The 72,089-nt window shown below is 37.4% G+C and overlaps 3 protein-coding genes and 1 non-coding gene across 4 annotated transcripts; 3 read left to right on the plus strand and 1 right to left on the minus strand.

The window, feature by feature from the left end:
• Positions 1-33,714: 33,714 nt before the first annotated feature.
• On the minus strand, positions 33,715-36,455 carry LOC128860638 (uncharacterized). Its single transcript, XM_054098277.1, has 2 exons — positions 36,001-36,455; positions 33,715-34,884 (listed from the first exon to the last, which is right to left on the minus strand). The coding sequence occupies exons 1-2, from the start codon at positions 36,373-36,375 to the stop codon at positions 34,339-34,341; spliced, it is 921 nt and encodes a 306-aa protein (XP_053954252.1). The 5' UTR covers positions 36,376-36,455; the 3' UTR covers positions 33,715-34,338.
• Positions 36,456-37,750: 1,295 nt separating this feature from the next.
• Trnae-uuc (transfer RNA glutamic acid (anticodon UUC)) lies at positions 37,751-37,822 on the plus strand. Its single transcript has one exon. It is a non-coding gene; the product is annotated as a tRNA-Glu (tRNA).
• Positions 37,823-63,257: 25,435 nt separating this feature from the next.
• Positions 63,258-66,000, plus strand: LOC128860640 (uncharacterized). The gene is made up of 3 exons (XM_054098279.1): positions 63,258-63,344; positions 63,442-63,642; positions 63,717-66,000. Exons 1-3 carry the CDS (start codon positions 63,270-63,272, stop codon positions 63,744-63,746), a joined length of 306 nt encoding a protein of 101 aa, XP_053954254.1. The 5' UTR covers positions 63,258-63,269; the 3' UTR covers positions 63,747-66,000.
• On the plus strand, positions 65,449-70,820 carry LOC128860639 (protein scylla). Its single transcript, XM_054098278.1, has 2 exons — positions 65,449-66,316; positions 67,683-70,820. The coding sequence occupies exons 1-2, from the start codon at positions 66,241-66,243 to the stop codon at positions 68,621-68,623; spliced, it is 1,017 nt and encodes a 338-aa protein (XP_053954253.1). The 5' UTR covers positions 65,449-66,240; the 3' UTR covers positions 68,624-70,820.
• The last annotated feature ends 1,269 nt before the right edge of the window (positions 70,821-72,089 follow it).

Consider the following 72,089-nt stretch of genomic DNA (forward strand, 5'->3'; position numbering starts at 1 on the left):
TTGATCAATCAACCATTTCCAAACGTTTAAAAGCCATGGGAATGATCCGAAAGGTAGGCCATTGGGTGCCGTATGAATTGAAGCCAAGAGACGTTGAACGCCGTTTTATGGCATGCGAACAACTGCTTCAACGGCACAAAAGAAAGGGTTTTTTGCATCGAATTGTGACTGGCGATGAAAAGTGGGTCCATTACGACAATCCAAAACGTCGGGCAACGTATGGATACCCTGGCCATGCTTCAACATCGACGTCGGCGCAGAATATTCATGGCCTGAAGGTTATGCTGTGTATCTGGTGGGACCAGCTGGGTGTTGTGTATTATGAGCTACTGAAACCGAATGAAACGATTACGGGGGATGTCTACCGACGACAATTGATGCGTTTGAGCCGAGCACTGCGAGAAAAACGGCCGCAATACGCCGATAGACACGACAAAGTTATTTTGCAACATGACAATGCTCGGCCACATGTTGCACAAGTGGTCAAAACATACTTAGAAACGCTCAAATGGGATGTCCTACCCCACCCGCTGTATAGTCCAGACCTTGCGCCATCCGATTACTATCTCTTCCGATCGATGCAACATGGCCTGGCTGACCAGCACTTCCGTAATTACGATGAAGTCAAAAAATGGATCGATTCGTGGATTGCGGCAAAACCGACCGAATTTTTCACAAAGGGAATCCGTGAATTGCCAGAAAGATGGGAAAAAGTAGTAGTAAGCGATGGACAATATTTTGAATATTAAATTTGTAACCATTTTACGTCAATAAAGTTTCAAATTTCGAAAAAAAGCCGCACGAACTTATTCATAGTCCTATTACATTTTCAGTAACTCTTAAGAAATAACAATCAATTCACACTTTAATTCAATACCATTTTCAATTTTATTTAAAAAATCGCATAGTCCTTGAAAAGTAGAGGTTTACTTGTGAGTCTGCTTACACTTGCATACAAACCTTTGTTGCATACTTCGAGCAAATGTCCTATAGCTGTAAACATATTAACATTTTTTCCACTTTTTCAACAATTTTCGCTTCCATTTCCTTCTATTTGCCTTCATTTTTCTTCATCTATTTTATTTTTGCTTTATGCAGCGCTCGAATAACAATTCATCTTAATTCAAAATGTCTACCACCGAACAGTCTGTTTGTAATGTTATCATGTGTTGGCTGTCTGTCTGCCAGACAGCGCCTAACTGCCACTTCCTTGTTGCTCAGTTCCTCATCCGCCTGAGCCAACAGCGTCAACGACGCCAGCAACACTGAAGGAGCATGCAAGTTTGTAAAGCTGAAGTTTTAAGTGTTTGAGTACTGGCCAATGCCAACAGGCATACCGGATTGGGTGCAAAGTATAGAGGAGCGACAAAATAAAAAATACAAAAACATAAAAAAGCTAAGAAAAACAACGCAAAACAAGCAAGAGTGCCGTTTTGCCACTATCCAACAATTGTCCGGCTAGTAATCTGCTCCGCCGATGCCTTATTGCAAAAGTGTTTGCATTTATTGCTGTTGTTGTACTGTTTACGCCATCGCCTTGACTTGACAGCTACTAGCCTGTCTATTTTACTCTCGGACGCTCCACTTTCATATTCGCGCCCTTCCACCGCCGCTTCTGCTTCCCGCTCCGATCTCCAACTTCGGCCACAACATGAGCTATTCTATATTGGGCTCGTGTATGTACATATGTTTGTATGTATGTGTGTATATGTGTTGCTGCTGTTGCTACTGTTGTTATTTTGCACAAAGCGATGTGGCCCATTGTCCTCTACATAAACAGCTACTTATACATATGAACATACCTTCGTACACAGCTTTCATGCAATTGCAGAGGGGATGTGAGTGGCTGTGTGTGTGTGTGTGTGTGGGTGCGCTGTAGGTTGTTGGATGTGATGCTCGTTGCTTTGGGATTTACACATGTCAAGTCATGTTGCTTGGCGTATTTATTACAAGTTGTTGTCCTTCGTAGCTTTGTAGTTGTTATTAGTTCTGCTATTGTTGTTGTTGTTGTTGTTGCTGCTCTTGTTATTCACTTGACGTGTTTTTATTTCGTTTTTCCAGTTAATTCTAAAAAATTCTTTTAGTTCACATTTTTTCTCATTCCCTATTTTTGTTCTGCACAAGTATTGGCGCGTTCTATGTATATGTATATGTATGTGTGCAATAGAGTCTCATGTACCGCACACACATACATGCAACCATAGAATGTAAATATGAGCATGTTAGGGTTCCAGCAATTTTGTTGTCAGCTATGTTGTTTATATAGCAATTTTGCTTATGTTTCGTGTAGAAAACATGACACCATCTATTTGGTCTCATACTTCGTACCGCTGGCTGGATTACAGGCAAAATTATATGGTTCGAAATTTAATGGGAATTAAATTTTGTAGTGCCAGTTAGCTTTAAATTTATTAAGGCTGTGGAATCTCAAAAAGTGCTGGGGAATCCATTGAATTAATGTACATAGGTATGTGCGATTTTAATAGAGCTTTAACAGATTTTGTCTCTAGAATGAAAATCTTCATATTTTCTTAAAATTTCAATAAAATGGACTCTAAGGCAAAGGTTGTGAACTATTAGTGATATGGAGAAATACAACACCAATAACCGATTTCGCGCTTAACAGGTAGAAATTGCTAAGACGAATTAAATGGTTTTGTTAAGAGTTTATATATGGATGTATTTATGTATGTATGCACTTGTCTATGTGTATATGTATGTATGTATGTATCGTGCAGTGATTGAATTTCTACGTTTGAAAGGTTTAAAAACACAGGAAATCTATGAACGAATGGTGAAAGTGTACAATTTTTTATCATCAATTAGTACAGTAGAAAGATGGGTTGCTGAATTTAAACACACCGCGCAAGCCTTGAAGGCGATTCACGTCAAGGAGTCCAAAAAGAGCAGCAACACCGGAAATCGTTGAAAAAATTTAGCTTAAATCAAAATAGGAGGATAGGCTCCAAGTTCGTTTTCGGAAATCGGCCAAGACGGTTTTGGCATCAGTTTCTCCGGTGGTGAAAGAAATTTCGTTTTTGGATTACCTATAAAATGGTAAAGCAATAAATTCTGAGTATTATTTTAGCCGTTTAGATCAGCTGAAAGAAAAACTTCGTGAAAAGAGGCCCAGTTTGCAAAAAAAAAATGCTTTTCCATCAAGACAATACACCGGCTCACAAGAGCATTTTGTCAATGGCTAAAATCTATGAATTAAAGTTGAAATTGTTGAAGCATCCACCGTATTCACCAGGTTTGGCCCGTAACAGCTTCCATCTGTTTCCAGATCTAAAAACAATGAATGCGTGGAAAGTGCTTTTCATAACGCTATGGAAGCGTACTGTGCAGCCCTTCCAGAGTGTCACTTCAGGGATGGAATTTATAAATTTGAATCTCGTTAGAACAAATATGTTCAAGTTCAGAGAGACAATGCTGAATAATAAATGTATTCTAAACCATAAATATGTGTTTTTCTTATCGAATCACAAAACTTATTGTACAACCTCTTCTTCTTCTTAACTGGCGCGATAACCCCTTATGCGATTTTGGCTGAGTTTAACAAAGCGCGCCAGTCGTTTCTTTCTCATGCTAACCGGCGCCAATTGGACACACCAAGTGAAGCCAAGTCCTTCTCCACCTGATCTTTCCAACGCAGAGGAGGCCTTCCTCTTCCTCTGCTACCACCAGCTGGTACCGCATCGAATACTTTCAAAGCCGGAGCGTTTGTATCCATTCGGACGACATGACCCAGCCAACGTAGCCGCTGGATCTTTATTCGCTGCGCTATGTCTATGTCGTCGTAAAGCTCTTACAGCTCATCGTTCCATCGTCTACGATATTCGCCGTTGCCAACGTGCAAAGCGTCGCTTCATCGGATGTTGTCATCGTTCAAGCTTCTGCGCTATACGTTAGGACGGGCATGATGAGAGTCTGAATAATAAATGTATTCTAAACCATAAATATGTGTTTTTCTTATCGAATCAGAAAACTTGTTGTACAACCAAGTATACAAAATAATAATGTGCTTAAATACCTAGAACGACTTTCCCAATAACCCTAGAGATTGCTTTAGCCATCCTAGCCGGACTTTAGTTCCTTAGACAGGGCTTCCTAAGTGTGACCTTTGCCAGTCAGTGGGTTGTGGTTGAGTGCAGTGATCTCAATTCCGATTGAATTCAGATCTGAACGAAATATATTTAGTTCTGTAAGTTATTAGCTTCGCCCTCTTCGCGTATGTTGAAAGGTATAAAAGCTGCCTATATCCAGATTGGAAATGTATGATTCTGCCTTCAGCTTGAAATGAAAACCACTCAGGCTAAAAAGCCCATTTTCTTCGAAGTTGTGGAAAGTAAAAGGGTATAGACAAGGAGGAAAGGAGAATAGTAGCAGAAAGAAAAATAGTAGATAGTATAGAGACAGAGACAGAGATATCTAGTGCCGTGAGGTTTTTCCAGATTCATTGGTAAATCTGAAAACTTCCTCCAGTTTGAGGAAACGAATTCTCATAACATCGGAAGCCGAAATTCGCTGCCTTGCTTTAGCAAATGCAGAGCACTCACAGAAAAATGCCTCAATCTGTCTCAATTAAGCAAGACAGGCAAATTGGATACTCAATGATTCCAATTGAGGTCATATGGGTTGCGTCTCTCATAATACCGACCATCAACCGAACGCCTTTTCTACCATGTTTTAAAAGAAATCTCGCCAGTTTTCTGCTCGGCGTTATCACAAAACATTTTGCAGCTCTGCAGCCTCTAGCCTCTAGGCTATCGCATTTTATGTAAATTGCATACATAATCGCTGATCCAATTTCTGATCCTTGCAGAACTGATTCAAATTATTGGTTCTGGTTCCTGTTGGCCAATTCATCGGCATTGCTATTCCCTTGAACGCCGCAGTGTCTTGGAACCCATAGTATAAGTACAAACTTTACAAACTTATTCTGTCTTGCAACAGTATTTAAGCTTCCTCTTACATTCTTGAACCATCTTTGAGGTTTGCTTTGCGTTCTCCACAACCTAAGTGTTATTAAATACGCCAATCTGTTTTCCGCTCCATCTCTTCTCAATTATCGATTCTGCTACTTCAAGAATGGAAAAAAATTTCCGTTTGAAAAACAGTTGCCATTCATCCCATAGCGTAATGGTCATTTAAGTATCATCGGCTCCAGAACAATTTCACTCTTTGAAAGTACTCTGCCTTACTCCATTGCTCGCAATAGAAATTCGCCATACATTCGTACCCATATACAAACATAAGTACATACATACGAGTATGTAAGTATGTCTAAAAGTCGACAGCGATCATCAATTATCATAATAGAAAATTAAATTACGCATTAGAAAATGTTTTTTTAAACGTGTGTCCCAAATTTCAATGTATGGTATGTATGAATGTATGCGCATATGTATGTAGGTATGTACGAAAGATTATGATAAACTCTAGCCAGCAAACTTATTTATTTGACAAATCACTAGTAATGCGCGTTGTACATATTAGATAAAACTTACGCTTTTGCTTACATAGATAAATTTCACAGTTTTGACATGCATACCTATAGTATGTATGTATGTATGTATATGCAGGAGTATACTCGTATGTTCAGAAGTAAATAAAAAACAGGCTTCCAGACATCGTGCCTGCATATGTCTATTAACCCTCGGCTTGGCCGATGGGCTTGGTCGTACCTTTTTTATTTTACCTTTTTTTAATTGCTCAGCTCTGGGAAAGAGAAATGCTCGGGGTTAATTTGAATTTTGAAGTGAGCTCGCTCACTGTTTTATTTGAGCTCTGGCTCAAGTGCTCTGGGTGCGAAAAGTCTTTCGATACTGTTTTTAAAGGATTCGGCGTCTCCATAAATGTTTTCAAATCATTTCATCAGCCTGCTGGGAATTACAGCAATTGTGCCAGGGGAATGAAATAATAAACTAAAATTAATTTATTTCAAGAACGTTTGCGATCAATTAATTTACTGAGCACATTTCACATATTGAGCTCTTCATATACGTTTTTTAAAACAAATCGTGAACTCTTTAGCTATTTCTCAAACATTCGCTGAACTTATGAAAGAAGAGGTTTGAAATTTAGTTTACATTAAGGGGACATATACCTGTAAAATTTGGAAAAAAAAATTTTATTTTTTCATAAAATGTTAATATAATCATTTACGAATATGTCAAAATAAGTTGAGATTTATTTTAGATTTAAGTATTTCTTATGTTATAGATCGTCAACCGTGACGACTTTATTCTTTGTGTTCGAGCGCTGGGAGCGGAATTTTCATGTATTCAAACTTTAGACGCGTTTTTCTCAAAACTATATTTTTTGAATTGGCGTACACGATAGCTTGAAAAGTTATTGGCCGATCTCCCTGAAATTTTGCACACACCTTTTTTATGATATTGCTTTCTATATGAATTTACAATTTACAATTTACAAATAATTTTTTCGAAGCAAAAATAGTAGGAAAATTCGCCCCAAAATTCATTTTTTTTTTTTGAAGCATTTTATTCCGCGAATGTTTTTTTTTCATTTTTGTGTAATTCATATAGAAATTGTGACATTAATAAACAAACAAATTTTTGTTTTTTTGTATTCAGGTCACTGACGCCGATGCTACACTGCCCGCCGATTGGGAAGCCCCGCTGCGACCTTGCTGGAAGAATTGAGTGTACATCCGCTATTTTAAATGATTAAAAAAAAAAATTATATTATTTTAATGTATAAACTGTATGCCAATTTTGAAAAAAATATATTGACTTCTTCATTTTAAATAATTTTAATGAAAATCAGGGAAAATATGGCCGTTTACAGGTATCTGTCCCCTTAACAAATTTTTACGGGACGGAGTGTGAACAACAAACCTCTAATGCCACTGGCCTATCGGTCAACAGTTGATATTTTCGGGTGATTCTTTTTTTGCTTTTTTTCTTCTTATTTTTTCTTGTTAATATGCAATTTTAGATGCCATTTTTAGGAAGAACTAAAGAACTACTTCACAAAAAAATTTATCGGCACATGTTTTCGCATAGGACATACTGCGGGCGATTGAAAGCTATACATAGATTTTCAATCTTTAATTGCCAACTCAAACTTTTGGAACTTCTTGCACACCTTTGGGGTTTTTTATTTGTTAGAAATATTCTGTTATGGTTAGAAAAAATATGTCTTTCAATCGTTGCAATCTCAAAGTTTGAATGATAAAGTCGCTTCTCTTTTTCATAAACCAGAAATTTGGAATGCGAATGTGACTATTGAAATATGTATCTGCCAAACGACGGGTTAATTCCAAAATCGGCTTGCTTTCATACAAATACTCCAACTGATAGTACGCTTCAATATTTAAACAAGTGACGAAAAAAAAGTATAAAAACTAGAAAAAACACAAGACTTTACGACTGCGAATGCTAATATTACCAGTCATTTTTATTTCAGGATTCCGGAATTTTTAATGTAATTCCCGAATCCCGAAATTCATTCCGAGTTATTATTTCCTTGAATTTTGTTTCATTTGTTTAAATACATATACAAATTTAAACTCCTATGACATTATGCCATAAAAACTTGCGCAGAAAATTTGAAATACCTACTATTAACTGAAATAATCGAAAAAGAATTAATAAAACGCTGGAACTAGATTATTCAATAACTTGATTTATATATTTTCATTGTTTTGTTTTTTGCTTTGACGTGAGTTTAAATTTAGGAACATCGGTAAGATGTGTCTTGCATCTTAAAATTTCCTTTTGAACTAATACACAAATATGAGTGGTAAAAATCGGTTACATATTATTGATAAATAAATTAATAAAAAATAAATCAAACACAATAATAATAAAAATTTAAATAAAAATATATTAATAAATTTATAATAAAAATGAGTAATGAAAACATTAAATAAAAATACATATATAAATAAAGTTATAATAAAAATAAATAAAATAAAAAGAAGGAAAAAGTTAAATAAAAATATATTAATATAATAAATTTATAATAAAAATAAATAGTGAAAAAATATGAAAAAAAATATAAATAAATAAAATGCAAATGATTAAATAAAAATTGGTTAGTGAAGATATGCAAAGGATTTATAACTAACTCTTCAGACTCTTAGCTGAATTTAATCCAAATAAAAAAGACATCATTTGCACGTAAAAGTGGCATAATTATATTTTCAGGCACTTAAACGAGTATTGGTTTGCTTCGAACGTCACAAAAACGAGAATTTGTTTTTGATAGAAAGTTTTCTTTCATGAAACCTTATTTAAAAACATTCATAAAATTTCAGTTCCAAAAACAAAATGTTTTTAATTATCCTAGGATTTATATCAATATCGAGCGGAATTTGCATTGCTTTATACTACGCATATGTAGGTATGTATGTTTATTTAATAGGTCTATTTATAAGTTCGTACGGTTTTACAACAGATGGCGTAACTTGATTATTATTCCATCGATCCACGTTTCCAAACATTCATTGGAGAGCTACTGTCGTAAGGCACAAACGTCAGTATAAGTTTTTTATTTGAAGCGTAAACAACAATATTTTTACCACACTTGAAAATGTCGAATTTCGTGCCAAATAATGTGTTTTTGCGGGGAATTCTTCTTCATTATTTTAATATGAAGAAAAAAGCAGCCGAAAGTCATCGTATCTTGGTGGAAGTTTATGGTGAGCATGCTCTATCTGAGCGAACGTGCCAGAAGTGGTTTGCACGCTTTAAAAGTGGTGATTTTGGCTTGGAAGACGAAGAACGCGAGGGTGCGCCGCCAAAGTTCATGGATACCGAATTGGAGGAATTGCTCGATCAAGATCCGGCTCAAACGCAAGAAGAGGTTGCAAAAACTTTGGGAGTTGATCAATCAACCATTTCCAAACGTTTAAAAGCCATGGGAATGATCCGAAAGGTAGGCCATTGGGTGCCGTATGAATTGAAGCCAAGAGACGTTGAACGCCGTTTTATGGCATGCGAACAACTGCTTCAACGGCACAAAAGAAAGGGTTTTTTGCATCGAATTGTGACTGGCGATGAAAAGTGGGTCCATTACGACAATCCAAAACGTCGGGCAACGTATGGATACCCTGGCCATGCTTCAACATCGACGTCGGCGCAGAATATTCATGGCCTGAAGGTTATGCTGTGTATCTGGTGGGACCAGCTGGGTGTTGTGTATTATGAGCTACTGAAACCGAATGAAACGATTACGGGGGATGTCTACCGACGACAATTGATGCGTTTGAGCCGAGCACTGCGAGAAAAACGGCCGCAATACGCCGATAGACACGACAAAGTTATTTTGCAACATGACAATGCTCGGCCACATGTTGCACAAGTGGTCAAAACATACTTAGAAACGCTCAAATGGGATGTCCTACCCCACCCGCCGTATAGTCCAGACCTTGCGCCATCCGATTACTATCTCTTCCGATCGATGCAACATGGCCTGGCTGACCAGCACTTCCGTAATTACGATGAAGTCAAAAAATGGATCGATTCGTGGATTGCGGCAAAACCGACCGAATTTTTCACAAAGGGAATCCGTGAATTGCCAGAAAGATGGGAAAAAGTAGTAGTAAGCGATGGACAATATTTTGAATATTAAATTTGTAACCATTTTACGTCAATAAAGTTTCAAATTTCGAAAAAAAACCGCACGAACTTATTCATAGTCCTATTATATTCCATCTTTTTTCTGATAATAATAGCATAAGAAATAGAAATAAGAAAAAAAAATTATTGTATTTCAATGCTTCATAATTTTCATAGATTTTATTTTCATAGACTGTTGTTAGACACTACAATTTACGTAATTCATACTATATACATATACATACATGTGTACATATGTATGTTATTATAGATAACTATGATTGCCAGTTGCAGGTTAGCATAAGGCGAACGTATAATTGGCGATAAGCGAGAGATTAGACGCCAATTAGAAAGAGGAATACGAGGAGAAAGAAAGCTGGCGAGACTGAGGTAATGTATGTTTTTGCTTTATTTAGTTTTAAAAATACACCTAAGTATGTATCTATATACATAAGTACCGGGTGGGCCAAATAAGACCTACTAATGTTAGGCAGAAATAACTTTTTTTATTTTTTGACATATTTATTTTTCTCTTTTTGTAGGTTATAATTGAATTGTTGGAAATTTATTATGCAACCCTACAGTACAACACAGCGCGTTAAAATTATCAAGTTTTTCTACTCTTACACAATTAGCCCCACAAATTGATTTTTTAAATAATGTTTTGATGTCGGATGAAGCGCATTTCCATTTAAATGGTTATGTCAACAAACAAAACTGTAAATTGTGGGGCTCTGAAAATCCAAGGGCAACACACCAACATCAGTAGCACCTATCTAAATGTACTGTTTGGTGCGGTGTTATGGCCACTAGAGTTATCGGTCCATATTTCTTCGAAAATGAGGAATCGCCGGAATCGATTTCAGGAGCTTCTTACAGAACGTTGATTGAAAACTTTTTGCGGCCAATGGCGGAGCGTATCCTAATTTGTGGTTTCAACAAGATGTAGCAACTGCGCATACTGCTTGTAGTAGTAGTAGTAGCATCAGTAGGTCTTATTTGGTCCACCCTGTATATGAAATCTTTTGCTAATTCATATAGAATTTATCCTTATTCGAAACTAAACTAAAAATGACACTTTGCCCAATTAAGTATGAATCAAAGTGGATATTAAAACGCTTAAATTTGCTTGTTTTCAAAAATGCCATACTTAACGCTAGCAAAACAAGTCAGATGCAAATATATATACTACCATTCACTCTCCTCAATGCAATCCATTCTTGACATAATACAAAATGTTGCAGTAAAATATCGCAGTAACATTTAAGTGCATTTCAACAAATCAGTTGAGTTCGCGCAATTTTATAATTTTCTGTTCATTGTTTACTTCTTTCTGTTCACTTTTCTTTCATCTTCTTTATTTACATTAACCCAACTTTTAATTTTTGCCTACAAAATTTCATTTTTCTACACATCCATACTCTCTCGAGCCAGAGAAGTACAAAAATTCTGACATTCGGTCCCCATTAGGCGCTCAAAAAACAGTCAGAAAAGTGTGTATTTTCCTTCTTATAAATCCACTCCACAATGAGTCCAATTAAGGCGTCATATTAGACACTGATGGCGGCCGCCGTAGCCGAATGGGTTGGTGCGTGACTACGATTCGGAATTCACAGAGAGAACGTTGGTTCGAGTCTCGGTGAAACACCACAAATTAAGAAAAACATTTTTCTAATAGCGGTCGCCCCTCGACAGGCAATGGCAAACCTTCGAGTGTATTTCTGCCATGAAAAGGCTCCTCATAGAAAAACAATATCTGCCGTTCGGAGTCGGCTTGAAACTGTAGGTCCCTCCATATGTGGAACAACATCAAGACGCACGCCACAAATAGGAGGAGGAGCTCGGCCAAACACCCAAAAAGGGTGTACGCGCCAATTATAAATAATAATAAATAAAATTAGTCGCTGAAACTTGATATTTTCGTGAGTCTTTCAAATATTAAAATATTCGGTCATAAAAATATTATACTTATTATTAAATATAGTTGTATTTGATAACAAAATTTGCCATCACCAACCATCAATCCAAGTCAAATCTCCCTTTAACCACTTTCTCTTGACGTTGTGTTTTTTTTTTACAATTTCTCCAAAAATTTTGTTTTATACGTGAACTACAGCTCAGGTTCAACTCCAAATGTATGACATTAGAAGAGTCTGAAATGCATCAGCTTGGTTGACTGGTCTTAGCATCATATTTATGGAGAAAACAATAATTTTTTAAACTCACAAATTCTAAATACTGAGAAAATCGTTTAAGGGGGGAGCCTGGTTTATGAGGTCTACACATTGCATCTCTTTGCGATTTTTTTTTAAGGAAAAAATTAGTTTAGCACTGCAAAGTTTTTCTATCTTTTACTGAACATTTAAAAAGTATAAAAAATTTTTTGTACTGGTTAAAATAAGTTGAAAAAATGTTTAACATAGAAATTAGTAGCGCGCTGCAACGCTGGAGCTTTCAACTGGCGTACAAGATACAGCTCGTAATTATTATCTAAAGCAAAAAATTCAAATGAATTTCTAATTACCATGATTTTTTATTCTAGATGAACTAAGAAAACTGAGAGAAATTCCAAAATTTCAACTTTTTGGAGGTTTTAAAGAAAAAAATGCCTTTCTATAAAAAACAAAATTCACTTCAACTTGGTATAAAAATCTTGAAAAATTTGTTTTTATCAATTTTGTTAGTTCAAATAGAAGAGAATTTAATACTGAAGGGAACAAGCTGTGATTTATTTCAAAAGGTTCATTAGTTCTTTTTCATTCATGTACGCCAATTCAAAGAAATCATAAAAATGAAAAGTCGAGAAAAGAAGATAAAGTTTGTACTGTAGCTGTCCGGTCACAGCGTAACTACCTAACGCTCGCCTTTGTATCTACGGAAATATTGAGAATTAGGCTCTGTAACTTTGTGTGAATATTCTGAAATATATTAGGAATCGCTTAAAATGGAAAAAAAATTAAAAAAATGAATTTTTTGACGTTATAAACCACACTCCCCCCTTAAAGAGCACTTCTACCACTCTTGAGTGCAGGCAGGGCGAAGGAGAGTCTCTTGTTTGTGTCACTTAGGCCGGTAGATTTGCAGTTTTTTATAGTTTTTGGTCAGCAGTGCTTTGTAGTCTCATCATTACTGCAACTTTGATGTCTAAAAAATATGAGTAAGAATTAGGTCCCCACGTCTTCGGTTTCTTATGACCTTATCAGTTGCTTCTCAGTAAACATTTTAAAAATAATCCCACTTCACATGTGATAAAAAGTGACTCTTAACATTTTTATGGTCACGTTCCGTACGTGACTTTGGATGGATTTGAATGAGTAGACAGTTTTGAACGGTCAAGCCGAGCCAATTAAATTGAGTCTATCCCTATTAACTTTAAAAATATAATATGTTTGTATGAATATCAACTCGTATTGATTCAAAACAAAATACAATTCTTTTATTTTATTGTTTGGTTTTTTTGAATACGTCAAAGCGTTGCGTTTATTTAATTAAAATATTGCTTTGAAAATACCAAGTTTTGCAGCTGTGTTGACTAATGGGTATACTGTGAACTGATTGATAACTGACTGAAATGGAATGCAAATATACATACATACATACAGGTCACCTAGGGATAAGTCAAAGCCGACACATTAATTGTATAGCCCTTGAGGTCAGGCATAGAGGAAATTTACGTTTTTATGTTTTGAGCTGCAGTTGATAAGGCTTAGACGCACTGACAGATCAGATATTTACTTGGAAGTGGAGAAAGCAGTCACAATGGGCTGTTGGTTATTAGTTATAGGCAGGGATTAACTGTAAATTTGCATTCTATACACCTCACAATTAATGTACAATTAGTAGTAAAAGTAGCGCTCTTGAGAGAATATATCGACTGTGAACTGTGTAGTAGGTATATCTGCCTCATAAATAGTTTTCTAAGATACTCTTATATTTTTTAGAACCTTCTTATACACACATACATATGTATAAGCTCTAATATACATATATGTACATATACATACACATATCCATACATCGGGTGTTTTTTAGGTGAATGATATTGAACTATCGATATCGATTGTTTTGATAGCTGAGAATGGTCAACTGTGTTGACATATCCGTTCTCTAAGGTTTGCCAAGTCATCATCAACTGTTTAACGCCATAACAATGCTTCCAAAATAAATCTGTCCACGAAGTTCATAGAGCACTGGCACCATAATCGGCCCTTATTTTAGCGGAATGAGAAAGGAGCTGCCGTTACAGTGAATGGCGAGCCCTATAGAGCTATGCTGCCTGAATACTTGTTTCCAAAAAGTAATCAGCGAAACATCGACGACATTTGGTTCCAACAAGACGTCACAGCTTGCCATACAGCGCGCTCAACAATCGATTTATTTCAATATTCAAGCCACCATTAACGCCATGCGGTCAGATTAATTAGGAAAAAATGAGATTGATCGAATGGATTATAATAATAAAAAGTTTTCTTAAGTTTTATTTCATTTCATTTCATTTCATAATTTCGCTTTATTTAGCTCGGATCGAATAACACTTCCATATTTATGTACGCTCCTGTTTGTATTTTCCAATCAAATGCGAAGTGTTTCATTTCTATGACGTTTTCATGTTCAGCAGAAGCAATACTAGGCTATTTTTAGTAACCAGCGCTCAACTTATTCTTATCATTAAAACCATGTTTATTTTTCTAAATATATACATTGTATGTATATATTTTTTTGCTTCTGCTTGTCGCCGCCACTACTCTCGGGCATAGTGATTATCATAGCTGGGCGCAGAGAAAATCAAGTCAAATAACAGCGCGCGAAAAGCAATCGAAGTGAGAGACATTTGAGTTCAAAGAAAGTATAAATCAAATATTTAAATATAATACAGCATAACATAAAATATTTGTGTTATCAGCGACAGAATCAATAACAAAGCTGCGGCAGTTGCATCAGCTAAGCCGGCCACGTTTTTTTCTATTGTTTTTCTTTTTTTTTTTGTATAGTGATAACACCTCTAATAGAAACTATCAAGTCCAGTTCAGACTGGAAACACTACTTACACAGTTGTTTGTGAATTAAGTTTTATTTGAATAGAATTAAAAATATATTCACAACGCGTACAGTTGTGGATGCAAAAATTGCAGTAGCATTAATGTTATTACGGTAGCTTTTGCTGTTGTTGTTGTAGCAGTAACTTTGCCCTGTCAGTGTAGTGTAATTACCGGTCTCCTCGCCTAGCTCATCTAACGGTAGGCCCAGGAAACTAGTTGTTTCGACAGGTTGGGTCCAGAGGGAGAAAGGTGTTAGATGAGTGGGTTTGATGGGGGCATGTGAAAAGGTGGTAGGTGTCGTACGGGGTGCCTTCACATGCCGGGCATATGTTTAGTATGTCGGGGTCGATTTTGGATATGTAGAAGTTTAACCTGCTACAGTATCAAGAACGTAATTGTGCCAAGGTTACGCGGGACTCTCGGGGAAGTTGGAGCTCTTCGTCTGCGACTGGTGGTGGTTGGACTCCGATAACGGCATTCGGGTGTCGGGAGCTTAGGAAGGTGACAATGGTATCCTGATGAATGTCGTTTATAGTCTGTCTGTACACTGTCCGATCCAGTAGCTGTCTATCTGTTTTGTCTTGGATCTCGTTCGCGTAAATGAGGAAATGCCTCCTGACGTGCCTAAGAGGTGGCTCAGGCTCAAGCAGACGTCTGCATGGGTGAGGCCTGCGGTAACACCCTAGCAAAAACTGCTTGCTTAGCAGTTTGTTATGCTCCTTCACAGGCAGCATGTGGACCTCGTAGTGTAAGTGTTGTATTGGGGACATCAAGGAACATCCTGTCGCGGTTCTTATTGCAGTGTTGTGGCAGGTCTGAAGCTTTGTCCACTGCGAATTACTGGTTCCAGGCGTCCAGACAGGCGCAGCATAGTTTAGCACCGGCCGGCCTATTGCTTTGAAAGTCGACAGCCACATTTCCTTCTCATTGCCCCAAGTGCTGCCAGCAAGCGACTTGAGGACCTTGCGATTCTGTACTTTAGTTGCAACAGCGGTTGTATGTGCTGAGAAGGAGAGCAAGCTGTCGAAGGTAACTCCCAATATTTTGGGGTTGTTAGCCGTCGGAATTGGTGTGTCATGGGCTTCTGCCTTGAGTGGCAGCTTGACCTCCTTTGTCCTGGTGGTGAAAAGAGTCGCCGTGGATTTAGTGGGGGAAAGTTGTTCCACGCAGTGAAGGAGCGAGAAAGGCAGGCGAGATAGTCGTTTACCTTGGGGCATAGGCCAGTAGCTTCTGTTGTTTGTGCCCTTACTGCGGTAGACATATTTACACTTTTATTGTACAATAGTATATTTCAATTTTACTCGATAGGCTTATGCGACCTTCTTATCGAGGAGCCATTTGTGACTGAGCCAAATATTTTCATAAAATTATTATATATATAACTGGCTCCACCAGATCAGCTCCTACAATGGGACCATCAATTTCGATAATTTGCTTAAAATTCGAAATTACTTTGTGTCTTAAAAATTTCGTATATATATAATATTAAAAAAGTAGTCCTTCTTCTGATAAATGAATTGATAAACTTTTTAATCTTTAAATATACAATAGATATATTGTCCCGTGGTTACTGTGCTCCACAGGCCCTCAACGGTTTCAGTAATCCATACGTTTAAGATGAGTAGTGGACTAGTTTTCTGCATCCACCAGGCTTGCAAGGCATTGGAATTTCTTGCTCGCTAATGGAAAGGTTATACCGCATGACTCGATCGACTGAGCAAGTCCAATAACTCTACGTACACACATTTATAGCCGCCACTGTATATTTGCATGCAATAAATAATAATAAAGTTTGAAAATATTTACGAATATTTCTACAGATAGACAATGAGATCTTAAGTCAGTTGATGGACGGTGGATTTTAGTATATTTTATTTAATATAACATTTTTTTTGAAAATCAGTCCAAAGCCATATTTTAGTTTAAAATTTGCCTCAATTATATTTGTATGTTCCCAGAACCAGCGCCTACTCAATAACAAAATTATGCGTGTAGGCCAAGCTTCGTTTGATATGCTTGTTCGTATGCATACGTAAGTACACATGCATACATACTCGTATATGCATAAGTATGTGTATGCGTGTCCCTAGTCGCTGCAAGTAACGAGAACAGTTGTCCGTTGATTTAATAAATTAACGTCCATTTCTAATTGACAGCACACATAGATGGGCAAGCACACATACATACACACATATGCATGTATGTATAAGTTGCCTGCCACATGCAGACGCATTTAGAGTCGAATTGATGTGACAACTTATAAAAAACCAAAAGTGCTTTAAAGTGGCGTTTCGTATTTTTTGCTCGTTTTCTCTAATTTGTTTTTGTTATCTTTTCTTCATTGCACTCTCTCTTACCTCGCAGATTTTTCAATCATTTTAGCTCTTATTTTGCACTCAGCCAGCGCTGGCTTTTAATTAAACGGTCCAACTGTTGTGACCGCTTTGCTGGAAAGTTTAATTTCGTGGAAGATAAAAATAGAATTACTTATAAACTTGCTTACGGACTTAAATTGGCATAAGAGTAATTGAAAGAAGGGGATAAAGAATAAATGTTTTTCGTAGATGGAGCACTTGGTGCATTGAGTGTGGTCAGGCTGGCGCAGAAGTGGTAAAAAAAGTATTGGCATTAAAGATGAAGCGCTGGAAGAATGAGGGCGCTGATCCTGGAGAAAACAGGCGGAATATAAAGAGAGCAGATGAAGCTAATAATAAAGCCGTAAAAATTAAGTAAATTTCTTACTTAAAGTGGAAGTGGCTGAAGTGTGCACAGTGCGGGGTGTGAGAAAGTGTTTGATTCCGCATTCAGAGTTTGTATAGGGTCTTTTTTTAAAAAGTTCGTTTTACACGAGATAAACTGAAACACACAAAAAATAAATGAACGGCCAAAAATGGATGGAGTGATGCTACTACTTGTAGGCACTAGTTTAAACGCTGTTTATCTAGTAATCTCTTTTTTAATACCCAAGGTCCAGATTCATTGAACTAAATTTTTTATAAGAGCGAATAAATCGGCAAAATTATGCAGAAGTTGAAATGTAGGTAAACTGACGATACCAGACTTAGAAACAAACTTTTGTATGTTAAAAACTGAGACTTGGTAGGGTGGGGCGCATAGATATGACAGGGGAAGAACAGGTTTTGCCAGTTGGTGGCAACCAGTATTAGATGCGACTTCTGATATATTGCATCAGGACAGTAATTGACGTTGAGTCAAGTGCTCAAACAACTTAACCACGAAATACTTGATAGCAATACCAGGGCCATCAGTGCTGTGGCGGTAGGAAGTTTAATTCCGATGCAAGTGCCACTCAGACGGCTGTGGGCTTTCGATGTAAAAAAATAGGTTTCCTAAAACGCTTCATTTAGTATGAACGAGTAAATCAAACGAATAAACAAAAATTATTGTTGTGAAAGCCGTTTCATTCGCTTTCTTTTTAAGTGAAAACATTTAAAAAATCTGTCATGAACTACTTAGCAAAAACAAAAGATCGCGTACGGATAGTATTAAAAAAAAAACGAATAAAAGTACCCCCGAGCGAATAGTATGGAGAAAAATGAGTAAAGTACTCGTCAGCGAATAGTATTGAAAAATATAAAATAAACAAAATTACTCGCGAGCGAATAGTATTGGAAAAAAAAAAATAAAATTACTCCCGAGCGAATAGTACTGAAAAAAATAAATGAATAAATAAAAGTAATCGCGAGTGAGTAATAATGAAAAAAAAAAGCTTAAGTACTCACGAGCGAATGGTATTGAAAAAAGAGCATACGAGCGTAATCCCTTACTTGTGAGAGATTCATAAACATAATTATTTGATGTATGAATGGATAGTAGTGAAAAAAACTTAAGAGGCAACGTTTCAACCCGACTCCGAACGGCAGATATTTTTATGAGGAGCGTTTTCATGGTAGAAATACACTCGCAGGTTTGCCATTGCCTGCCGAGGGGCGACCGCTATTAGAAAAACGTCTTCTTAATTTTGGTGTTTCACCGAGATTCGAACCTACGTTCACTCTGTGAATTCCGAATGGTAGTCACGCACCAACCCATTCGGCTACGTCGGCTGCCGGGATAGGTTTAATTTCACAATATTGTCGTGACACAGAAATCGTTGTGCGATTGACCGTAACAGCAATATTAAGTTCATAGATATCGAAGGATTCGAGTGCTTTCAAAATCGATAAGAAAAATTTTTTAAACAAAAAAAAAGAGCAGTATACCACAACCAACCGAGAATAAACGTGGAAGCTACAGAGCTCCGATACTGATTTCGTTTTGCTAGATAGATGAGGCACTAGATGGAGAGATATGCAGTGAGATTTGGTATTTGCAATTCGCCCTCATGGTCCTTTGTACTCGCTACTCAGCACTGTACCTCATGCAGACCCAGTTCATTTAATAAATCTCAGTTTGAGCGGGATAGAGCTGAGCGTATGTGCTTTCCTTCCAGCTCCAACCGTCCGAGATGTCTCAACCTTCCCGACTAGAAATTTTGGTAAGGCGGTGATTAGGCGCAAATAAGGCAGACCGCATTCCAAATTTGCGCCTCATAAGGTAGGCAAACTAGGCCCAAGTCCCGAAAGGTATCGCCACACATCTGCCTCATTAGGCGCAGGTTCGAAAAACCGAACTTCGGTAATACTCCGGATGCCCTTCTAATATATAAATCAGTTAGGGATTCCAATTTATGCCTAAGTGAGACACTGCCACAGATTTTCGTGACCACAACCAAATTTGGTATTTTTCTGGCATGCCAATCTTTGCCTTGCCTAACATGGGCCTGGTAAGGTAATAGTGAGGCATGCCCTGCCTATTCGGGCCCAACTGATTCTTCGGCATGCCTCACTGTAATTCTAGTCGGGTTCTTCGCATATTGTAATCTCCGGGGCTTGGGCGCAGTAACGGCAAGAGTCAGTGGACCCCTTAAATGCTGTATTTCTGAGAGAATACCCTTGCGTATTCTCAGCTTATTTTAGAGGGTTATGAGTTGTCTGAACCTCTATTGATTGTACGGAATATTCTGAGATGAATACATCACCTTTTCGAATCAGCTATAGTAATTTTATGAAAGTATTTAAGATTACAATTTAAAATAAATTGAGGAAGAAGTTGAAGCTATTGCAACTGCAGCTCTTCTACAAAGGGAAATAGTCCATTGAAATTCAACTTGGCTGCGAGTGAAAAACTCTTAAAATAATAACGGAGTTTCGCATACATCAGGTATGAGCTAAACTAGTTTGAGGTTAGAAAGCTTGCGGGTCGAAGTTGTTAGGCACTTAAGTAGGCTGTCGTTACAAGCATTTTACCAAAATCTCACCCTCAGGCGCTAATTGATTCCTGAAAGGCTACCTAAGAAGCACTACAACAGCAAACAAACAACATCTACCGTCCAACTGAGACTGAGTAAATCGCACAAATGTCGCCAATATTCAGACGCTACCCCCACAGCTTTGCCTTTGCGTCGCCGTTAAGACCATTCTGCGGCATACTAAACTTTTATTTACATTTTTCTATATGCAGAAATAATTAGTATACAACGTACATATGTATGGATGTGTGTGTGTATATGTATGTAGACATTTAAAAATACACACATATGTATGCGTATTTACTATGCGCTTATCAGCCAACGCGAATGAGTACTCACAATGGCGGAGAATGGTAGACAGATGGCGGCGACGACGAAGGACTGGGTGGCAGCGGACGATTAACCACTTGAATGCGAAATGTTGCTGGTGGTTGGAGCAATAAAGCAAGCGTTCCACATGGAGCTGCTGATAATAAGCATCACACCCGGAATAGTTGGCGAAGAAGGAATGAAAACAAGCGAAGCGAAAAATATAGTAAAAAGATAATAAAAAGTAAAATAAAAATAAAAAATACCAAAAGAAAAAAATGAAAATTAAAAAGAAAAAGAAAACAATTAAATGTGTGAACTATTTTATTTGATTACTGTCTGGGACTATTGTGCTCCACATGAAACATACAGGGTCTTTTCACACATGCACACATACAGATGAACGTTTGGCAAACGTGCTGTTGAAACGCAGTTGTGCCTTAGAATTCAATCGCCAACTTTGCGAGCATACAGACGCTACCCAAAATGGATCCGTGCCGCCTGAGTTTACTCGTAACAACGTCCGACGTCAAATGCGTGCTGCGTCCAAGTAGTTGAACATAAATTGTATTATAACTTAGTGGGACGCATGCGAAAATCGGGCAGGCTTGCATGTGGGTGTGTGTGTGTGCATACAGATGTATGCTTACGAGTATATGCAGATTTAATTATCGCACTAACGCTGGCGATAATGGCGAAAACTAATATGAGAATGACAAGAAAAATGGAGAAACCGAGAAATAGTTTGATGGACGGACGAATGGGTGGATGGACGAATATTACAGCAAATTCATATTTGAGTTCAGATTATGTGACTGTTGGCGTATTTATGAAAATAGCAAACATTTTTTTCATTTCATTCAACTTCAATTCTGCAAACGTGAATAGTTGAAGGTCTCTCGTGCTTTATTATAAGTAAAATTTTGTTGTTTACACGCTGAAACAGTTTTATTTACCATTTTATTATGTTTCTGTTTTTTGCATTCATTTTTGTACCGAAAAGGAAATCGTGTCTGTTGAGCTAGTAAAATGATAGCGACAGGAGGGGTGACTTTAACCCCCTTGTCTATAACCAACTTTTTCGACATTGTTCTATAACCGGGGTACCCACCTTATATAAAATGCGGATATGCGTATTTAGTGGTACCCACGGATTTTTTTATTGTTAATATATGTATAATTGAAAGATCTGTAGCTGTTTGAACAAGTTCAGTATTTTTCAGATATTTTTTTTTTTGGATTTCTCAGGTCTATTCTTATAACGTAGCGGCTTTTCAGGTAGTCGCACGCTCCCCTTCAAATGGTAGGCAGATGTTCGACTACCCGAGCCCTATGACGTCAAGAACTGACGTCATAAGGTACCTGGGTTGTAATGTGACCGCGTCTTTGGCGTCTATTTCATTTAGTATTCGCTGAGTAGTTGAGAAGTGTAAACGATTTCAGTGTGATTCAAGAAAAAACCTAATTGAGAACGAAATGGAAGAACTGGAAGAACTAAACAAGAATTCGCAAGGTAAACTTATATAAAATTAGTATTTCGGTATAAATTTCCGATTTTGATGAAAGTTAAAAAAAAAAATGATCTGTTATGTATTTCATTATTAGATGGACTGCTGTAGAGAGGTCAGCGTATTTAGCCGCGTTACTGGGAGATGAGTTAGGCCCAGAGAGTTCTGCGACAGATAATGAGGATGAAGAGTAGCTTCCGTTAGCGAGAGAACAGTCACAACGTCAGACTGAAATTTCTGACAGTGAAGAGATACCAGGTGACCGTGATAGCGAAGGCGAGCAAGAGGAAGATGACGACGAGCCTATTGAAGTGGACACATCACCTGAATCGGAGCCTGATTTTCTTGTGGCCAAGGATGGTACAAGATGGAATAAAACACCAACTTCCCTTCAACGTCAAACTGCTGCTCGAAATATTATTCGCCAGAGATGGTGTCCTCATCGAAGCACAGAGACATTGTCAATCTTGGCCACTTTCGAATTGATTCTCACGAATGAAATGGTTGATATCATTACACAACACACTAACAGGAAAGCAAACATGGAGTACCAGAAGTATAATGAAGCAAATCCTGAAAAAAAAGACAGTACATGTGGAAAGATTTGACGCCTACAGAGATGTACGCATTCTTAGGAATTCTCCTCATGAGTGGTGCAAATAATTCAAACGTAGACCATACCACGGACATGTGGAAAGTAAGTGCTTATCCACTATATATAGCAACAATGGGATTCAATGGTTTTTGGAATATTTTACGATTCATTCGTTTTGATGACGCTAACACTAGAGAAGCCCGGATAAGTCATGACAAAGTTGCACCAATACGTGACATTTGAACGATGCTAAACGCAAATTGATCACAACTCTACAGACCATCTGAGTGTTTGACGAGCGACGAGCAATTATATCCATACCAAGGAAGGAAAAGATTTACGCACTACCTTCCATCGAAACCCGCCAAATATGGAATAAAGATTTGGTGGATTTGCGACTTCGATATTTCATATCCACTTCATGGACAGATTTATACGCGGAAATCAGCAGAGGGTCGTGAGACGAATCAAGGCGAACGAATAGTGAAGGACTTAGCCGTCGCTTACAGAGGGTCCAATAGGAACATCACCATATGTTATAAAGGTGAATTTAGAAAGAGGAGGAAAACACGAAAATCATGCTCAGAATGTAAAAAGCCTGTTTGTGACGAGCATTCAAAATCTATTTGTAAATGGCTTGAATGTTTTAATGATAAATAAATATTTTTCATAAATTTGTTTTATCAATAATAATGATTTGTATGTAATTCTAGATACCCTTTCTTCAATTTAACACTTGCAATATTGATTTTATTACAATTACAGCACGAACAATTCACTGGAATCAAGTGGGTTCCCGGGTACCTTGGTTATTGAACAAGCGCGTTAATTAGTTTAACCCCCAGGAATCAAATGCTATTTTCATTAAAAAAAAGGTTGAAAGCATAGATCGATGTAAAATTTACCAAATAACGAGGATCCGGGCGGAAACAAATTTTTATCAAGCAGTGTTTGAATTATACTATCTCAAAGATGGAAAAGGGTACCCGGGTACTCGGTTATTGACATAAAGGTTAAATGTAAATATAAAAAAAAATATCGTGCAACGATGTGACTCTCTGTTCAGACTTGCATCTAATTGCGCAATTAAGAAATTTGTGCAAACAAGGCTGTAATGGAGCCCAATCTCCTATGTGAGACCTCCATTAATACTCAATTAACAATACGAGCAATAGACAAGAAGTTCTTGATATGACGCTAGCATGTCAAACCCTCTACGGAAAGATGACGCAGTGGAGGGTTCTGAATGAACACTCTTACTCCGATCATCGCTACATAGAAATAAAATTTGAGGGAAACAACTCACGGGCCCCGCCCGCCAGCAGGAACTTGAAAAAGACCAACTGGCATATATATAAACGGGAACTTAAGGAAAGACTTCCAAATTCCCAAAATATTACTATTGAAGACAGAGAATCATTGAACGAACACGTACAAATCCTTAAGGAGGTCTGTAGAACTGCGCTAAACAAGGCTTGCCCTTTAATTAAGTATAAGGGGAAGAAAAAGCCGGTCAGAAGACCTGTCTACATTAAGTAACGACAGCAGAAGACAGTTTAATAGAGCGAAAGCGACACGAGAGAGTAAAGACTGGGACTGCTACTACAGTAAGCAAAAAATTTACAAAAAAGAAGTTAGGAAAGCGAAAAGATCTGGTTGGAGAACGTTCTGTGGAGAAATCGAAGGAACCACAGAGGCTTCCAGAAAGCGTAAAATCCTTTCAAAAAAACATTATTCCACTGGATACCTCCAAAAACCGGACAGGAGTTGGACTACTTCGAGTGACGAAACTCTGAAGTTGCTAGTGGACACGCACTTTCCCAGCAACGAATCATCTAACGTATTAATCAACAATAGTACAGTAAGACCAAACACTGACATTGAAGAAATAATCACTGAAACTAGGATAACCTGGGCAGTGAACACGTTCAAACCATTTAAATCACCGGGTCCAGATGGATTATTCCCGGCCCAAATACAACATTCCCTCAACTACATCATGGAGTGGTTGAGCGCCATATTTAAGGCTGCTCTGAAACTTAAAAGTGCCCCATCAGTATGGAAAGAGGTAAAAGTGGTCTTTATCCCTAAAGCGGGAAAAAGTTCACACACAACACCTAAGGATTTCAGGCCAATTAGCCTATCCTCCTTTCTGCTAAAAACATTAGAAAGAATTTTAGAAGAGCATATTAGGGTTAACATCAGCCCTAATAAGCTCAGTATCTCACAACATGCGTATTGTAAAGGGAAATCTACTGAAACAGCACCTAACTCACTTGTTACAGAAATCGAGAAGTCAATAATAAAGAATTCACACTGGTAGCCTTTCTAGATATCGAGGGCGCGTTCAACAACATCCTACCGGATATCATAATAAAGGCACTGACGGATTTCGGGATCTCTGGCGCTCTGGTTGAGTTCATCAAAAACATGCTCTTGAGCTGATTTGTGATCGCAACCCTAGGGGCCTCAGAGATCAAGAAAAAAGTTAGCAGAGGAACACCTCAAGGCGGTGTGCTGTCCCCCCTCCTATGGGTGCTGGCACTAAATTCATTGCTAAAGAGCCTAGAGGAGAGAGGACAACGCGTCGTAGCATATGCGGACGACATTGCAATGGTAGTAAGAGGAAAATTCCCCAATACACTTAGAGAAGTCATGCAAGATTTACTAAACATGGTTGAAAACTGGTCAAAAGCAAATGGGCTAAGCGTCAACCCCAATAAAACTGAACTCATCCTATTTACCAGGAACATAAAATTCCAAATATAGCTCCTCCGACTCTAGGTGGCACGGCATTGTCATTTAGTGATGAGGCCCGCTACTTAGGTCTAATACTAGACCGAAAGCTAACTTGGAAGGCAAATGTCGAAGCTAGAGTAAAAAAGGGCGACAATAGCACTATACTTTTGTAAACAGCTGATAAGACTAAGTTGGGGTCTCTCCCCATCTATCGTATACTGGCTTTACACGGCAATTGTCAGACCAATCCTAACATACGGCATATTAGTATGGTGGCCAGCTTTAGATAAATTGTACATCAAAAGAACCATGGCACACGTACAAAGAATGGCCAGTCTTTGCATCTGCGGGGCCCTCAGAACCACACCCACAGATGCACTAAATATTATGCTTAACATTTTACCAATAGAGCAGTACGGTAAGCAAACAGCTGCCAAAGCAACTCTCAGACTAAGAGAAATCGGCCTACTCTGAACGTACCAAAGAGCGCACTCCTCAATTTTAGAACAATTCCCCTGCATTCCCAGCACAACGGATTTCTGTAGGACCAAAGACATCAATTTCGATAAATCCTTTGCCACAGTATTTCCTTCCAAAGAGGAATGGGATAACGGGCTCATTGATAAGATAAATGACTTAAACATCTACACAGATGGCTCAAAACTGGACAACCAAGTAGGTGGAGGGGTCTACTCCGACAAACTCGGAGTATGCCAATCATTTCGCTTACCCGATCATTGCAGTGTATTTCAGGCGGAAGTCACTGTCATAAAAGAGGGACTTAAAGAAATAAAAACGAGAGTATTATCCGCAAATGAAGTCTTCATTTACTCGGACAGTCAAGCAGCAATAAAAGCGCTGGAATCAAAAACACACTCGTCAAAAACAGTTCTAGAATGTTTTAAACTACTACATTACGTATCTAAGCGCTACAAGGTGCACCTTATCTGGGTACCAGGCCACAGGAACATTGCATGAAACTGCAAGGCGGATGAACTTGCAAGAACCGGTACAAAGCTCGATCTCGAACCGGATAAGGTGCTGATACCCATGCCCATAGCCACTTGTAAATTACTTATAGACTGGGAAACCATCAAAAAGGTAAATACAATCTGGCAAAACCTCAGAACATGCGAACTAAGCAGACAGACATGGCCGAACTGGAACAGCGGTCGATCGAAGATCTTGCTAAGATTCAACAGAGAATCTATAAGAAAAATGATAGGTGTATTAACTGGTCATTGTTTAATAGGCAGCCACGCTAGAAGGTTAGGACTCCCTTACTTCGATTTCTGTAGAAGCTGTCTTAATACAGAAGAAGAGGAAACAGTCAGACACCTTTTATGTGAGTGTGAAAGCCTAGCTATGAGAAGGCTGCGCACTCTCGATACAGCATTTCTAACCGATGTAGCGGGCATAGCCCAGCTAAAACTAACGAAGCTCTGCTCGTTTATTAAAGCAACCGGATGGTTTGAAAAGGAACACGTAGAGTAAGGATAAGCTCCAGTGGTATCACAATGGACCTGCCGAAGGTCTAAGTGTGTCTCACGACAACCACCCTGCCTACCTACCTAGTGCTAACCCGCGCTTGTTGGTAACACCAAGTGAAGTCAAGCCCTTCTCCCCCCGATCTTTCCAACGCAGAGAACGCCTTCCTCTTCCTTGGCTACAACCAGCTGGCACCGTAATGAATACTTTCAGAGCTGAGGCATTTGTATCCATTCGGCTGCGCTATGTCTCTGTCATCAAAAGATGTTTATTTTTGTTTAATTCATAGCTCATTTTTCCAGTTTTAACGGAAGAGTTGCTTGCTTGCAAAGATACTCCCAAAATTTAAACAACTGCAAAAAAATTAAAAATGTCTAGTTTTTTTTTTAATTAAGAAACAAATAAAAAACATTTCTCTTTATTTTTAATTTTTGATATCGTGTTACGATTCCAAATGAAGCAAAAGTTTCGAAAGGGATAAAGAAATGCATACAAATTTATATATTTATATTTGGAACGGATTAAAAGTATTTATAGACGCGCTTGGGATAATTTCTCTACTTAGCTTCGCTTGCAATACCAATTTCTCAAATCAGGGCGTCTTTGCGCCTCTACACCCACACTTTCCTTGTTCATCCCTATATGTATGCGCATCTAATTGTAAATACATGTGTGTATGTGGGTGTCTGCCTATTTATTTTTGGCACTTTGCAGAGCTCAGCTGTAGCATCGGACTCACACATGCACATAAAGACCCACCTAAGCACTTGCGTATACACATATGTACATACATAACCATTTTCCGGCAACAAAGTCAGCTGGTTTTCCCCTTAGCTGGTATCAGCCGGTAAGCACTGCTCCTTTTTTGCAGCAGCTTAGGTATAGCGCATGCGTGTTTTTCAATTGATTTGCTCTCACTTTTATGTCTATTGACTAGCGAGGGACCTACGAACAAGTACACACCGAACAGCTGGGCTGAATGGAGAAAAGTGTGAGGAAGAAAACGGTTCACGGCATTGATTTTTCAATCTTTTCTTAAATTAGGTTACATTTTATTCCACTATACTTATAAAATTTGGTTTAGCCTTAAAAAGTTGCTAAGTAGCGGCTTTTCGGCATTTATTCGCTAGCATCTGTGGTGTCAGATATGAATGGGATAAGTCCATTTTTGGTGAGTTTTTGTTTGGTGCTATAATATAAATAATATTTTGTAAAGATTCATTTGGTACAAGATCAAAAATTCCTACAGCACGACAAGTGTTTTATTCAAGCACCAGAGCATTGTCAATGTGCTATGGAGTTGGTGCCCTCGACGGCGTTAATAAAGATCGATCTTAAATAGTAGTCTGAAGGTACATATGTAGATTCCTGTGCTAAAACTCGGCCTAGATAAGGCATATTTGCGGTGTTCCTCATCATTTTTTTTTTTTCAACAAATGCAGGGACTTACAAGTTCTATGTCGCTTCCGAACGGCAGACGGGTTTTTATGAGAAGTTTTTCCATGGCAGAAATACACTCGGCAATTTACCATTGCCGCTACTAGAAAACGATTTTTCTATAATTTGTTGTTACATGCCCGCGGCTTCGAACATTTGTACTATCGAGTGGAAGTCATACACCAAGCCACTCGGCTACAGCGGCCGCGCCTTTAGGGTATAAGGTTAAGAAATCTCCCATAGAAACTGGCTTTCTATTTCGGATGGAATGGAACCTTCCATGTTCTGAATTCTAATCTTTTGAGTCGTGTGGCAGTGTAATCACGTGATATTAAAAGGTAAAGGGATTTCGTTTAACTAGGAACCAGCACAGACACCGACAAAAATGTCAGCCTTGAAGTTCGACAGAGAACCTCTCTTACCAGCAACTGCTACTGTCGACTTAGTAGGTAGCTGAGTGGTAAAGTCCTCTCTCGACGAATAAAACTAACACTCTGTAAGGTTATCACCATGCCCGTCGTAACGTACGAGGCGAGAATCGCAGGCTATGGAACAATGAGTTGCTTGCACTTACGACGCAATAGACATAGCGCAGCGAACAAAGATCCAGCGGCTACGTTGGCTGCGTCATGTCATCCAAATGAATACAAACGCTCGGGCTCTGAAAGAATTCGACGAGGTACCAGCTGATTTTTGCAAAGGGAGAGGAAGGCCTCCTCTGCGTTGGAAAGAGCGGGTGGAGAAGAACTACACTTTCCTTGGTGTTTCCAACTGGCGTCGGCTAGCACGAGAAAGAAATGACTGGCGCACTTTATTGAACTCGGTCAAGGATATGTTTGCATCTGGCGAAGGACAATATTTTCGACGACCCACATACATATACAGCATTTGATCCCGTATAAGCGAAAAAAAAACATTAATTCACGGTAAAGAATCAATAATGATGCAATTCGGAGGAAGGAGTAGATCCCATATTTTGGATAAAATATGAAATGTGGGGGATGGACTATGTGAGAATATTGGTTACTTTTACGCTTCCCTATTCAAAAGAGGAAATACCCCCTAAGATGAGAGTTTATGCAGGATGACGATTCATCAAAATTAGCAAAGTTTTAAAACAAAAAGTGAATGCCTTAATGTCTGTTCTCTTTTTGGGCAGAACTGAAAAAGGTAATCGGGCCTCTCGAAGCCACAAATAGGGAGGAAATGCGGAATCAAATCCAAAGTCATGGTACTCTGTTTCTGCGGATAAATATGCAAATTTAGCAAATTCAATGCATCAAATAAGTGAAGCAGTCATAAAATAAGCAGGACGTGCTACAAAATACTAAATTTATGCTCCATATGCAAGCATCTTTAATTTGAAAGACTAATTTTTTGTGGCAAAGCTTTGAAAGCGAAACGTCAAAAAGCCCCTCGAATTCGCTGACCGTGCGTGCTGGCCTACCTCGTTGACTTCTCCACACTTTTTGCCACTAAGCTCCACCCAGGGTGAGAAGGCATCGCGTAAAACTCGTTGGCTCTAAAACTCGTTGAATATTTTTTATACTGTGGATCACTTGAAAATACGCCTTTTATTTGCTTAATTTGCAATAATTGTTTGAACTTATTAGGCGTAAATATGCGGAGTTTTAAAAATTAAAAAAAAAAAAAGTGCGAAAGTTGCATGAAAGTATTTATTGCCATTTTATTTTCCAACAGTGTATTTACCGATGATATCTTATTTATTGACTACTGGTTCGTGCAAATTGGTAAATGTGGAAATATCTGTTTACATATTTATCAAAACCAAATTGTCGCATCTGCGGCAGCATTGTCGCCGGACAAGCAATCAAGTCTGCTCGTACAGATACCATAGCCAGTTATGCAATAACAAATCACAGTGAGGGGAGAACGATTTATCTGGCTCCAGAGTACGTCAGGATAATGAAAATGTTCACTCACAAAACAATAATAATAATTAAATATATTTCAATTTAGTTCCGATTTACACAGTGAAACAATTGGAAGGGAACAATATTTCCCGTCGGAGAAGAACGGACGGGGAAGAGAGAAAGGTTTTTGTTACCGGTACTGGCGATACGTTTTGTGGTTCTATTTGTATTGGAAAACTTGTATTTGGAAATTTGCCAAAAACAATTATGCTCGTGTGACTGCGAATGAAACATCAAGCAAGAATTTCCAGCGTCTGCCTTCCAGATGTCTCTGGGTGTAAATGGGGACTTACTGACGGCTTAAATATGCATGTCGTATGTGCACTGCATGCATAAATAAGTTAATACATATGTGCATTAGACTGGCCGTAACTTTTTTTTTGTGGAAATCCATAAATTTTCGGGTCTTAAAACATGAGGTTAGGAATAATGAAAAACGGTGTAATTTTTTAACCCGATCCGATGATGCCTAACCGTGCCCATTTGATCCCAAAGTATGGACAATTTCGAAAAATCACAATTTTTACAAACTTTGTTTTGTTTCCAATTTATATAATTTAATTTAATTTAATATGTATATACTTAATATATATTATATATAATTTAACTTTATTTATATAATTTATTTTAATTTAATAACATTTTAATTAAAGAATTAGAGTGTCTATTTAATGAGAGATGTTTTGGTGTAAGACGGATACAATTGCCTGTAGTGCTCAACAACTTGCAGTAAGTACTGTTTATCTTCTTCATTATAAGTAAGCGATCTGTTGTAGTCTGTGATCAATTTCAATGCTCTCTCTGCAGCGTCATTAACTACAGACAAATTCGCTTTCCCGCTTTCTTGCCATGTTGAAGGATCTGATTCCAAAAAACTTGTTTCAATTCCTAAGCGGGTAAAGAATGTTTTAGTTCTTGATGAAATAAAATCATTTATATTCTTTCTGCCGTAAAGCGTTATCTCTGACATTGTTGCAACAAATCTCTTTGGAACAGCATCTTCCTTCTGGTTATCGCTAGTAATTGCTTCCACCATTTTTCGCTTAATATGTGAAGGAATTTGATCATCAAAAAATGAAAGGCCAACCGCCTCTTCCGACAAATACCATAAATGATTTTTAATTTTATGTAACAACGCATTGGATACATTCTTATCGAAACATACAATCACATCTTGAATGAGCTTAAGGTCATTTTGTGGAGCAGCTATTGGATCCACACAACGAAAGCAATATGGAACGTAGATGCAGGTTAAAAAATACAAACGCTTCTTAGACTCTTTATCTCTGAAATCGTTAACACGAATTGCTCGCGAAACAGAAACATTTTGTAGCAATATAGGCACTTCGACATAAACCTTGCGTATAATGTTGCACCAGGTGACCGTACTTGTGAAAAATTTGGTACGTCTTCCCCAACAAAGAGCAACGATAGTTGTAGTAATTCTTTATAATCGGCACGAGTGTGGTGACTATTTAATGCAGTTAGACAAAAATTCTTAAATATTTCCACTTCAGCTATTGTAAAGACTTTCCGAACTTCATTTTCCGACATTCCACTTTTGAATGACTTAGAATTAATGTTTTTCCAGCTGTTAGAGAAACGATTGAATAAGGGAATTTCCGGTGCTGATGATTTGCCAAAATTTAGTTCGAACAGTGCTTTGACTAGCAACACACTAACATGGTGACGACAGGGAAAGAAAAGTAGATTTCGGCCCAACCTTTTTTCAAGCAAGAACGCTGCTCCATTATTAACTCCCGTATTAGCAGCTGTTGTATCAAATGATACAATTTCCACTAAATCATCGAGCTTCTACTTGCACAAAACATTATGTATTTCTGCAGCTATTGCATTTCTCGTCGAACTTTCAATTTTTGGTATCCCCAGCAGTTTTTACATATTTTCTCCTGTGACAACGAGAGACAATCTATCTTTCTTTTCTGTGCCTCGGATTTCTGCAAGCAGCTTGCCATCCCAGTGAAGGACAAAAACGTCGGGAGTCTACAAACAAGTAAAAAGAAAGGTCAAGAATCCAAAATCTTATAAACATATTCAGTAAAACCATTACATTGAATCCATTAATAATCTCTTGAGCTTGTCTGTGACGATAATCTCTCCTCATCGAATGTAATGTTGTTCGATTAAGAATTAAATCTTCCATTTTTATTGACGGCGTTCCATTAACATTTTGCATGGTATTTATGAAGGCAGCAACCGTTGAACTCACCAAATGCATGGCATCTCTTGCTGGGAGGTTACATTTGTCCATGCATGCAAGCATTCTATCATCAATAAAATTAATTTTTTCGATTTGCCTTTTTCGGTAGTAAATTAATGTTACTTCCGTCTGTATCTTTGCCTTCATTCATATCTTTTGCTGCATTTTCTTCTTTACCTGAAATATCCTTTTCAGCATCCTCGGTACCAGAGACTTCAAGAGCATAATTAGCTTCAAATGGGATCAAATATTAAAAAAAAAGAACCAGTAAAGCTTAACTTTAATAAACTTACTATGAACTAAATGCTTTTCAACGCGCTTTCTTTCTTCTTCCATTCATTGCTCTTTGCGTTTTTCTTTTCTTGTGAGTACAGTATCGGCACCATACATACTACCTGGACATTCTCCATTTCTTTGGAGCAAAAGAAAGTCTTTATCTTCCTGAATTTTCATTATACCTAGGGCATCTATTTCTGCAATGTCAAATATGAAGTTTTCAATTTTATCCTAAACTCTGCTTCACTTTTACGACACTTCTCGTTAGGGAATTTTAGCTTTTTTCCAAAATTCAATCGTGGCACCAATCGGGTATTTCATACTGCTTTCCAAAGTCAAGTTTTCGTGCCTTACTTTGTAAAACAATAATTGAAGCACCTGTTTCATTGATGGCAACTTGGCCCCCAAAATAACACTTTCACTTTCACCCACAAGAAATATTTTTTGCTCAGAACGTAATCTTTTTTCCGGAATGCCTGATAATGATTTTGAACTCATTTTTTCACTAACTAATTACTTTTGTACTATTAAACGCATAAGACAACTGAAACTGAATAAAAATGCAATGTCAAAGCCTACTAATTCAAATGTCGAGTAAAAATTCAAAACTTTTAGCGTATTCAGCGAACACAACAGTTGATGAATTGTTTAGTGATCACCAAAGTGTTGATTATGAAACAAATTTTTATTTTTATTATTATAGTGAAGAGTGAAAAATAATTTAAAAATTACCTTTGCATAAAATTTAAAAATAATTATTTCATTTAGCAGCTGGCTCAACACACCGTTCATAAAACACATTTTCTTTTACTCAACTGACATTGACATATTTTCCACGTATCACTAATCAGTTATGTGTGCAGAAAGCGCCTTTTGTCAGTTGGCTTTCGCGATATAAATTGGACCATTCCGCAATAAAGTAAACAAGATCATTAATTAAAATCGCATCACATCAATAAATATAAGATTCGAACAAAAAAATTGGAAACGAAAAAAAATTAGTAAAAATTGTGATTTTTTCAAATTTTCCATACTTTGGGATCAAATGGGCACGGTTAGGCATCATCGGATCGGGCTGAAAAAATATACCGTTCTTTATTGCATCTAACCTCATGTTTTACGACCCGAAAACTTTTGGATTTTCAATTTTTATTTTTCTCCATACAAGCTGCGGCCAGTCTAATGTGCATATGTATGCGTGTATGCAAATACTCACTATTTTTACCTACAACTTTTATTTTCCTTTCTTTATCTGCTCATCTGACAAATCTGACAACCACCAGAAAGAATAACAGAGGAAGAACGTATGAATAAGGAAATTTATTAAAAAATATTTTTGGCAAATATTAATAAAAAAATATTTAAATAGACGAATAGAAAATTTTTAAACAAATATTAAATAATAAAAAAAGATCACTAACAAAAATTAATAACTAACATTTATAGGAAATTATCATAAAAAATATTTTAAAAGAAGAATAAGAAAATTTAATAAAAATTATTTTTACATTTTTAATGAAGACTTAATTTTATTTTAAAACTCACCAGAAAGAATAATAAAGTAAAAAAATATTAATAAAATAAATTTATATTGGCTTATAACGAAAAAGGGCACAACGAACAGTGCGAGTATTACTCGTTCATACATACCTACTTATGTACGTACATATGTATGTGTTCTCGTATTTCTAAATCTATTCACTTAACAACTAAACTGTTGAGTTATGCGCATCTGAAATTCTCATATAAAATATTATATTTCCTAATGATATTTATTTCTAGGTATTCTGAATTAATTAAAGTAAGCTTCGATGTCCTTTTACAGAATACCAAATATAAGACAAAACAAAAACACAAAGTACAACTATAAAATTAAATCATTTAATTTCTCTCAGTAAAGACCTCCCCCATCCACTTTGGTTATAAAATCGGTCGCCAACTCCTCATTGATCGCTTCCATTATACGATGATCATCCAGGAAATTGTGGCTCATTTCACGCTCCAGAGCTTTGTATGAGTCGGCATGTAAACGGCCCAATGCGCCTTGGTACAACACTTCCATTATGGCCTTATTGGCGTACAGCTGTTGATTGCGGTCTAAACGATGATAGAGCGCAACCCAACTAGCGCCCAAAGTTTGTGCTTCCAGCGATAGTGCCCAAGGCGTGGAGGCGAGTGTTGTGTATGAGGTGCCGGATGTCGTGGCAAACTGTGTTTCAGGACTGGCATCTTGCGACCGCGTGACGTTGGCATTGGCGTACAATGTTGTTGGTAGTGCAGTGGGTTGCTGGTTTTGTTGTTGTTGTGCCGCTGTTGATGATGTTGAGGACTTGTCACTGCTGTCTTCTTCAGAGTCCGAGGTAGTCGATGAATCTCTTCGGACGACTTTCTTCGAAAGTTTATTAATCGAATTTGGTTTACGGCCCCGTCTTTCCACCTGTTGGAGAGTTCAAAAATATTCAATTCCAATAAGAGCTAAGAATAATAGAATACAAGATTGCGCCGTACAATAGGCGTGACGTCAGCACAGGAAATAAACAAACGAAAACAGAAGAAGAAGAAATAGAGGGTGGGTCATATAGCGTTTGCTTCTTGAACTACCTATTTTTTTGAGAATGACATGTCAAATGTGTTCATAATTTACTTAAAGGTTTGACATTTACGAAATGGGACGCTATACGCTTGAACAAAATTGGGAAATATTGAAAACCTATTTCCAAAGTGGTGAGTCTTCTTCTTCTTTTCTGATTTTCGCACCGGTGGCTACGTCAATAAGCAAAATTGTCAGATTTGGGCTCAGGAAATCCACATGTTACTGTAAAGAAGCAAATGCGTCCACAACGAGTCACTGGTTGATGCTTTAAAACACGAAATCGGAGTTACCATTCATGAAATTGGAGCCCAAACAATCAAAACTGTGCTTAAAAATCGGGTTGATCGAATGGCCTACTGTAAAGCCAGTCGTGGCAGTTATTTGAACGAAATTATTTTTATTCATAAAATACAAGCAGCAGCCCACTCTATGAGGCTCCAGAGGCACATTAACGAGGAAGCCAGCAAACTTCTCAACACCGCAGGCCTAACCCGACGACTCCAGCGAAAAAAACCATATGATCTTATCGGTAGTTAATGGAAAGAAGAGTTTTTAAAATTCTCTTCATAAAAACCCCACATAATTGTTAAATTCATACTGCTTGTTAGTTTCCCTTAAACTAGTTGTAGTGTCAACAAACATTGTATACCTATATATAGTTAAATGTTTGTAATAAAAAAAAAAAAAAAAAATTCGTAAATGATAATGTTCAATCTTCAAAATAAAAAAAAAGTTTGAAAAAGTATTGATTAGTTTTGGTTTATAGCCGATTAAAAAAGCAAATTTTACATGGCCCACCCTATATTTGCACACAAAGGTTTGTTAATTTTCCGCACTGACCTCGCACAATTGCCAGATGTCGCCGAGCACAAATTAGCGGTTTGCGGATGGCGTCACCTCTGTATTATTTTCATTGTGTGTAAAAACTGCCGCGTATGTATTAAAATTAGCTTGACTTACTTTGCCCTCGCGCGCATCACGTTCCAGATCAATGTCGAGCACATTATCAAGAAATTGCATCTCTTTGAAGTAGAACAAAGTTGGCCTATACAAGTCGTCACCTTTCATTTTGCTATCCTGTATGCGCCGCAATTCACGCCTGTAGCAGGATCTCAAGCCGTTAATGCGCCGTTTCACATAGTCCACTTGCACGTCTGGATCTATTTCGCGTAGCTTATCACGCAGCTTAACGTAGGCTTCACGCTTGAGGTAAGGCTTTTTGTAAGCCATACTTCTCGTATCCCAAAGAGCTGGCGAATTCTCATAGATTTTTATGAATTCCTTCCAGAAATGCACGCCGCCACCGAGACATGAAACACTTTGCAGTTCGGACATATTCCGTTCAATTGGTTTAAGCTTATCTTTACACTCGGACCGTAAAACTTGTACTAAAGCCTGTGATAAGACGTGCTACAAGTTGTCAGACACGTTTGATGACATGCTCAGCGAACATCGCCATTGGCGTTGCCACCTGATGAGTATTTTGTGATAAGAAAAAATTATTCATTCAAATGTGACGGCTGAGGGGAAGGAAGAGTAAGCTGCTACTTGCTGATGTACTTGTCTAAAAAAAGTTTTTGTACGTTTTTTATTATATTAAAAATATTGTTTTCTGAAAATGAGTATTAACAAAAGAATTTGTTGAAAAGATTAATAAAAAATATATTTAGCAAAATTATTATTTTCAAATTTTAAATTTTTTTTTGATATTAAAAACTATGTTTTATAAAAATTATTAAAAAGGATAAATTGGAAAAATTAAAAAAAAAAACTTTTTGGCAAATATTAATAAAAAAAATATTTAAAAATAAGGTTAGGAATTAATAAAAATGTATTAAGCAAATATTAAAAAATTAGTAATAATTTATAAAAAAAGTTTTACTTTTATTTTTATATTAATGAATAATATTTCCTACTTCAAATAACGCTTTATAAAAAATGTTCAAACATTATTAAAAAAATGTTAACAAAGAGGAATCAAAAGATTAATAAAAATTATTTTCGTTTTTATATTTAAAAAAAATTTATATTAATGAATGATATCTTGATGATACTTAAACGAAATGTTTTACAATAAATATATAAAAATTATTACAAACAATATTAAAAAAAGTTCAATCAGAAAAATTAATAAAAAATATTTATAGCAAATATTAATAAAAAATGTTATATACAATATGTTTTAATTTAATATTAATAAAAAATTTTACATAAAATATGTTTAAAAAATATGAAAATATATTAAAACATAATTTCCTGAAATATTTTTTTATTAGTTAAGAAGACTAAAAATAAATTGAAACATAGTTTTTCTACTGAAAGTCGAAATAATGCTTTCCTAAAATACTTTTTACTCCTTTTTCTTTTTAAGTATTTGCCTTTATCCAAAAATAGTATGCGTAAATTTGTGTTTTCTTGAATTTTGTTTTTTTTTATGTGACAGTTTTTGAAAATTTTTATTTTTATTCTTGGTGATATTTATAAAAATTTCTGTTGCTAAATTTGTTAACACTTTTCATAGTGTAATGCTTTCTGTTGTTATTTTATTACCTCAATTTTTATTTGTAGCCGCATGATTCATTTTTTCCAAATGGGATTTATTTTATTTTTCCCCCTTTCAAGGTGTGCCTTGAATATTTGCAAAAATATTTGCGCAAATATTCGATTGTTTTTTTTATCTAATACACGAAAATAAGGTAGTTTCTGCATATCCCATATGGTCTAGTGGCTAGGATATCTGGCTTTCACCCAGAAGGCCCGGGTTCGATTCCCGGTATGGGAAGGTTTTTTTATTGAATTTTTATTCATTTTACAAAACATCCAAATATATTTTTGTTGCTTAAAAAGTTGAACTTTAAAATATCCAAATATATTTTTGTTCCCTAAAAAGTTGAAAAATTTCGAAACCACACAATTCCACTTCATTCCACTATCCATCAGGCCACATTGATTTTTTGTTTTTAATTTAATATAATATTTTTCCACACATTCCACAAAAATTGCTCATACTTGGAAATTTCTTCAAACCGATCGAACTACAATAGATTAAAATGATTTCAAATTGTGCATGAGCATATGTATGTATGTATGTGCACATATAATACATACATATGTATGTACATATATCCTCTCTCAAACATGTTGGATGCTTGGATTTTTATTATGGAGCCTTGAGCCTATCGTTCGCACTATTTAACTGATAACAGTATTGTCTATACACACACACAAATGCATTCATCCATAATATTTTCAAAAATATCAATCTGCTGTGTGATGCTTCCACGAAAGTATCGATATGTACGTACATACATACATACATTCCAATATTTGAGGTCAAGAGGTCCGAACAAGCAAATGCGATCCTGATAAGGTAATCTGTCGAGCTCGGTAGTAATCGTTATTGTTATGGATGCTCATATTTTTATTTGTTTATCTCTTTGCGTTAGCAGATAGTACCTACTCATAAGGGTTGACACTTTTTGTCCGAAAAAATGTCTGAAAGCAACCCAGCAGTTATTTTGAAGAGGGTCTTTACGTGCAATAGTTGAAGCTGTCGTCGTGCCCTCACTTCGATAGGTGATGTGATATTGGGGTTCCTGAAAATTAGTAACGTCACCTAATAGCGTGCGAGCTTTAGAAAAAGCTTTTTCTTGAAAAGTTTAATCTAGAAACTTGGCTGGTCGTTCGCTATTAGGATATTTTTGCATAATTTTTTGTAGCTTAAGAAGGCATGTGAATTAGTGGTTAGTGTCGTGCGGGATACCTTCACATACCGGACACATATTGAGAATGTCGGAGCCGTTTCCGGATAGGTAGGAGTTTAGCCAAAGTTACGCATTTAATGTCTTTCTATATACTGTCCGGCCCAGTAGTTGCAGTCTTGTTTGGTCTTTGATCACGTCGGTGTAGTCGAAGACTAGACATCAGAAAGCATACCGCGGCTGTCTTTGACAGATGTGCAGCTTTGTTCACTACGAATCACTAGTACCAGGCGATCAAACGAGCGCAGTGTAATTTAGTACCGATCAGCGAATTACTTTAAATATCGCCAACAACATTTCGTTGCCTTTGCCGCTAGTATTGCCGGCTAGCGATTTGAATACCTTGTTGCGGTCTCGAACCCTTGTGGCAATTGTGGTTGTATGCGCCGAGAAAGAGAACAAACTGTCGAAGGTGACACCCAAAATTTTGGGTCTATTAACGGTCGGTATTGGTGTGTCATCGACTTTTACCTTTAACTGCAGTTAAACCTCCTACTTGCAGGATTTAGTGGGGAGACGCTGGGAATTTCTCGCAGTGGAAAAGCGATAAAGACGATTGAGATAAGCGTTCACTTTGGAATATAAGTCATTGATGTCATTGCCGGATGCCATTATCGAACAATTGTCAGCAGAGGATACCAGTGAAACTCCTCTGGTGGTTGGGGGAGCTTCGAGATATAGAAGTTGAAAAGCAAGGGTGAAAGGGCAGTATTGTGCGGTACACGTTGCTTTATTCTCTTTGTTTTGAGCTGTGGTTTCGAAAAATGACGACGATCGCCAACCAAACAAATAGTTCGCGGACCACCTCTTCAGTCCCGGCGGGAGAGTCGACTATTGGACTGTGGTTGAACTCTGCACTCTACCGAAGCCATGTGTATCTGGGGCCAGGTGTTTCGTGTAGAATGGGAGTTGGAGGGCTTGAAGTGTCTTCACTATTGGGGAAAAGAGAGTTATCGGACGAGAAAACTCATTTTGGGTGGGGCATTTTAAAGGTTTCAAAAGTGATACTACTCCACTTGTCAGAAATTATGAGACTGGCCAGAGACAGATTGGGAACTTTTATGAGATCAATAGACAAAGGATTTCGGCATCAACATGACATTTGAAGCTTTCGCAATTGCTTGGCAGTTTGTGCAGCCGTCTGGTGACACAACACGTGGATCTATCAACTGGAGGATGCAAAATGAATTGCCGACTAAAGAAGCTCGCGCATCTCTTCGGATCCGTTGAAGTATCACTTGAAGGTGTTTGCCATCCTGTCGTTTTGCCTCGTCGGGTTGGACAGACACTTACGGTGAGCCAGTGCTTGCTCACACCAGAGATGAAGTTGGTTCTACTGTTTAAATAAGAGTAGATCTTTAAGCATTGACACCGCGAAATGATGCTACACTCCTTTCAACTTTAACTTTTCTTAAATGTGCTCAAGGCCATAGTGCACGCATACATACCCACAACTGCAGTGAAGTCTCTTGCTCGCTAATACATATCTACAATAAGTAATTGCTTAACCCGCCTTCTTAGCAGCTGCATAATTCAGTAGTGCACTACCTGGCATCCTATTAATCAGCACTAAGTAGTTGGCAGTGCCGCTGCTCATTAAAAATTGTATAATCCAGTGACAAGACTGCAGCCAGAATACGCGTTTCAGGGGTACCATAACATTTAATATTCCTTTAATGGCCACACTGGGCGCCATATACGCACATACATACCTAAACGCACTATTCTGCTGTTTAGTTAAGGAGATTAACTAATAAATAATGAATCCGAATTAGGGAATGGCGACTAGTAGTGCAATGAAGGTGAAGTGCAGACACGCCTAGCAACACAAGACTGGATTTTGCTGAGTGTAGCTGCCACTAAACGTCTTTTGTTCCGAACAATTACTACAGACACTTTACCTGACAATAGAGTTTATTGGCATACATTTTTCCCAATCGATTATTGTTAGCAAATACCACTCACAGTGTCGACACAGTTAACCGTAGCCAAAAAGAGATTTCGGCGAGCGGATTGCTTGGGACTAATTGTTCTTTAATTACCCGTACCTTCGTGCAACACACCTACACACATACATATGTACATAAATATGTATGAATTTGTCTATTTAGGCGAGGCGGACTGACAGTATTTAAATGTGACTTTTCAGATTTTCACACCGGCTAGACGTCTGCCAGGCATAACATCTGGAACTAAGAAACCAGCAGGCTTGGAGGAGGTGAGGCCAGCACAGTCGCCGTCTCAATGCTCGTGATAAAGCCTGTGCAGGATCTGCTGCATGCACTCAAGTAGTTCCAACTAGAGTACAATTTTCGTCAGGTCCGTGTTGCTATGCGGCCATTTGCGGTTCATCAGCGGCTGTTGTTAATGGATGCGTAGCTGGCTCGTTGCGACTGAGGGATAATGTGGCAACATCCTTCATTAATTTCCACTCCAAAAGCATTACATAATCAAAGGTGAAGTTGTTTTATTTTTTCTATTTTTTTTTTTTTTGTTCTGTGTGTTCACACTCAACTGGCTGCTCATTTCATAATTCTATTAAAAAAAATTCTGAAATTACTAAAGTGTTTAGCTTTGTCAGGCAGCCTGTAGTGGCAGCGTGCAGGACTTGTACTCGTAAATATGTACGTATGTATGTATGTACATATGTCTGTATATTGTACGTGACACGCGGTGCACAGATATGCATATGACGTGCAGACACAGTACCTTGTCATACTCGTATTTATTCTTGCATGTAAATATGTGCATACCCATATCCATGTGTATGTAAGTATGTACATATGCAGTCAAGTACGTGACCATTTTCTTGCCTCGCCGTGTTTACTTTGCTACCGGAATTTTCGATTTGTCTTCCCTGCGTGGAATAGGTAACTACGAGTTTACCGGTAATTTTAATCGGATTAGTGACGGCATTAAGTTGTGAAGCATGAAATCGCACTTACATATGTGCAGGCATGTATACAGGGTGTGCACGCTATTTAAGAACAATTAATTGACTTTTATTTTGAACAAAATTTAATGAAACTTCACAAATTTTTTAGGCAACATTAACTTATTTTATATCTATAAAACCATTCAATAAAATTTCCATATAAGAAATGGTGTTAGGAGGTTGCTTTTTGGTTTGACACTCAACTACGCCCCAAACACAGTAATCCAGGGGACTAAGATCTGGGGTTACAGGCGATCATAACCTCGGTGTTATCTGGTCATGAACATTTTCAGCCGCGCAATCTCAGGACACACCCTGTATACTTCCATGTGTGCATATCTCACGCACATCTCAAGTGCGGATTCTTGAACACAAATGCGGCAAATGCACGCATGAATGGGAAACCGTCACACATGTGTACATATGTGCGTAAATAATAAACCAGAAGCGCCCTACTTTGGCAACAATATTGACTTTTTGAAGAAGTTCTCGGAAGTTTGTCCGAGTTCTCTCTGCAGTTTTCAAAGGGTAGGGAAAGGGTTATGAGATGGAAAGATTCTTGGGAAGTTCAATTGGTCGAGTTAGGTAGAACAGTTAGTAAGAATGGGCTTAAAATTTGGTTTGAAAATATTTCGACGATAAAACTGCTCAATTCAAAATTTAACAAAATATTCCAAAATTATTATTTTTTTAAATTTGGGCGGTTGTACTGTGAAATCAATTTGAGTTTAGAGGAAAGCTTGTTTGCTTATATAAATATAATATACACATAAACTATAGACTTGACTCATAGTTTCACGCTTTGTACAAAATTTAAAAATTCAACAATTTTCAACAAAATTGCAATCCTTCAAGTCAGCATTTTTTTTAAAAATTGGGGTATGCCATTCGATTTTAGCAAAAATTACTGGACAAGTGACAAATTGGCTCAAAATTTGCATCGATTTTTTATACATTTTCTTTTTGTTGACGGTGTTACGCCTTTTCTTCCATGGAAAAAAATTCATTCCATTACTACAACCACTACAACAACACTATCTGAAATACTCCTATAATCCCATTTTTTGTCTCTGGCTATTCAAAGACTACAAACTGGTTCGCAACCCACAAAAATAGCGTATGGGACAAGCTTTGAGCCATCAATAAAGACTCGTAAGCAGTTTTTCCGATTGTAGTACTAAATCATCTATTAAAATGTGGTTCATGCAAGCAATAATCAACAGGATTAGTTGGACCCAGACCAAGTGTCATTATAGCCCATGCTAAATTCTTTCAGTCGATGTTCTATAGGGTTTTTCAATTGGCGCGGGTCGATTTTGGTGCCCTGTGGCAGCCATTTTGTTTTGGTGACATCTGTCAAATCTTTTGTTTATTATTCAGTTGTTTATGCCAAATCATCATGGCAAGTTACACGATTGAACAGAGCGTTCAAATGATAAAACTTTATTATCAAAATGAGTGTTCATTAACGCAAACGTTGCGCGCATTGCGCCCATTTTTCGGTAGACGTGGTGACCCTTCCAATTTCTTATGTCCCATATTGAACCATATGGACCTAGACGACATGTGGTTCCAGCAGGACGGCGCTATCTGCCACACAGCAAACGCCATTTTATTCCATTTCAAGTCTCCTTCAATAACTTTGACCAAGAATCTCAAACCATTGCAAACAACCTCCAGTTTTCCAGCCCAAAGATCTTGGCGTCGTCATTAACTGTGTCAGTTCAGGTTTTCCTTGAGCGAACCCTTTTATAAGTCACATGCAGTTCGCTATTGTCGAACTTTGTTGCACCATCGTTTGGATCCATCCCCGGAACATGTTCAGCCCACTTCAGACACTGAAGCTCGATGTAGTTGGTGTTTTGGAATTAGTTTTGCTCAGCTAACGAGCCATTCATCGTTGTAACGTAGGCGAAGTCATCATTGGCGTCATCATCTTCACACTTAAATTAAATTTTATCAACAGCGCATTTTCACAATCGCATGTAACTATCGTATCTAATAACCTTTGTTGATTTCTATAGGTCTGATTAATCGCATGATCGCAAAAAAACTTCCACCACCTGTTCATATAATATAAATACAAGCCGTAAAATTTCTAATAACTTTGCAAGGTCCTCTGCATTTGCAAGGGATGTGGCCTTTTCGCATTGAACAGAATGCGCTGCATATATTAGCTCAATATACTCACATATATATATACATACATACATACGTTTTCAATTATTAACTCAATACCCAACAGTAAATTGGACTGCCACAAAGTTGACGTAGACTTAGCAGCGCTTTAATAAGCCTTCAATTATTTCTTTCTTATTACTTTTCTATGGCGTATTTTCAATTGCCAAATCCCCGAGGTCGATTAAAATATTAAATAAATATTAAGTCCAAACTAACTGAGCTCTGAGATCGAGTTCTTTGTCAATAGTCTGCAACCACTTTGCACCAGTTTGTTTAACGCCTCGAACTGGGTAGTAGAAAACTGTCACCTCCCGCATTGTACGGCAGGTTACGCGCACATGAATATATACTCACTGATAAAGCTTTGACTAAAATGGAGGTGTGTTCCTGCAGGCCTGTCCCAACAATGCGTTTAGTATTATAAAGTCTTGCATGCATACACATACACACATACAAACTTACTTGTGCAATACTCATAATTAACATTTGTTTAATCAGCTGTGCGCTTTGGGTATTTCAAAAACAAAAAAATTATATTTAGATGTTGTTGGGCACACAATAGCTTTCCATTTGTCTAGCCTCCGGAATGTACATACATACATATACATATATGCGAATATTTACTAGTCTATAATTTTGTATAATGAAAATGTTAATGACTAAGCTATCACCTTGCTGCGATGAGTAAGGGTGAGTATGCGAGACCTTGAAGTTTGCTGTTAAAGCCGCCGCCTATTGTCAGCTTCATTCAACGCATAATTCTGAGTCCGTGTGACTCAAAGCAAATTCTATTGCAAATATGTACAAGTGGAAGGAGAGAGAACGTGCACAAATTGTGTGCAAACGCACATGCACTCATACGTACGTTCATACATACATACATACACATGCACTCATACATACGTTCATATATACATACATACACATGTACCTATACATTTGTTCATACGCATCTAAGGGATATTTTGAATTAGCAACAGCAAGAAATTACTTCAAATGTCGCTCTCTGAAGGCGTGACGAATCGCTTGGAAATCGCTTCATTAATGGTGAAATTTTTGCGGTTAAAAATATTTGACTTCTGCAGCACCGACGCTGTTTTACTATGCAAATATGAATTTCTTGGAATTGTGAAATTCTTTGGTAACAGCGAGACTGGTTTTGCGAAGGTTATGGAAAAATTAACGGCTATCTTTTTACTTTTTCTTTGATTTAGCGTTATGATCTAAGCAATTACTGAAAATTAACTCAATTACTTAAAACAGCAATAGAATTTAGGTTAATAAAATAAGTTAGGAAGAAGAATTTCACAGCAGATTTCGCTACATAAGAATGCTTTGAAGGAATGAAGCCGCTTTGTAATTTTCATTATTTTTTTTTTTTTTTTTTATTGTTATTTTTATTACAGAATTTATACTAGTAAAATAAGTTAGAAAGCAGCATTTCAGAGCAGATTTCACCACTTTTTCGTAGTTTAAAGGACATTTTAAAAACTCTTTGAAGTAATGAAACTGCATTCTAGTTTTTTTAATATTTTTATTATTATTATTTTTTTTATTATTATAGCCTTTAAGACCTAACTCAAAGTAAGTTTAATGCAACATAAATTTTACATTTCTATGTTTCACAGCATAAAAATAGTTTTTCTTTAAAATCGACATTTTAATTTTTTTCTCAGTACATTTTTTATATGATACATTTGACAGCCTACGCATTCTAAAGACTTTTTTCAAACGCCCTTCTTACTCCAGGCAGTCTCATCTTCGGCTACTTCTAGCAAGCATTTTTTATTATTATTTATGTAGCTTATAAACAATATCGGAGCCAATACTGAGCCTTGCGGTAGACCAACGTTCACAGCAGCCAATTATCGTCCTCGGTCAGGCAGAATTTCAAGCTACGAAAGAAGTGGCTTCGCATCTAAACTCGCATGGTTACTATGGCTGCAATTAAATAAAAAAAAGACAAAGGAACTACTTAGCCTTTCAAGAGAGGATATATCGGAAGTCGTGGATTGTGTAACTGGTCATTGGCTAATTGGCAAGCATTCCTTGGGGTTAGTAGTTTTCTCCCATTAATATTTTAGAAGTTGGAGAGATGAGGGAGAGGAAGAAACAGTAGAGCTCTTCCTTTTTTCCTGGTTAAAAATTTAGATTTTTCTGTGTAAGTATTTTTTCTTTGAATTGTAAGTGAAATAGTCAAGTCGGAACCGACTTCCAGCAAGAACTTGGGGTCACAAGCTTAGGGTAGGTAGGGGATTGCAGGCGGAACCGTCTGCGTTTCCTTACTTAGCGGCACTGGATGGGGTGGCCAGTACCAGTAAGGGGTCCTCCCTAAGTTTTCCGGGGGCTTCGGGGTTGCCTCTTCGGGGACGCCCTGTTAAGCTTAAATGGCAGGCAGGGCAAAGCAAACAGTCCTTCTCTGACCTTCGTCTTGCTATCAAAATCTTGGAGCGCTATGGTGAGCAAAAAATCTCTCAGCTTTCTGAGAAACATTCTCAGACGCTTGAGTGGGCCAGGAAGGTTCTACGCGGGGCGGAAAAAGGCAGAGGAAAGGGAGTAAGTGCGCCAGATGTGGATTCGGGGGTAAAGTGACAGCGATCCCAGGAGGAGAACGTTTCCCTCGAGAAGAGACTCAGGACTGATGGTGGTCTGCCCGAATCATGTAGCTAAGTCGCTAAACAGGCAAGCTACATCACTGTTGGAGTCATAGACAGCGGTAGGGAGTACGGCGCCATTTCCAGGGAGGAAAGGGAGAGAGTAGCGTCCACCAGCTCCGCCATTTTCTTGAGGGTAGCAAGCGAAAACCCTGGACCACCCCATGCTGTGAGTGTGTCGGATGGCACTTTGGGACCTTTAAAAGAATCATTTGCACTGACGAACGGTCAGATGGGAGAGGTATGGAAGGGAGCTAAGCTGAAGGCGGTGGACAGAAAGGATCTACCCTCTACTTCAGAGGAAATGGAGGAAATCCTCCGATACTGCAACCCGAAACTTCCCGCACGCAATTGTAAGGTGGTTAAGGTGGAGAGGACTGAGGGATCTTATCGGCAAGCGCTGATTCTGCTGAATGCGGAGTCTTTTGGTCCTCTCGCTGAAACAAAGGGGGTTACAAACTATGGTTTCGAAAAGGCAGCCCTTAAGGTCTACCAAAGCGATGCCAGAGCTGATGCCTCTGCACATCTGGAGGTGCTGCCAACAGTTGAGGAAGCTTCTGTGGACATGGAGATAGACTACGTCACGTCGGAGGCTGGCAGTGCTGGTGACGTCCCCTCAGTGAGTCTGATTGCAATATAAAGAATGATATTGAGGTTGATTGCGGATCAAATTGAGAAGGTTTGCACCAGAATTCATATTGTAATATAAATGTTTTCAAATTTATTTTGTATTAATCCATCGGGTATGTAATTTTTAAGCTATAAGAGAATCTTTGAAATTTCCACTGTGGCACATATTCTTTAATTGGTTGGGCAGGACACGATTGCGAGATGTCACTCGATGAGAAATTTTGTAGATTGCAAATATTTATTTATTGACTTGTTCGCTGAGATGAATTACCACGTTTATTCGAGTATACTGATGGAGGCAGCTCGTTTATCTTCTGTGTATGCAAATAACCTTTATTTATTAATACATAATTAATATCGAATCAAGGAGTACTCGACATCCATATAAAGAAAAGTAGTGGTTTTATACTAAAAAACACCATCCTAAGCTAAGTTCCACCAGTTTTTGCATTCAAACATCTAAAATTACTTATTAGACACCTGATTATCCCATGCAATTCTTTATTTCTCTCAAAGCTCTTAATACTTTCTGTAAATTACAATACAAGACGTTCAATTTGCAACTTTATTCGTAACTGAACTTACAGTTGTGGTTAAAAATTTGATGTTTCTTCTAGCGCTTGGTAAGCTACGAATCTTTCGAAGCTTCACGAAAAGGCAAAAGGCTACAACAGCAATGTTCAAAAATGAGAGGAATGAGAAGATTCGAAATTAGATATTAATACATAAAGATTTTTACTCAATAGTTACAAACATATGATTTTAATAGCCGATTCGCATTTTGTTGCTGATGGTGGTGTTCAAGGACATTTGCAATGAGGGGTATTGATGGATCTCACCAACACTTCCAAGCTACAGTTTTCCAAGCCGAGAGCTTGTGCAACTGACGTAACGACGCGAGTGGGATTCGTGATGTGCTTCTCTCCTTCAAAATTCATCGCCTTTTCAGGCAGTCAGGTTTTGCAGGCCAAGACCCTACTTCTAAGGGAAAAAAGAGATATTTCGATCTTCGACATTCTTTCATGAATGTCAAAAACCAGGAATGAATGCCTTCAATGCGTGTCGAAAATCCCTACAAAATCTTTAACAGCGCAGTAAAGCTCAGCTACGCAAGCAAAATTTATGAAAAAAGTCTTGGTGCTTGGTGGAGATGATGAAATCACTGAACAGTCAACATCATTTATGGCACTGTTTTATGAAATCTGACGAAATTCATGCATTTCACAACTAATTGAAAGTAAGCCCATATTACAGGCCAGTGCTATGGATGTGTCTATGTACATACATATACTCGTATCTACAAAGCAATTAGAAAACTCTTGCAATCTAAACTAACATAGACTTCGTAAAACGACTGGATACTCTTCTTTCTTTGCGACAACGAAGTCGACCTACTGGCGACACGTCACTCAAATCTTCATGCGATTGTTGTGCTAAAAAAATACAAAAACCTTCAAGAAAACAAAACACAAAAATGAAACCAATAATCAGATCGTATTTCGTCAGCATATTAAATCTTGCTGAGCAACGGGCAAATATTAGAGTCCAACAAGAACTAAGGGGAAATAAAAAGAAAAACAGCAAAAAAGAGCAAAAACTCAGGCGATCGATAGCTGCTACATACACATATACATATATACGTACCTACACAATGCAAGTCAGGTAGAAAGCACACACACACACTCATGTGCGCATACATTTGCACGTACACACACGGGTAGGCAAGCACTTTGAGTATCAATTTGACCGCCAGTCAGCTTTTAAGTTGGCCCGTTCAGGCAATCGATCGTGTCTGCCTGCCTGGATAAACACTGTGCGACCTAGCAACAGCAGCACCGCAAAAAGAGCTGAGCTGAGCTGTGTTGTGTTGTGTTGTGTAGTGCGGTGTTGCACATGCAGCTTACTCTAGAATATTCCCTGCTGATCTGATGAAATCGTATAATTCGATAATCAAAATGCGAAATATCGCGTCAAGCCATGACAGCAGACCCAACAAAGAGATTGATTTCTGGATTGATAAGTGTGCGATCAGCGGTGGTAATTCAGTACATGAATTTGTAGGTATCAAGTGTATGTATGTATGTATGTATATATGTACAAATGAGGCTATGTTGCAAGTGCAAAAGCAAAACAAACGACAAACGACAAAAGGAAAGGGGAAAAGAAAGAAAAGAACACGAACAGGAACCTGTGCCAGAAATCCGACGCAAGTCATGCACAAACATGCACCATTTTTTTCAGAGGGGTTGCTTGCTACGTCCCTACATCACTTGCGAGTCAGTCAGTGCGGTTTGGTGGCCATAATTTCAGCATTCTCCGCCACCAAGCTGAGCTGGCGAGGGGTCGAATGAGGGAGACATTTGTATTCTTCATTGTCATCCTGCTTAGCTCAGCTGGAACTGGTTTCATACTCTACACTTACTTACTTGAAGACATACTTATGTAGATACACATGTACCTACATACATATGTACATATGTACACCCATACAAATGTACATATGTTTGTGCTTATGGCTGTATGCAAAGACGAAGGTGAAGACGTTGTAGGAGGGCAACCAAGAGGTATGAGCAGCAGAAAAAGTCGTGAACAAATAAATATGAGCCGAGACACAAAGCACTAACAACAACTACAAGACTGGCAATAGTAATAAAAGTAAAAATAAAAAAGCAAAAAAACGTAAGAAGTAGTGCTGAAGTGCAGGCAGAAATTTGAACAGGCGCACACTTGATTATATACTTTCATTGCTACGTAGTACATATGTCATGTATGCATGTATATGAATTTCTACATAGCTTCATACATACATACATATGTACATATGTATGTATGCTTGTAGCACTGAGCCATATCGACCTAAAGATACTCATATTCTCCAAATACTCGTAAAAACCATATGGAAGTATATTTGTATGTCACTTTGCCTCTATGCGTATATGTACGTACGTATGTATGTATGTCCGCTTTTGTTGGTCATATGAAAAACATATGATTACCACAAGCTGAGTTACGCCGCGCTCGGTTCCAAGCGTCCCTCTGCAGTCGGAGTCAGGTTACAGGGTGCCAACAAAAGAGAAAGAAAAAACAGAATTGTAAAACAACAATCTTTAGTGATAATAAAATGTTGAAAAAGGAAACCAAGTTAAAGAGTAGAGTGTAATAGAGGGCAGTGCAGAAGAAGCCGTGGTGGCACAAGCCCTTCTTCCTCAGCTCTATAGCTTTATGGGCGAATAAAAATAACATATGTATGTACTTATGTATGTATCTAAGTTTGTGTGTTTCTATGTATATGGAAAATGTCAGCTATTTACATGCATACAAATGCGTTTAGAGTCGTCAGTAGTGGTAGTAGTTTGCACTATTTACATACATATATTGAGGATCCTCACTGCATACCTACCTAGATATCTACATATATCTATGTATGTGTGTAATATATATTTATGCACTATTATGTATGTATGTTTGTACTAAATTTATAAATAACCTAAACACGAAATGCCTGTATCAGTAGATCATCTCGTTGAAATTTCACAATTCTTTGAAAAAGGAAAACTCACAAGGCATCAATCGTGAAGATACTCGTCTGAAGAAAACATATGTGTACACACATACATTCACATATATCGACAATTACTGAAGCAAATATGTATCTACATAGCGGCATGCACCACATAATGCACTTCTTGCCTCAGTGCAATTGGCCAAATTCGTTTAATAAATCTCGAATCGGAAATTCTGCTAAGCCTATGCCCGGCACTGAGCCTTGAAAAATTCAATTTAAAAAGAGGTTTTAAAACTGCAAAAAAAATATTTATTATAAATAATTATAAGAGAAAAAAACAACTAAATCAGCAGATCATGCACTGGCTTCTTCTTCTTCTTAATTGACGCTATAACCGCTTACGCGATTTTGGCCGAGTTTAACAAAGCGCGCCAGTCGTTTCTTTCTCGTGCTAACCGGCGCCAATTGGACACACCAAGTGAAGCTAAGTCCTTCTCCACCTGATCTTTCCAACGCAGTGGTGGCCTTCGTCTTTCTCTGCTACCACCAGCTGGTACCACATCGAATACTTTCAAAGCCGGAGCGTTTGTATCCATTCGGACGACATGACCCAGCCAACGTAGCCGCTGGATCTTTATTCGCTGCGCTATGTCTATGTCGTCATGAAGCTCATACAGTTCATCGTTCAATCGTCGTTGCCAACGTGCAAAGGTCTAGAAATCTTGCGCAGAATCTTTCTCTCAAACACTCCAAGCGTCGCTTCATCGGATGTTGTCATCGTCCAAGCTTCTGCGCCATACGTTAGGACGGGCGTGATGAGAGCCTTGTAGAGTGTTAGTTTAGTTCGTCGAGAGAGGACTTTACTGTTCAGTTGCCTACTTAGCCCAAAGTAGCACTTGTTGGCAAGAGAGATTCTACGTTGGATTTCTAGGCTGACATTGTTATCGGTGTTAATGCTGGTTCCTAAGTATACGAAGTCTTTTACAACCTCAAAATTATAACTGTCAACAGTGACGTGACTCGCCGATACGCGAGTGCGCCAACTGTTTGTTTGAAGACAAAAGGTACTTCGTTTTGTCCTCGTTCACCGTCAGTCCCATTCACTTTGCCTCTTTATCTAGTTTAGATAAGGCAGAACTAACAGCGCGGTTGTTAAGGCCGATGATGTCAATGCCTATCATGAGAACGAATTTCCGTCCAAGAATTCAATAAATATCATTAACACGTTGAACACGGTTCAGATCCCTAGGCGCTGGTCATTCCCTGTGGCCGGCTCCGGTGCTTGGGGACCGTCGTTACACTTTTTGTGGAACCGACAATATTAAAATTAAAAGAGAAATGCAACTATAATGAATGTAGTCAAATATACTTTTCATGAGTTTTAATGAAGTATTCTAAGCAAAAGTCTAGGATTTACAAAAGGAGCAACATGTAACAACTTGTTTGTAAAATTTTCGGCTTTCTTAGTCCTGAAAAATCTTAACTTTCCATCATAAAGGACGAATTTTATGAACGTCTCCATTTCTTCTGTAATTTATGAGCAATTTTTCCTTCCCGAAGTGAAAGTTGTTCATCTACTCGCTGTGCCAGTCCATTTACCAGATTTCTCCACAATGCCCTAACTGATAGTTTTTGTCCAGTTACTTCTTGAAAGAGAAGCAGGGAGTTGATCGCTGATAATATTACATTATCGCATACTTAGAGAGCAAAGAAAGTCAGAAATATCGGCGCCGCGCTCAATGTGTTAGATAACAACCGCATTCACCTAATATGTCAAGTTAACTCTTTTCCTTCTCCAAAACTCAAGTGAATACTACGAGGCACCCGTTTAGTCAGTAGAGGCAGTCAATAGAAGACTTAAGAAAACAACTTTGTGTTCCTCGATATCGTACAAAGGTTGTCTATGGAAGATACTAAAAAATATATCGTTCCCGCGGCAGTCGGCTCTACGTAACCGGAGCGATAAGGATTTATATTATATTCGGCCAGTGACTGTCACTCCAGCAGCACTCTCTGTGCAAGTATGGGAAATGTTTTTGCTGCTATAACAACAACAACAACATCAATTATCATTGCACGATCATTCTGGAAGAAACTGACGTCATTTGGAAATGTCAAACGTCAAAGTTGCTCGCGTTCATATATAGAATAGCGAAAAGGATCATTTTGGGAAACTTATTCAGCCTTCGGGGTGCCGTAGTCGTAACCACGGCTATGGTTACCGCAACATTTAGTATTTGTCGATTGGTCATGCCGTAGCCATGACCAGCTGATATTGCAGTAGAATTAGCGACCACCCTTGCATTTTGTCATCGTTCTTCTCTAATATTCAAATTTGTATCGCAAGCTCCACGCGTTATGTTTATGGGCTTGGTAGATATGAGCATATCTCTGCCTGGCGAACAAAAATACTGGGCTGCAGTCTTGAAAATTATCTGTCTGCTAGGAATTGCATATTTACATATGTGCAATCTTAAAATAATCAAGTTAACTGCCTATCTGTTAGAGAAGTTGATACCAATAAGGTCTCGGAGACACCACAGTTGCATTGTTCCAAAATTTATTTATCTAACATCAACTGGATTATTTTTCCCTAACGCTGTGGGAGTGTGGACCTCATTACGAGACACTGTGAAGACTGGAATTAAGAGATTTAACTACTAGGCACAATTCAATGATTAAAAGTATTTGATTGCATAGAATTAGGCATTAAAAGTGTAAAAAATTTATAAAAACTTGAAAAATTTTCAAAATTTTTAATCAAAATTAAAAAAGTGGGTACGCAGTTTCAGAGCCCATTAAATTTCCGTACAATTGATCATTTGTTTTCTAGACGTCGTTGCATCTTTTCGGCATATAACAAAAAATATCGTTGATTTGTTATATGAAGGACAGGCGTAAATGTGCACCCAAGTCTGAAAAAGCTTTCTGATTAGAAGAATAAAAATTTTGGTGAAAATTTGCCCAATTTTTAAATTTTTTGTATAGAAAAACAAAGAAATCAAAAAAAATGTCAAGTATTTCCCTGCAGCTTACAGTAACGGGGAAACACCAAAATTCAAGTGATACATACGACTACGGCAGCGGTGTTCTGGTGCGGCTCCTATAATCGTTTACAATGATTCCCATAACAGCTGATTGCTCTAATTACGGTTATGGCTGAGGTATGGCACCACTTATTGCAGTTGACTTTAATTCATTTATTTTTCATTTATTCATTCATTTATCAGAAATTCAATTAAGAATAATTATATAACATTGTGAAAGGCTTTAGCAGCTAAGAATATCGGCTTATATTGAGCCTTATTTCGGAACTAGTTTCCTTTTCGTCTCCATTTCTTCTGCTCTTTCCGATTTTCTGCCTTTAGAATATCTTAAGTTAAGCCTGAAATGAGCCCCTTACGGTTATCAAGCGTTTCATGTGCGTATACACACACATCTACACAGGCTTTCTTCAATAAATTAGGCTACAAGCATACAAACATAGGTACATACATACATACATACATAGTATAAGAAATCAAGTTATGCGGGAGGCGTTTGAAATCTTAAAAACTGAATACGAATTTCGCTGCGCTTGCTGAATCGATGAATGCTGTGAAAACGCGCAAGAGGCGGACGGGTGGACGGGTGGACAGCGGGTAGGCATATATTGAAGGCAAAAACAGCTGAGCAAGGCAGTAAAAATTGTGATAAATATAGAGTGCACGGTAATTGAGTGTAATTTCTAGAGACGGAGTAAAATATTCAACAACAACTAAGCATATAAATATGCAGGTACTATTTTCGGAGCCCAAATGATGGCAACGTTGCTTAAATGAGCTACAGATAGAGAGGCAGAGGCAGAGAGAGAGCGAAAGAAAGAGAGCACGATAAAGAGAGTTGGCATGAGTAAGCATTGAGTGCGAGTGTAAGTTTTATTTCACACATTTAAGAGAAGCCTTTGAGCGACTCCAACACTGTCGAGCCGGAAATCTCTTCAGTTTCAGTAATGAGCAGCTGAGTAACTTCTTGCCGCATATTCATTGAGGAGCGTATTGAACGGTTATATGCCCTGTGCAGTTGAGTATATTTTCATTGAGTGCTTGCAGTAATGGAGTGTTACGAAGAGAGAAGGCAGAAAACGGCAATTCAATACTCAGCCGTGCACACCGAATTTTTAATGGAAGAGGAAAATCCGCAATTTTTTGAATAAATATAGTTTCGGCATAATTTCAGTGGTTTGTGTGCAAAATTATTGTACAAATATTTTATTTACACATTCTAAACGGCGCTGCAATGCAATTCTTGGTTGTTCAGCTGTAAATGCAGCTGCTTTGTGTGACAAAAAATTGCGTACGAAAATTGTTTTATTGTCAGCACTCTTGGTTTGATAAATTATTCACAATTTTCGTGGAATTCATAAAAATTGTATAGTGAATTTAATGTTTGAAGTATTTTAGCATTAGCATAGCACTAGAATTTCTAGATTTTTCTTACGTTTAAGACTCTACGGGGTCTTTTTTCAGCAGTGAGCGCTCGTAGCTGCACTTTTCTGGACCATTTTTGCTCTTAGCTCTCGTTGCACTTTTGCAGCTGATCGTTTGTATGTGTATGTATGCATACACATGCATATATACAGCCAAGCATATGTTTAGGCAACAACAAAAACCCAACCGGCTGAATGAACGAGTGCAGAAAGTGACTGCCGCGACTTGTTTTGTATCTGGCCGATAAAAAAATTAAATGAAATAAAACTGCCCCAAGAAGCCGGTTGCAGTGCAGTTGCCCGTACATACGAAACTTATGTGTGTGTGTGTGGGTTTGTGTGTGCATTTTACGTGTTATATGCAAGTTTTTATAAATATCATCACGTCATGTAAATTTATAGTATTACATGTGCCTACACACACATACATACACATATATGCCAAACACAATTTGTTTAGTCAAAGCTACTTAATTAATGAATTTGTACAAACTTACAAACAGACCTGTCAAATTGCAGTACTGCTTTAGAGGGCGCAAGCAGATCGAAATAACGGGTGGGATACCGCAGGGCTTGGTTCTCGGACCATTGCTGTGGAATGTACTATAATGCGCTACGTGGTTAGGATTCCAGGGGGAACAGAGATAATTGGCTTCGCCAAAAACATTGCGGTTGTGGTGACGGCTAGAAATTGAGGCGATATTTGCAACACCGCGATCACTACAGTCCTGAGCGTGCAATCTTGGCTAGCGCAAAATAACTTAGAATTAGCGCAACAGAAGACCAAAGCCGAAATAAATCGGAAGAGGTCACTTTTGGAATTGGGAACTTCAATGCATTGACCGTTTTCGCAATCAAATACCTGGCAATAATGATAATTAAAAAGTACCTCGAGCACGTGCACAAAAAAGCATCCACCACTGTGGCAGTGCTGCCTAGACTGAGGTTAAACCTACGGGGAGCAACAAAAAATCGCCAGAAGCTCATGGCTAAGGTCGTAAAAAGCCAAATGTATTATATATGGTGCACCTTTTTGGGCGAACAAAACGCAATATACATATATCATACTTTCGAAGACTACAGCCTGCTTACCGACTCCGCGCACTACGCATATGAAGCTGCTCAAACACAGAGGTCTATAAGCACGCCTACTCGTGCGGCGTTACGAGAAAACTGCATCGATGAGTGGCAAACAAGGTGGAATAACTCAACAAAGGGCCATTGGACATACAAATGCATTCCCGAAATGGGCACAAAAGGCCATCAGATCGAAGTGCAAGCTTCCAAAAAATCGAATTCCCAATCAAAATCTTTGGCTAACGAGGTCGTATGGAGAAATGGACTTTTGGACTTTTACCTGACCCAGTTCTTGAGTGGATATTGCTGATTCAGAGCATATTTACACAGGTATAACCACGACGACAATTCTTATTGCAATTACTGCGTCGAAAATGTTATGGAGGAGGTTCACCATATATTTTACACCTGGTCGCGCTTCTGTTCTGTGAAAAAAATAATCCATAGAGCCATTTAAGAACCTCCCTCGCTGGAAATTTCCGTGCAACATATGCTACGATCGCAGGAAAAGGAGGAATGTGGCATGCAAATTAGCGGTCGAGACTACGAAAGAGATGAGTCATCTCGAACGACTGAGACTTAGCGTTCCCGCGACAGTAGGTTCTAAGTCACCGGAACGAGCCGAATTTATATCCGACCGAGATCTTTCACTCCATGCATGAGTGGGAAATATTTATGCTGATACAATAACAACAACTGAGAGACAGTAGCGGCGGCTAATCGCTTCTCGGTTTAAGATAATCGGCCTTTCCTCTACGCAATGTAATACTGGACGGTAGTCCCGCGTCGAGAGGTGATGGAAATAAACAGGCTTAGCCTTCTTTCAGAAGGCCACTTGAGGCTAGCGCACTACAATAACGCCTATAAGCAAAACAAAAAACACATCAGAGGTTCTGCAAGACGGCACTACAGCTTCATGCAAATGTGACTCAAAAACTTTGGCAGCACTTCCTTTGCTGTTATTTTAAGCCGAACTCTATTTCTTAACCCATTTTCAGCATTTTTCCATGTTTACTTTAGCTTTATTTCCCTTTTCCCACCCATCTTCGCCCAAAACTTCACTCAACTTCCAAATCTTCCGCTCTTCACCTCTTCGAACTCCATTGCCAGCTACTTTGTTTTTCCATTTGTGACCATCTGATATTAAAATGTACCTTAATTCTCTTTAATACTCGTACGTATGTTTGTACATATGCATGTGTGTGTGTGTTTGTTTACGCTGACTCTAACTCCCTGATTGACTCCGGTTCTGCCACTTCAACCCTCTTGTTGTGCCCCCCTACATTTGTTATTTACTTCTATTTTATTTCTTTTATTTGTTGCTTTGTGGCAACGGAAAATTTTCAGAAAATTTCATTGCCTGTGAGCGTCAACTGTTTGCCGGTTCTACAGCATATTCTACATACATATGTGTGTATGCGCATATATAAGGGGTACTTATGTGCAAAGCTACATACATATGGCGCACCGGTCTTACCTATCCATCTAGCAGAGACCGTTTCACTTCACTTCGGTGCGCCGTGTTGCATGGACTTGCCGCTGGCATGCGTTTGCACGCACACATTCATACATACATACGTCAGTGTTTATGTGATTCTTGCGCTTGCATTTGGATGTGCCAATATTCTAGAAAGCACGATTTTTGAACCTTGTGTTCGTTAAAAAAAAAGTTAGGTATACATATACGTATGTATGTGTGTCCCTGTGTGTCACAAAATCCGTATAAAAGACGAATTCATTACATTTCTTTAAAAAGTGTTTACTAAGGAAAAAAAGTTTTCCAATTAATACCTCCTCCTAAAATTGGTGAAATTTACTTCTACGTTTGGTGAATTTAATTGCATCAATAATAGGAATTGCAGGAAATATTTTACTAAAAATGGGAAACTGAGAAACACCAAGTCTTCATTTGCAATTTTTTTCTAGAATTTACCAAATCAGTGCTGCCTGTGCTCCTCTCCTATGCCTGCTGGTGGTAATCTGTCTTGTATGCCTGAGATTACTTCATGGGAAATCGTTTTAATTTTCCTTTTAACCTCAAGAGCCTCAGCATAAATTTCGTAAGAAATGCCCCATTAGTGCGTTTACTTTCGGAACTCAATAAGATTTCGAATGTTATTTTGCTGCACTTTTTTCTGTCCAAGAATGTTTTTTCTCGAGTACTAAATTCAATTTTATTTTTTTGCTTGCCGCACTTTAGTCCAAAGTTATCGTTTTAATCAGTAAAAACCCTTGTGGTTTATTGACTTTTTTGAAGCAAATAAATAAGAAATTAATAAATAAAATAATTAATTAATAGATATAAAAAATTAAAAAAAAATATTTCTTTATTTATTTATTCATTTACTAGTTTAAAAAGTTCAATATTTCTTACAGATTATGAAAAACAGATTAATGCTAAATAACTTAAACAAAAATAAATTAAATTTATAATTTACTAGTTCCATTCTAATGAATGAAAGAGAAGGTGACATTTCTATAACTTACAGAGAAGGAATATTAGATAAAAATAAATAAATAATTGGCGCGTACACTTCTGTTAGGTGTTTGGCCGAGCTCCTCCTCCTATTTGTGGTGTGCGTCTTGATGTTGTTCCACAAATGGAGGGAACTACAGTTTCAAGCCGACTCCGAACGGCAGATATTTTTATGAAGAGCTTTTTCATGGCAGAAATACACTCGGAGGTTTGCCATTGCCTGCCGAGGAGCGACCGCTATTAGAAAAATGTTTTTATTAATTTTGCTTTCACCGAGATTCGAACCAACGTCCTCTCTGTGAATTCCGAATGGTAATCACGCACCAAACCATTCGGCTACGGCGGCCGCCGTAATACTAAGAATTTAATTCAACAATTCATTTAGCAACAATTTGAAGTGGTTCTTTGTTGAAGAAAAATCTAGGCCAATATGATTTGAAAGCGAATTATATATATTTTGTATACTGTAAGGAAGTACTTTTAGAAAATAGCAGACTTTGATTAAGTGATTTGCTGTGTTGATAGGAATAATTCCTTTAACCTGAAAAAGTCTTCTAAACTATTTTTGAAAAATTTGTATCCCAATTCCTGATTCGTGAATAATCTTGCACAACCTTTATAGGATAATAAATGGTAATAAATCATTTTGAATCGAATAGTGCAGACTGCAAATAGATACAACGAAGAGCTAAAAAATATCATCCATTTGCTGCATGGAGAAAATTCACAATACCTCTAGGGGAAAATAATATACAAAATCAGCGGGATTCTTCAGCAACTTCAAACTTGCCCCTTATTATACTAAAATTGAAGAAGCTATAAAACTTTATACCAAATTTTTTTCTAGAAATTCTATTTAAAAACCGTTAATAGAGAGAAAAAAGGGTTTGTGGAATTTATCTGATTTCAAATTTGGATTTATACGGCTTTTCTTGAACAATGAGATTTTATAGGAAAAAGTTATGAAGATAAAAAAAAACCAGAAATGTAGTCACGAAAAAACAAAAAAATATTAGTGCATTTGTTACATGCATACATTTTGTAACACCGTCAGGCTAAATAATTCTCAAGAGACAGCGGGATTATCCAGTAACTTATGCTTATATCTTTTTATAAAGAGTGGTTAAGTTTCAAGGGCCGGTGTTGGTTTTGAATAAAATACAATTTTTTTAGGAAATTATTGTCATTTCTCTTTATTATGATAAAACTGGTATGGCTGAATTACGTATAGAATTAAATATCCGTCAAATAGCCGCCGCGGCCTCGGCGGCATACCTCCATCCGATGGTCCAAATTTTCGATTACGCTGAGGCATAATTGAGGTTATATGCCGAATTATCTCATCCTTTAGCTCTTGAATTGTTGCTGGCTTATCGACGTACAGCTTTTCTTTCAAATAACCCCAAGGAAAGAAGTCCAACGGTATCGTTGACGTTTAGGTGTGGTTCATATTCAACATCGGCCCTTGAAATTTAACCACCATATACTAAAATTGAGCTTATAATAAGCTAAAAAACTGCGTACCTAAATATTTTTCTAGAAATTCTAATTGAAAACCGTGGAATTGGGAGAGAGAAAAAGTTTGGCGAATTTTCTATTTTTTGAATAAAGTTTGAAATTTGCATTTTTCCACTTTAGTTGGACAACGAGTCCTTAATTAGAAAAAATATGAAGATTAAAAAAAAATGGGAAAAGTAATCAAAAACAAAGAAACAAATTCGTGAATTTGTTATATTACATGCAGAAAATTCGAAATACCGCCAGGGGAAAAAATTATAGGAAATCAACTTCAAACTTGGCCCTTATTACACTAAAATTTAAGAAGCTATAAAATTGAATACCAATTTTTTTCTAGCAATTCTAATTTAAAAAAAATAGTGCGAAAAAAAATTGTGGAATTTTTCTAATTTTTGTATAAAGTTTGAAATTTGGATTCATACTTTTTATAGGAGAATGAGCTTTACTTTTATAAAAAAAAAAATAAAAAAAATATGAAGATTAAATAAAATTAATTAACATTAAAAAAAATGAACATTAAAAAAATAATGAAGTTTTAAAAAAAGCAAGAAAAGTAGTCAAAAGTCGTCAAGTGGCTATCATTTGTCGCGCGCTGTACATAGCAGAATATTCTAAAGTAGGTTTTCAGTTGCTGATGTTATTTGTTGCAGGCTTTACGGATTGGTCGATTAAATATTGGCTTGGAGAAAAAGAAAGCCATTTGCGTAAAATTTTTGCGCAAATGGCTTAAAACTATTTTGTGGCCAAACTTCAGCTCCTGGGCGCTGCTACGACTACTAGCAAGCCGGCCAACTTCGATTGTTTCTGTGATTTTATTTTTGAACTCGTGCCGAGTGTTGCTCACTTTCGTAAAATGGATACTATCGAGGTATTAATTTATAAAAAAAGCGATTAGAAGATAATTGACTGCGAAAACTAGGCTTCGAAAATTCGCATCAGTCAGTACAAGAAAGGTGGTAAGAGTGTAAAAGTGGTAAGAAAAATATTACTCTAGTGCAAAATATTAGATGTAGTAAAAAGTTTTCAAAGTTTCTCTTACACCAAACCCTTTCTTTTGAACTATGAATAAATTGCAAGCGGCTATTTAACCTTACACTTAAGTCAGTGTTACTCTGCCTAATCACGCGTTTCACATACTACAAATTGAAAACAAGTATTTGAGTAGTTTTATATTTGCTTTTTTCTTGCTTTTTTCTATTTCAAACAATTGAGTGTAAATTAAGGGAAATATTGCATTATTTCTCTTTAATCATTTATGAAAGTTCTGTTAGTGAAGTGGTGTGACAGGAATACGTCGAGTTCGCAAAGTTGCAGGCGTGCTTAGGCTATTAGACGAATGTTTAGTGCTCCTATTTCATAGTAACTGAAACTAATTTGCTAAAATTTGCATCTAATTTATAGTGACTCTCCTACTGACTTGAAAAGTGACGCAGAAAATTAAAAAAAACGAGTATTAAAAAATTAAAAAAATCGAGAATTAAAATTGTATATCTTTTCATACCTTAGAAAAGTTTATTTACTTTATTAGTTAGTAAAACAATCACAATAAAACAGCAAATTTTAGATTTCAGATTTGCACAACTGCTTTTAGAAAGTCTGTGTTATTATTTAGGTAGGTATGTATGTATGTATTTATATTTGTATATGTCCCAAGCAGCAAATATGTACCTGAGGCGACCTAAGCAAAAATTCAGTTAAATAAACGCACGTGCATACATTTTACTTTATTATTTATTATATTTTAGAAACAAAGTCAGTTGTGTTTATATTTCTTTTTTACGATTTTTACTCCTCAAATAATATTTTGAGAAAAGAACTTTAACACTTTAACTGCTTATGTCGAGTATAACCCACATGACGAAATTCCAGTTTTTCGCATATTCTCAAATATGAAAAAATTAAAATTTAAAATCAAAATTTGCTTGTTTATTCTTCTTCTTTCTTAGCACGACAGTTCTGGTTGAGCCACAAAACAATTTTATTCATTTATGCGAAAAAACATTCACTCCTTTGTGCTAAGCTAAAATAACATACTTTTTCTTTCTTAATGTTTATTGGCAAAAAAGTATATTTACAACGTAAACCTTTTATTTATTAAAAAAAAAAAAGAATAAAAAACTCTATGTTAATTAAGAACACCAGAATACTTTTTGTCCAGAAACCGCACAAACTCGATGTTTAGTTAAAATTTCATTAATTTCATTTCATAAAAAGTTTACTCTGTTATCGACAAACGAGTGATGCACGAGAAATGCACAACTAAACAAATCATTTTTACGAAACTAAATTAAGTAGGTGCTTCCTTGCAATATATTGCAAAATTCACAAATTTATTAAATATTCACAGTTTCTCGAAAAAACAAGAAAAAAATAATTAATAAAGAAAAAAAATTCTCTAATTCTTTGATTATTCTCATTTGGGTTCGTTTTTCAACTTTAACTGGAAAACCTAGTTAAACAAGCACCTATACAAAGAAATACAAAAAAATAAAAAGAAAAAAATGAAATAAAAAAAATTCTCCAATTCTTTAATTATTCCCACTTGGGTTCGTTTTTCCGTGCTAGTGGGCAGTTTTGCGAAATCGGGCGTTAAAACTTAGTTTAACTGGAAAACATAGTTCAACTAGCACTGCAAACCTAACTCTTCTCTTGGCGGTTATAGCACGTGACCACTCATATTTTTTTGCAACTAAATATTTTGAACAGCTCAAAATTTCTTGCAATCGTACTCAAATCGCTTATGAACTTTAAAAGCAGCTCAGCAGAATTTGGTTGCAAGAAATCTTCAGCGTTAAATTTTTATTTAGTCTGCCAGGTAATGGAGCAAAATAAATTAATCGCACTTGCAAAGATTACTGTGATTATCACAATTACTTTAGTGTTATGTCTTTTTCATTTTTCATAGTTGTAGTTTCAGTTTTTCGCTTTCACCCGCACTTTGCCTGCGAACCCGTTTCCACAACGGCTTGATCTTGATATATTGGTTTCGCATCCTGTTTGTATTAACTTTCAACAGCAAACAAAATGCAAAATGAGGAATATATAGCCACAAGCAAAAAACAGCAGAAACTGTATGAGTTTACAATGGCGCACGGCAAAGTGAGAATATCGAACTACAACACCAACAAGCGCTGAATTTTTATTTTATTAAAATATTTTTGTAAATAATTTTTCCAATTTTTCGCAACTTTTTCAGCTTTACATCGGCAGTCACAAGCGTACATATGTATATTTGTCCGTCCGCCAGTCCATGCGTTCGATTCCCCGTTTGCTAGTTAGTCGTATCGTCGTTCGGCTAGCACACCAGCCGTGCGTCGTTCGTTCGTCCGTTTGCACTCATCCATTGCGCGGCTACAAAACGTCTAAAAAGATGACACTCTTTCCGGCTGTAAATATGGTAGGTACATAATAATGAAAAGTACATATGAGAACAACAGTGGAAAAGTTGAAAACAACTCTCGCTAATTGTAGGCCATCTGCGCTCTGCGAAGAGTCACGTAGACCACGTCAACAACAGCAGGAGAAGATTACAGAAGCCAGGCAAGAACACAGAACGCATGACTGGAAGAAAGCATATGCAGTCGTATATACGGCGAGAGTCGAGCGGAGAGTGCCATGACAGGTAACCCCCAGCTGAGCTAGCAAGAGAGCGTATGCAAGAACAACAATGTGATTGAAAAAAAAAATGTTGTAATGAAAAAAGTATATTGAAAAAGAAAAGTAAAAAGGTTGTAAAGTATAGAGAGCCACCAGGTTTCCCGAGCTGTAAGTGAGGATAAAGAGCTGTTGAAGTGCGGCCGGTCGGTGGTATGAGTAGTAGCAATCTATAACGAATGAGAGCGCGGTGCGGAGAGTAGGAGTTGGTGGAAAACTGTGTAATATATGTGCATGTAGGCTTGGATCCAGGTTTACCATGAAATAGCTGGATTATGCGCTAAAAAGCAGAGTTGGGGGTAGTAAAAGCAGTAGCCCCCTTCACCAATCATCCCACCTCCCATTATCAGCTAGCAACACCTGAGAAACGTTTCTTCAATGTAAATGGCCACTCATTTGTCATTTCACACTCAAAACTATTTGCTATTTGCATGCTCTCTCTCACACTCCTGCCTTCAAATATAAACTAACTAATAATGCTCAGCACCCTCGCCTGCCCCACTTCATCGCCCGAGCGTTCACATACGATCGCTGAGCATTCGGCTATTGTAAAATTAAATTGTACTTTCATCATCCTTGCATCAGCAGCCAACAAAACCAACAACAGCAACTATGACAATTGCTTGGGCCCCAACGTCAGCCGAAACGAAGAACAGCAACAATAATACACGTTGCCAACATTAATTGCATCAACAAATGCATTTGATCACCAACGGCCGCATAAATAGATAGAGTCTACCTGGTTTTCTTCCCTTTTCGACGCTCAGCTGTTGGAAGAGCGCACTCGAATTGCATGTACTTGTACATTGTACATGGCAATACATATGTAAAATCACATACAGATGTATGGAGGTGTGTTAGGCATGTATGTATATACGAGTGTGCATGTAAGCATTAAAACGATTTACAAGCAATAGCACTGATTCTTTTATGCAAATTCTATATGCGAGTGCTCACGAAAAGTAACAGCTATCGCAACAGCAACAACAGCAAACCTAAAACTCGACACAAATTAACAAATGCACGGTGAGCGGTGAGCGATGAAGTAGAGAAGATACTCAATACAAAAACTGGCTTCACACTAGAATTTAGTGAGCTCTCTTTTTAACCACATTGTTCGCATGAAAAGTGAAGAGCAAAAAAAGCAATCAATCCCACCCCACAAATACTCATTCAGGGGGGTTAGAAAACCTTTGTTTGCATGCATGTGTTTGTGTATGTACTATATGCACTGGGAAGGCAACAAAAGAAGAGCGTTCGTTCGGCAAAAGGTGCGAGTGAGGCGAATGAGTTGCTCCGTGTTACAAAATGATATACACACGTACATATCGATACTTGCTCATATGAAAACACTCATGCTTAGTGTGTACGTGCCTCCAATTATACATACGTACGAGTATATACTCAGCAGCCGTGGCCGGCCGCTAGTAGCGCAAGCAACAGCAGGCAAGCGGTGAGCGGTGAGTGTAGGCAAAATGTGAAAAAATCAACTCAGGAGCGCACAGCTATCGTATAAATAAGCGGCTCGTGCAGCCGGTTTGGCATAGTAGCTTCGAAACACTGCAAAGGTACACATCTGAAACGGAATAGTAACTGAAAAGAAGAAGCGAGTCAAATATTTACTTGTAGAAAGTGTGAAGAACGCGAGTTTCATTCAATGGTAGATATACAAGCAAGCAGTAAAGTTTAGAAAGCAGATACAACAAAATTGTTTCAAGAAGAATTCTATCTATGCGAATAAGTTACGTTCTAGTACTTATTTTTTAGAAAAGCAGAAAGAACTCTGTAATTTTAACAAGAAAAAAATTGCCATCTTAAGAAAAAGAAACATAAATTTTTTTTAAAACAAGCTGAAACGGACCAACGCCATTTAAGTGATAATTTAACAATATAGAGTTAAAATAGAAAGCAGAATCAAGTGCTGTGATTTCAAACTACAAAAAGTTAATTTAATAAATTTTTTAAATAACGGCATTGGAAGGTATACACTAATCTTTCAATGCAGCAGCAAGCAATTCAACAACTTAACACAAAACGGAAATTCAGCAAATTGTGATATAGCAAAGGCAGAGCGAAGTTAAAGCGGAGAAAATAACTTTTTGAGAAAAAAGCGAGAATTTTGAAAATTCAAGAACTGAACGAAATCGTTCAAAAAAGTGATATATACAACAACCAGTGTGATTTCGACTGAAAGTTTCCTCCTCAAAAGCAACAACAGTCGCCAGTCGAAATATTGGAAGAAGAAGCCTGCGTGTGAAGTGTAAAGCAGCGCTACCACCGAAAGCAATTTTGTATAAAATATAATTCTGCAAAGCAAATCAGTTTTTTAAATATATTTTAAATGAAAATGGAAGTACTTGCGGTGCAACAACAATATCAGTCTAAATACAATATATACGGGTCCAGTAAAGTAAGAGGTAAGTTGTGAAAAAACGATGCTTTATTTCTTTTATATGTAACATTAACTTGTTCGAGAAAATTCAGCTGGGAGAAATTATTAAATATTTTAAACGTGAAATTTCTAGATTAAAATGAATTTTCTGGAACAAAAAATGCATAACAATTAAAGCCAAAATAAGGAAGTTATTTTTTAAATTATTAATTTAATAAAAATAAAAAAAAATTAAATTTTTCCCGATATATTCTAATATGTACTACTATTTTTTAGTTATGAAGGCACACTTGATATTTCTTCATTCAATGTTTGAATATTTCACCTTTGCCATTTGAAATTTGACAACAGGGTATAGCAAACGTTCAAAATCCACACCGTTGACACTTTTCCCATTAAACTAATTAATATCTAACCCTTGCAATTATGCTTTCGTAAACAATTTACACAATCTTTCGCTTTTGAACCAAAAAACCAAAAAGGCAAAAAACAAAAAAAAACAGCGAACAATTATAACAAAAATCACAAACGCAGCATAAAAAAGTATCTAATAGATACATACAATCGCCTCAAGTGGGTGCACAACAGTTCGCCGCCAATCAGCCATTCACCCCTTTCACTCGTGTCGCCTGCTGCTGGCTCGCCTAGCCTCAGCTAGTGTGTATGTATGTTGAAACGTACCATTGTACAAGTAAACAAGCTACAACAACAATAAAGTGCACATAATAATAATCAACGTATTTTTAATTTTTACAATTTTTATTTTCCCAACGCTTGTTGTTACCAAGCGGCGTAGCAGAGCAAGCACATGTTCGTTAGGTCAGCACTGCTAGTGCTGTATGCTGTTAGTTTGCTGTTAGTGGTGGTGGTGGAGAGCGGGGTAATAGACAATTATGGTGAGTGAGCGAATGAGCGGACGAGCGACAGTCACAGCGATGATGGTGATGTATGTAGATGGCGTTGGTGGTGGTAACGGTAACGTTGCTGCCACTGCGTTTGCTACTTGCTATTGCCATGTTGTGTGTGTGTGTGGTTGTGTGTGTGGATGTGTGCGTTCACCCACTTTACTTGTGTTCATAAAAATATGCTTTGTGCCTGTTGTTGTTGGTGCAGCAGATAAAGCTTTCGTGTGCTTGTGCTTGCTGCCACAGCGCACGAATATTCTAGAAATCTATTCACTTGCCTATGGCTTTAGTGTTTATTTAGCTTTTATTTTATTTATTTACTTTTCCAATCTATCTTTTATCTTCTCTTATTTTGACTTAAAATCGTTAGTTGCAAAAGAAAATAAGATTGAGGGTATAAAAACGCTCATTGAAATTTTTTGCTCATCTCTATTGACATTTAACTAATTTCGCATTTTTGTTGCTTTTCTTTTGCGCTTTCAATAGATTGGACCAGCACATTATCACCACTCTTACCGCTCTCGTCATGTGTCTGCATGGACACAGAGCCGGAGATGGCTGCAGCTCCGCAACCGACCGCCAGCATACCCATACCATATCTGCAAAATCAACAAAACTATCATATTAGCAACCAGAATGATAATAATAAGTATAACAGAAACAATAGCAACAACACAGTTAACAATAAAAATGTGAAAAACAGTATTATGCATCATAATAATAAGAAAACCAAACGCACAGCGAGCACTGAAGAATTGCTGGCGGTGCCTGAGGTGATGATTGCCCCACCGTCGTCAAAAGAAGTGAAGAAGATGCCAGCCAGCCGTGCAACATCGGCACCCACTCCCTTCATCACCACTCCAAATACAAACACTGCAACTCCGACTGTGGGCGGCAGCTACCTCACCACCCAGCATACACCTTCCCAGCATCCTTCAGCAAATCTCTTCAACTGTGATGATATCGATGCAGCAGCAGTGGATGATCTTTCATTGCGCCTGTTGGACGAGTTGCGTGCAGCCAAGCAGCGCCATCTCTCTTGCACCGAAGTCTCCCTACCCTGTGATCTCACGCTGCGCATTGCCGCGGAAATCATACGCGTTTCCGAGAAGGAGCCATGCGGTATACGCGGCTGTACCATCTACATCGAATTCGAGGATGAACCAAACAATTCGCGACGCATTGCCGAACTCAAATTGGATCCCGAAATGGTATCCACTTTCGAGATATACTTGACTTTGCGCCAGGATCATCGCGGCTGGACCTCATTGCTGCCACAATTCATGAAGAGTCTGGCACGCACAATTACCATCAGCCCAACATTCACAATCACAAAACACAAACTCTACTCTCCCGATCGCACCAGCTACAGTTTCACCAGCTGCAGCAATGGTGCGTCCGGAGCGATCTCAACACCAACATCGTGAATCGTAGACAAACAAGACTGGGTGAAGAGACGTGCGATCTGTGTAATGGCTCAGTTCAATGAGTCGTTTGCAACATCGGCGATAATAATGACTAAAGGTGTGCGAAGGCGAAGAAGGTGTGTGAAGTATGAATGTGGACGCTAAGGGCTGATGGCTGTTGGCTTTATCAGCGTTTAGTGTAAACTGTGCGTAATAGATGTTCCAGTTAACGACGATCGTCAACGATCGAGGAGCACGATCATGAAGGAAGTGGTGGTAGAGAGAGAAGGAGAGAGTAGAACGAGCCGATTTAACGAACGACTTGCTTTAAGTATGACTGCTGCTCGAGACGAGATGACCTCGAAACGATGAAGATCGAAATTGAAATCGTGTAAGATGTTGAAGACGTGTTATTGAGTTAAGGATTTTTTTTTATTATTGCATAATGCAAGGAATGTATTCGAAGCAACCCCACCTACATACAAGCATACATACATACAAACAAACATACATACATGCATACATACAAAAAACATACATACATACAAGCATACAAACATACGTACAAGTCAAGTAAAAACCATTTGAAAACCGAATAGTTTCTAAACACACCGACACGTACACCCACAGATGCAAATACACTTGAAACAATTTACTTACAGTATACGCGAGGCTTTCCACGGCCTCCTTCCACGACATTTTTCGCTTTCACTTTCCTGTTCAGCTTACATTCTCATAAAACACACACAGAAACACAACCTGGACGCATACATATAACCGTATATACATACACACACACATTCATACATACATACATAAGTATGTAGGTTTATCTCATGTAATGACGTATAAAGTATCTTTCAATTTAAACAAAAATGAACTCGTTAGATTTTAGAAACGCGCATTACGCGCCCACGAATGATCTGCATATTTAAAACAAGAAAAAATTAATATTAATAATAATTACTAAAAATTTTAAAATTATATGTTTATGTTTATTTTTAATTTTAACAAATTTCTGTGAATGCAGTGAACGTTTCATAGCGTTTAAGTCAATTGTCCTGATGATTGATTAATTTTTTGAAATTCAAAAAATTGCAGTTAATGCGAGAAGTAGAAGAGCAGTAGGAGAAAATGCATGAAATTTTAAGATTTCTACGGCCAAAGAGGCAGCACACGCGCACAGTTGCCAACCCCAGCATCAACACCACGACTACCACCACCCCCAATGCCACGCACACATGCCTACATATGCCGATACTCTTCCACAGTGTATATGTGTGCATGTGTGAGTGTGTGCAAAGGGGCATGGCTGGTCGAGCGACTGACGTGCGCTGCTGCCTCTGCGCGACCAAAATCTCAAACTCATGAAAATGTGATAACACTTTAAGATGCTAAGATTTTTTTAAATTAAGATTACGAAGAAGTATAATAGGAGGAAGAAGAAGAAGAAGAGTGGCAGTTAAAAGGCGAATTGCGAATCGCAATTAAGCAAGAAGACGAAAAAAGCAAAAACAAAACAAAAAACACAAAAAAATTAAGGTTGATGTAGTTTGTGAGCAGAAAGCTAAATTTTTGAAAAGAAATCGAGCAGCAAGCGAATGCAGAAAAAAGTAATTACTTTAAAAACCAAAACGTTTTTGGCGTACATTTTGTGAAAAAAATTGTAAAACCGTAAATAATTTAGTGTGAAGAGAGCAACATTTGCGTTGCTGACTAAAATTCGAAACTAAAAACAACATTTTTGAAGCATAAATTTGAAGCAAGAAATTAGTATTAACAAATTCAATGAATATATAAATTTACAGAAAATAAAAAAACACAAAAAAAAAACATAAAAAACAACACTTTCTAGTAATTAAATAAAAACTTAAGATTTCTCAATAAATTCAATTCCAAAAAATATTAGTATCTAATAATTTAAATAGCTCACACACATACATACGCATACATACCTAAAGAGGAAAAGCGAAAAGCAGAAAACATGAAATAGCCCTTTCAAAAATCCAAACTAAAAATATTTCGCAATAGCAACTAGCAATAACGGACATATTCAAATTTCAGTAAACAGTAAGAAACCAAAAAGGAAAAAATAAACATAAATATGTGGCACAAAACAGCAAAAGCAGAACATTAACATTTTAGCCAGAAACAAAAGCAAACACAATAGCAACAAAAACAAAGTAGCTTCAAAATCAAAAAAAAAACAAATTAAAAAGCAAATAGCCAGTCTAAATATTGTAGCTGTTAGGTATGTGGCTGGTAAGTGTGCAAAGAACAACACCAACAACAACAACAGTAGCAACAGCGACAGTAAGATCTTATTTGGCAGTAACTATTTATTACAACTAAAGCAGCAAATGAATAATTGCAAGCAAAAAAACAAAAGAGAAAGAAAAAAAACAACAAAAACAAATACAAACCTTGTGCATGTATTAATTTTTTATTATTACTACTATTACCATTATTATTATTATTACTATTACAAAGAATGATTGTATTAATGTTAAGTTTTTTCTAATTACAAATTATGCATTACAACAAAGCGCATATATGTATTTAAACTACAACAAAAACAAATCGTATAATCCAACACACTACATTTTTACGCGCGCTCAGTGCGATAAATTTTTTCAAAAAAACAAAAACGCTAAAAAAACAAAAAAGAACTGAATGCAGCTAATGTTGCCAGATTAAAAGTAAAAAAAACCAACAAATACATCAAAAATCCACAAATAAAGTGAAAAAACATTTTTTTGTAAAAATAAATTTGCTGAGTTTTCAATTTTCACGACTTAAGGGGCACAGAAGGGGGGTTGCAGTGGGAAATCAACCGGGAATGCTTGGGAGTTTTGGGATCAGCTCTGGAAGAATGGATATTATGGCATTCCGCTTCTTGTTGTAACAGCACACACCCCATACATAAGCGGGGAATGCTGCTGAGGTGACAGTTCTTGGCCGGATATAAATCCGGATCGTTTCGCTTATGTAGCACCGTCTGTCGAGGGAATTTGTCTCTTTCTGCGCTGGGAAGTTTTCTATGCCTGGGTGTTTGGAATTTTCTTGCTCTTGATCGATTTTTCTTTGGTGGGCAAAAATGCAATGGAACTTGCAAAAAGATGCCAATTCCTATTTTGCAGATCGGACTTGAGTCACCAACTGGTTGATTGGTTGTTTTTCAGAAAGCAGGTGGTGCGTTTGGCGCATATTTCATGCACCACTTATTTATAAAAAATACAAAAAATAAAGAAAAAAAGTGAATAAATTAAAAATATAAAAAAATTAATAAAAAAAAAAATAATAAAAAAAAAATTTATAAAAAAAAATTAATAAAAAAAAATTTATAAAAAAAAAAATTAATAAAAAAAATATTGGACATGCGCTGCACATATATTAGGGTAAATTATATGGCGTTTTTTGGCTGCATATCGACCGCCGTAGCCGAATGGGTTGGTGCGTTACTACCACTCGGAATCCACAGAGGGTT

This window comes from Anastrepha ludens, chromosome 4 (genome assembly GCF_028408465.1).
Source record: "Anastrepha ludens isolate Willacy chromosome 4, idAnaLude1.1, whole genome shotgun sequence".
Classification (NCBI taxonomy): Eukaryota; Metazoa; Arthropoda; class Insecta; order Diptera; family Tephritidae; genus Anastrepha; species Anastrepha ludens.

Bases quoted from the DNA above. Each gene is read 5' to 3' on its own strand.
- LOC128860638 (XM_054098277.1), bottom strand. From the start codon at position 36,375: ATGTCCGAACTGCAAAGTGTTTCATGTCTCGGTGGCGGCGTGCATTTC. The intron at 34,885-36,000 runs GTAAGTCAAGCT...ACTCTCCAACAG, and splicing joins GTGATGCGCGCGAGGGCAAA to GTGGAAAGACGGGGCCGTAA.
- LOC128860640 (XM_054098279.1), top strand. From the start codon at position 63,270: ATGCAAAATGAGGAATATATAGCCACAAGCAAAAAACAGCAGAAACTG. The intron at 63,345-63,441 runs GTGAGAATATCG...CAACTTTTTCAG, and splicing joins TTACAATGGCGCACGGCAAA to CTTTACATCGGCAGTCACAA. The intron at 63,643-63,716 runs GTAGGTACATAA...CGCTAATTGTAG, and splicing joins TCTTTCCGGCTGTAAATATG to GCCATCTGCGCTCTGCGAAG.
- LOC128860639 (XM_054098278.1), top strand. From the start codon at position 66,241: ATGAAAATGGAAGTACTTGCGGTGCAACAACAATATCAGTCTAAATAC. The intron at 66,317-67,682 runs GTAAGTTGTGAA...CGCTTTCAATAG, and splicing joins CGGGTCCAGTAAAGTAAGAG to ATTGGACCAGCACATTATCA.